The sequence below is a fragment of the Bombina bombina genome, chromosome 1, assembly GCF_027579735.1.
Source record: "Bombina bombina isolate aBomBom1 chromosome 1, aBomBom1.pri, whole genome shotgun sequence".
NCBI lineage: Eukaryota > Metazoa > Chordata > Amphibia > Anura > Bombinatoridae > Bombina > Bombina bombina.
This window is the reverse complement of record NC_069499.1, coordinates 1,040,818,148-1,040,890,236: the sequence shown is the minus strand read 5'-3', so window position 1 is coordinate 1,040,890,236 and position 72,089 is coordinate 1,040,818,148. Positions and strand designations below refer to the sequence as shown.

General features: G+C 37.5%; 1 protein-coding gene across 1 annotated transcript; it reads right to left on the bottom strand.

The window, feature by feature from the left end:
• Positions 1 to 38,939: 38,939 nt before the first annotated feature.
• Positions 38,940 to 46,095, bottom strand: GDF5 (growth differentiation factor 5). Its single transcript, XM_053693504.1, has 2 exons — positions 45,212 to 46,095; positions 38,940 to 40,375 (listed from the first exon to the last, which is right to left on the bottom strand). The coding sequence occupies exons 1-2, from the start codon at positions 45,840 to 45,842 to the stop codon at positions 39,510 to 39,512; spliced, it is 1,497 nt and encodes a 498-aa protein (XP_053549479.1). The 5' UTR covers positions 45,843 to 46,095; the 3' UTR covers positions 38,940 to 39,509.
• Between the last annotated feature and the right edge of the window lie 25,994 nt (positions 46,096 to 72,089).

Here is a 72,089-nt window from a genome sequence, read left to right as displayed (position 1 = left end):
TTGCTTTTTTTGCAAGTTATAGGGCCATAAATACAAGTAGCACTTTGCTATTTCCAAACCATTTTTTTTCAAAATTAGCGCTAGTTACATTAGAACACTAATATCTTTCAGGAATCCCTGAATATTCCTTGACATGTATATATTTTTTTTTAGAAGACATCCCAAAGTATTGATCTAGGCCAATTTTGGTATATTTCATACCACCATTTCACTGCCAAATGCAATCAAATACAAAAAATCGTTCACTTTTTCACAAATATTTTCACAAACTTTCGGTTTCTCACTGAAATTATTTACAAACAGCTTGTGCAATTATGGCATAAATGCTTGTAAATGCTTCTCTGGGATCCCCTTTGTTCAGAAATAGCAGACATATATGGCTTTGGCGTTGCTTTTTGGTAATTAGAAGGCCGCTAAATGCCACTGCGCACCACACATGTATTATGCCCAGCAGTTAAGGGGTTAATTAGAGAGCTTTTAGGGAGCTTGTAGGGTTAATTTTAGCTTTAGTGTAGTGTAGTAGACGACCCCAAGAATTGATCTAGGCCCATTTTGGTATATTTCATGCCACCATTTCACCGCCAAATGCGATCAAATTAAAAAAAACTTTAAATTTTTCACAATTTTAGGTTTCTCACTGAAATTATTTACAAACAGCTTGTGCAATTATGGCACAAATGGTTGTAAATGCTTCTCTGGGATCCCCTTTGTTCAGAAATAGCAGACATATATGACTTTGGCGTTGCTTTCTGGTAATTAGAAGGCCACTAAATGCTGCTGCGCCTCACACGTGTATTATGGCTAGCAGTGAAGGGGTTAATTAGGGAGTTTGTAGGAAGCTTGCAGGGTTAATTTTAGCTTTAGTGTAGAGATCAGCCTCCCACCTGACACATCCCACCCCCTGATCCCTCCCAAACAGCTCCCTTCCCTCCCCCACCCCACAATTGTCCCCGCCATCTTAAGTACTGGCAGAAAGTCTGCCAGTACTAAAATAAAAGGGTTTTTAAAAATAATAATTTTTTTTTAAGCATATTTACATATGCTACTGTGTAGGATCCCCCCTTAGCCCCCAACCTCCCTGATCCCCCCCAAAACCGCTCTCTAACCCTCCCCTCTGCCTTATTGGGGGCCATCTTGGGTACTGGCAGCTGTCTGCCAGTACCCAGTTTGCAAGGAAATATGTTGTTTTTTTATTTTTTCCCCGGTTTTTCTGTAGTGTAGCTTCCCCCTCCCCACAGACCAACCCCCACCACCTAAATGATTGCTTTTTTATAACATTTATTTTACTTTTTTTTTAATTTTCCTGAACTTTTTTTTCTGTGTGTAGCGGTTCCCACCCGCTCCCTCCCGTGCACGCACCCGCCCCCACCCTCCCGTGCACGTGCGCGCGTCAGTGCGCGGCCCTGGCATACCGGCCCACGATCCCGCCCCCCTCCACATCACGAGGGCCATCGATGGCCGCCACCCGCCTCCCGGTTCGGCTCCCACCCACCAACGCACTGCAAGCCACGATCTCCGGTGCAGAGAGGGCCACAGAGTGGCTCTCTCTGCACCGGATGGCTTAGAAAGGTTATTGCAGGATGCCTCCATATCGAGGCATCACTGCAATAACCGGAAAGCAGCTGGAAGCGAGCAGGATCGCTTCCAGCTGCTTTCCACACTGAGGACGTGCAGGGTACGTCCTCAGGCGTTAACTGCCTTTTTTTTGAGGACGTACCCTGCACGTCCTCGGTCGTTAAGGGGTTAAAGCATAATTCAGTCCCCAATAAAATTGTAGGTTGAAAAGGTCATAATCCACATGGTATTCTTTGTGGTTGGGCATATTTCATAATCATGTTGGGGTCTCAGCATTTGAAAACCCATTTTCTAGCAGCAATAAATACCTTATATTGTGGTCTTTGCAGTCCCTGTGTGGTGACAGAGTTTTTTTTTATTTTTTTAGCTCATTACTGAAATGCCTTGTCTTGAGTTGCTGATAGATAGATATGATTATTTGTTTTTGTACTCTATCTATCTATCTATCTATCTATCTATTATCTATATATCTATCATCTATCTATTGTGCTTATGGACAAGACACAAGTCAACCACAGATCATGTTTATGTAATTATTTTCTATGATAAACAAAGAAAAATGGGCTTGGACAAAGGCTATTTTGCTTTTTTTCCAAAGGATTTTAACAGATTGACAGTTTTTGGATTGTTGTACAAGGTAAATTAATTTTGAATTAAAAGACAACAAAGATGAGGCGCCGTATGGTGCAGTAACTTCTATAAATCATCTGGTGTAATGTCAGAAGATTCTACTCACTTGTGAGAAAGCACTCAGTGCTAACAACGCTGACCCGAACCTCAGAGCTGCCCGGCAAGTTCGCCACAGCTGCACAAATTACAGCATAGAAGGATTCCAAAGATCAGTAAGCCATCACCAAATGCAGATATCAATACCATCAACTGGTGTAGTGACAATGTAGCAAGTATTGTAGATGGTAACAATATAACCACAGGAGTTTGTAGTGAAAGGTAAAAAACTATTTAATAAAATCATAAAAGTGACATGTTTCTCAGCCATAAGCTGTTTCATCAGGCTTAAAAACATAATTCAACACTTCTGGAGATAAACCCCTCCCCACCAATCACAAGACGAGCCCCCTGTTATATAACAAACTCTCCTCAAACCTAAATGCACTTCATCAATATACTGTTAGTCTATATATCAATATAGTATATAATATATTGATATTGATATATACACATATATTGATGAAATGCATTTGTCTAACCAGTTTCTGAGAAGTTTATCCGCCTAAAAACATTATCAAAGGGACCATTAACACATTGTAATTACAAGATTTGTTTGCAGTCTTGCAATAAATTACCATAGTGGATGAGTCTGAATTGTTTTGAAACCCTTAAGAGCTTGTTGCTTATTCTTTCACTCACCACTTACCTTATTTGGAGAAGTCAGTCTGTACAAGGCTAGTCACAGTTATCATGTTAACAAAATAACCATTATTTTGCAGTTCCTTATCTGATAATCTCTGCAGAAGCCAATTAGGGACTGATACATGGCAGGATTAGCCTATTGAAGCCTTCCATGTGCCCATTAGGTTGTCATAATTGTAAAACTCTAAATTTTCATACTTAAAGGGCCATAATACCCAAATGTTTAAACACTTGAAAGTGATGCAGCATAGCTGTAAAAAGCTGATTAGAAAATATCACCTGAACATCTCTATGTAAAAAAGAAAGATATTTTACCTCAAAAGTTCCTCAGTAGCCACCTCCCATTGTAAAGGATTTCTAAGCAGCATATTAGTATGTCTGTCCCGGGACAACTGAAAGGTTGAGCTTTGTGCACTCTCATATTATTTCACCAATCAGGTAAAGGAAGCTTACTATGAAATCTCATGAGAGTTAAGTCAAATCTCATGAGATCACAGTAAGAGTTCATGACCTCAGCACTGCTGATGCTGATTGGCTGCTGTTCATTTCTTCATTTTTTTAATTTTTTTACCTGCAGCTGGGAGCAGCTGAGTATAACTTTTTACACAGAACTTACTCTGCTGAGCTGAGGAAATTGTGAGGTAAAATATCTTCCTTTTTTACATAGAGATGCTCAGGTGATATTTTCCTGTCAGCTTTTTACAGTTATACTGCATCAGTTTCAAGTGATTTAGCATATGAGTATTATGTCCCTTTAAAGGGATATGAAACACAAATATTTTATTTCCTGATTCAAATATAGCATGCCATTTTACACAACTTTCCAATTTACTTCTATTATCTAATTTACTTCATTCTCATGGTATTCTTTGTTGAAAATTATACAACAAAATTGCTTTAAAATGCAGAATGAAACTGTCCCTTTAAACTACTGTGCTTATCTTCAACACTACTTTCCCCAAGCCAGCTATCCAGCTTACCCACATCTGTAAACTCTCATGGTAGCAGGACCATACATTTTATACACTATACTATTGTTCTATGGGATGTGTTAGAACTTTACAAAGAAATTATGACAACGATTAAAATAATAACAACATTATTAATAATGCTGTAAATTAAGCCACACTTTGAAGATAGAGAGGAGAGATTTCCACTTTGTTAAAGAAAATAATTATTTAGCATTTGGTAATCAGGTTTTAAAATTTCCAGCCATGAAAGTTTGTGATGGTAGATCAAGTAGATTACATTTAGATATAGTTTAATATATATTTTTTTAGTGAAGACTGCAGGACTAACTAATGCCAGGTAATAGAGAGATAGCAATATTAATTAGTAGTTACTTGTGCCAGAGAGAGCGCCAAATATACCTAGCACTGGGATGTTGTAAAATGATATTAGGTTTTATTGAAATCTTATACTAAAACAAAGCAATGATGAGGCTTAGGCAATACTTCTATTTGAGTGGTTAATTGTTTGAGTAACGTACACTGGCAGGTAGGTAAATCACAGTAATCACAAAGGTAAAGAACTTCATCTTAAGCAACAAACACTAGGAGACAGATTATGAGTGAAGCGCTATTAATAGTATGCACACGATAGGGCAATTTTGCACCCTTTTGGGCACACCTAAAGAATTTCTGTATTACAAGTTGAAAGTAAATGTGCAAAACTGCTGCCATATAGTGCTTCAGGCACGTACACACTCCTGAGCTTCTGTCCCTGCTTTTCAACAAAAGAGACCAAGAGAATGGAACACATTTGAAAATTGCATGCTCTATCTGAATCATGAAATAAAAATTTTGGGTTTCTTGTCCCTTTAAGTGTTAAACTTGAGCACAATTGAAATTACCACTGTAATATTGCGCCTTTTAAGATCTGAAGTGAGACATTCTTATTAATTACATAGCACAGAACTATATGAAGAACTTTATTACTGATATTCCTCTATCAAACCAGTAGTCTTCTTATCCCGGCGTCAAGTGGAGTAATAGGAAATATCCCAGAACAGAGAAAGTTTGTAAAATGAGGTAAGCAGTACTCACAGTAGGCAGGGCAGTCCTTAGTCGCAATAGGAAGGAAATCCGGCAGAATAGCAATTCAGGGGTAAACCAATAGAAGGACCAGGAACAGGCAGGAGTCAGCAACAAAGGGAAATCCAACAGTATAACAGTTCAGGGGTAAACCAATAGAATGGTCAGACAAGCAGAGTTCAGCAACAGTATATCAATGCAGCAGTTAAGGGGTTAACAGGCAGAGTGGTCAGACAAGCAGGGTTTAGCAACAGTATATAAATCCAGCAGTTTAGGGGTTAACAGGCAGAGTGCTCAACAAGCAGAGTTCAGCAGAAGTATATCAATCCAGCAGTTTAGGTGTTAACAAGCAGAGTGGTCAGACAAGCAGAGTTCAGCAGCAGTATAACAATCCAGCAGTTTAAGGGTTACACCCAGGAGAACACTAAGTAACACCTATACTTGGTCAGTGCATGTAAGCACTGCAGGTACTTACATAGGCACCGATTTGCACCAAGGAGGACACACAGGTGTACACAGGAGCAGCATTCAGGATGGAGAGGCAGCGTGTGGCGATGACGTCATCGCTGCATGCTCTGAAGCACCGCCTGTGTCTAGGACAACGACCATAGCAACAAGTCACCACCACTGTGTCTATGTCAACAGCCATAGCAACAAGTCACCACCACTGTGTCTATGGCAACAGCCATAGCAAGCAGCGGTGGCGGTGTGACAATTACTTGCGCTCTTGATTATTAGCCAATATGAATTTTACTGCACACCCCTTTTCTGAGAAATTTAGCGCTTGTGCTATCTGACATGCAGATGTAAGTGTTCCCTATTCAATCTATTAAAAATAACTTTGGACTTGTAATATGAGTGCCAAAGAAGCTCTATTAATTGCGCTCAAGCTATATCAATGCACAATAGCACAAACATTTTTGCGCTCTAAAATTTTCACAAATGATTTTATCTTTTACAGTAGCACACAAACCATTCATTGACAGCCAGTAACACACTGCAGGGATGTGGGTCTCCTTGATTTCCAGCAGCACACACATGATTAGCATTAAAAACATAAAGCATAGATTTTTTTTACCCCCGTGGTTATACATAATACACACAGCAGTGTTTAAACAACCCGCAATTAATGAAAAAGCCTCATAACGCTGCTTTTTCACTACCGCTGCTATTACGAGTCTTGTAGGTACAGTCGTATCGCACACTTTTTTGGCCGTCATGCACCGTAACTTACCCGCACTTTTTAAAAAGTCCTTTTCAATGGGACTCCCATAGCGCCGGTATTACGAGTTTGCCTGTCCGGCCAAAAAGTGAGCGGTACAGCCTATAACTACAAGATCCGTACCGTAAACTGAAAGTCAGTAGTTATGGGTTTTACGATACAAAGCTGTAACATAAAACTCATAACTTAAGTGTCACAAAGTACACTAACACCCATAAACTACCTATTAACCCCTAAACCGAGGCCCTCCCGCATTGCAAACACTAAAATAATCTGCCGCTCCGGACATCGCCGCCACTATAATAAACATATTAACCCCTAAACGCTGTACTACCGCATTGCAAACACTAGTTAAATATTATTAACCCCTAATCTGTTGCTCCCAACGTCACCGACGCCACTATACAAAAGTTATTAACCCCTAACCTTAAGTCTAACCCTAACTTTAATATAATTAAAATAAATCTAAATAAACATTACTATCATTAAAGGGACACTGAACCCAATTTTTTTCTTTTGTGATTCAGATAGAGCATGCAATTTTAAGCAACTTTCTAATTTACTCCTATTATCAATGCTTCTTCATTCTCTTTAAATCTTTATTTGAAAAAAGGCATCTAAGCTTTTTTCTTGATTCAGACTCTGGACAGCAGTTTTTGATTGGTGGATGAATTTATCCACCAATCAGCAAGGACAACCTAGGTTGTTCACCAAAAATTGGCCAGCATTTAAACTTACATTCTTGCATTTCAAATAAAGATACCAAGAGAATTATGAAATTTGATAATAGGAGTAAATTAGAAAGTTGCTTAAAATGTCATGCACTATCTGAATCACAAAAGAAGAAATTTGGGTTCAGTGTCCCTTTAACTAAATAATTCCTATTTAAAACTAAATACTTACCTATAAAATAAACCCTAAGCTAGCTACAATATAACTAATAGTTACATTGTATCTATCTTAGGTTTTATTTTTATTTTACAGGTTTGTATTTATTTTAACTAGGTAGACTAGTTAGTAAATAGTTATTAACTATTTACTTACTATCTAGTTAAAATAAATACAAATTTACCTGAAAAATAAACCTAACCTGTCTTACACTAACTAACACCTAAAGTTACACTACAATTAAAAAAAAATACATTAATTAAATCCAATTAACTAAGTTACAAAAAACACACTAAATTACACAAAATAAAAAAGAAATGATCAAATATTTAAACTAATTACACCTAATCTAATAGCCCTATCAAAAAAGCCCCCCCCCCCAAAAAAAAAAAAAAAAAAAACCCTAGCGTACACTAAACTGCCAATAGCCCTTAAAAGGGCCTTTTGCAGGGTATTGCCCCAAAGAAATAAACTCTTTTACCTGTAGAAAAAATACAAACAACCCCCCAACAGTAAAACCCACCACCCACACAACCAAACCCTCCAAATAAAATCCTATCTAAAAATCCTAAGCTCCCCATTGCCCTGAAAAGGGCATTTGGAAGGGCATTGCCCTTAGAGGGGCATTTAGCTCTTTTCCTTTGCCCAAACCCTAAGCTAAAAATAAAACCCACCCAAAAAAACCCTTAAAAAAACCTAACACTAACCCCCGAATATCCACTTACAGTTTTTAAAGACTGGACATCCATCCTCATCAAGCCTGGAGGAGTCTTCAGCCAAGCGGGCAGAAGTCCTCAACGAAGCCGGGAGAAGTCTACATCCAAGCGGCAAGAAGTGGTCCTCCAGGAGTGCAGAAGTCTTCATCCAGATGGCATCTTCTATCTTCATCCTTCCGACACGAAGCGGCTCCATCTTCAAGACATCCGGCACGGAGCATCCTCTTCTGTCGACGGCTATTAAAGAATGAAGGTTCCTTTAAGGGACGTCATCCAAGATGGCGTCCCTTGAATTCTAATTGGCTGATAGAATTCTATCAGCCAATCTGAATTAAAGGGTAAACAATCATATTGGCTGATGCAATCAGCCAATAGGATTGAGCTTGCATTCTTTTGGCTGTTCCAATCAGCCAATAGAATGTGAGCTCAATCCTATTGGCTGAATGGATCAGCCAATAAGATTGAAGCTCAATCCTATTGGCTGATTGGATCAGCCAATAGGATTTTTTACCCTTTAATTCCGATTGGCTGATAAAATTCTATTTTATTTTACAGGTAAGTATTTAGTTTTAAATAGGAATTAGGTAATAATAGTAATTTTTATTTAGATTTATTTTAATTATATTCAAGTTAGGGGTGTTAGGGTTAAGGTGAGACTTAGGGTTTAGGGGTTAATATATTTATTTAGTGTTAGTGATGTGAGAGGCAATAGGTTTAGGGGTTAATAACTTTAGTATAGTGGCGGGGGGCGGCAGATTAAGGGTTAATAAATTAATGTAGGTGGCGGCGATGTCGGGGGCAGCAGATTAGGCGTGTTTAGACTCGGGTTTATGTTAGGGTTTTAGGTGTAAACATAACTTTTCTTTCCCCATAGGAATCAATGGGGCTGCATTACGTAGCTTTACGCTCCTTTATTGCAGGTGTTAGGCTTTTTTTAGCCAGCTCTCCCCATTGATGTCTATGGGGAAATTGTGCACGAGCACGTAAAACCAGCTCAAAGCAGCGCTGGTAGTTGTGTGCGGTATGGAGCTCAATGCTGCCACATTGCCTGTTAACATCGGGTTTTTGCAAACCTGTAATAGCAGCGCTATTAAAGGTGAGCGGTGGAAATAACTTGCAAGTTAGTAGCAAGCCACTCATAACGCAAAACTCGTAATCTGGCCGAGAGAGTCAGAATACAAGAGCAAAAAATTAACTCTTCCGCTTGAGTGTTAATTGTGCTAGAAGTAACTTTCATGCAAACATGATTGCATATTCACATTTGTGCTAACCAAATCGCATATGTTCATATGCACAAGCCTGATCGCATATTCCAATATGTGCAAACACAACATGAAAATAGGAATATTGCATAAATATGCTTTTTCATGTTTTCATCTACTTAACGGCAAAGGGCTCCAATGCACTTCTATATATACATATATGTTGCGGGTAAAGTCAAATATTGGGTAATCCTAGGATTACTCGGGTAAAACAGACATTACCCAAGCGGCTGTGGGTAAAACCCAATGTTAGATCATAACTCCCCTAAGTGTGCGGAGACACCGCATCACACATATATAGCATGTACTGTAATTCCCCCATCTTCACTATCTTTTTGCCTCTGCCTGGGGGGTTTCAAGGGTGGCGAATCCCCCCTTGTAAACCTCATTCCCCTTTTATGGGGTTAGTGTTAGTTTTTTTTTTCTTCATAAGTTTATTTTAGTGTCGGCGATGTCGGGGGGTGGCAGATTAGGGGTTAATAAATTTTATTAGTGTCGGCGATGTCGGGGAGCGGCGGAATAGGGGTTAATAACTTTTATTAGTGTCATCGATGCCGTGGAGCAGCAGAATAGGGATTAATAACTTTTATTCGTGTCAGCGATGTCAGGTGGCGGCAGATTAGGGGTGTTTAGACTAGGGGTTTATGTTAGGGTGTTAGGTTTAAACCTAACTTTCTTTTCCCCATAGACATCAATGGAGTTGCGTTACGGAGATCTCCATTCTGCGTTCGCAGGTGTTAGGTTTTTTCCTAACCCTTTCTCCCCATTGATGTCTATGGGGGAAAGCGTGCATGAGCACGTAAACTCAGCCCTTGGCTTTTGTGCGATATGAAGCTTAACGCACCATAACGCACAGCACAAGGAGGTTTTTTAGTAATTTGTAATGGCAGCGCAATGGAGGGTGCAATAATGCAAATTTTTTGAGTAATTTTGGCACCCTGTTTAGCACAAAACTCGTAATCTAGGTGATAGAGATATGTACATATGCATTTCTAAATATGTATATGCATATATATATATGTATATATATATAAATATATATGTTTGTTCGTATGTATGTATTTATATATGTATTTACAGACATATATACACATATAAACACATAAATACATATATACACACATATATATATATATATATATATATATATATATATGTTTGTGTGTATGTACAGTATGTATTTATATGTGTATATATGTATTTACAGACATATATACACATATAAACACATAAATACATATGTACACATATATAGTTATATATATATATGTTTGTGTGTATGTACAGTATGTATTTATATGTGTATATATGTATTTACAGACATATATACACATATAAACACATAAATACATATGTACACATATATAGTTATATAAGTGCATTGGACCATTTTGCAGTCAAGTAGCTGAAAACATGAAAAGTCATATTTATGCAATATCCATATTTAATTAATGGCTATTACCATAGATTAATGTCTGGGGTCAATAAATACAAAAAGGGATTTAAACATTTGAATTTTATTTTGTGACTAAGTGGTGCATTTATATAGCTATACGGGTTAATTTAATATTAATGTTAAATAGCATTACTTGAAATCCTCAATGCTACTATATTAACTGTAGTTATTTTTTTCCTCTTTATTATTCTTAATTTAAATCATTTTTATCTAAACTGTTCCCTAGGTCATGAAAAAAATGGATATGGTTTCTCCTTACCTAATGAAAATAATAAAAAATAATAGTTAATAAACTTGAGCAGTGAATAAAGTTAGTTAAATTGAAAATTCTTATTAGTACTGCCCATATTCTTATAAAAATAATATCTTTTCACACCTTTTATTATGTAAGTGTCTAGGGATTTTTATATTCCTCATCATTAAATTCATATGACCTTCATAAGGGTTCTTGCATCTCTGCTATAGAAACAAGCATATATTACACAGGAAATGACCTATTCATGGGAAAGTGTACATACAGTTTAAAAACACATTCAAGTTGTAATGGGGAGGCATTGTTTTAGATGGCATACATTTGGGTTTACAGATCCAGTTTTACTACTACTGTTTTAGCCAAACAAAACACAAATTACCCGCACGTGCCTCTCTTGAAGAGTTCTGTTTATTTGAAAAGCTGGCCCTCTTTACTAATGACTCCACTTTAAAAATAACATATAGAACAATATAAAGCATTTTCATAATACTAATTTATTTATAAAATATCTAAGGCATAAAAGTAAAGAATAAAATTGGTAAAACTTAAAGAGGAACAAATAATAATAAAAAAACTATAAAACATAACAACGCATCTCACCTCCAACTGTATCATCCCCTGATTGACTTTGACCTCTTTCAGACTACTCATCCTGACTTGGGTAACCTCATCCTTCCCTTCCTTATGTTCCTTACATCTCACATTTCTCCTGCTTTCCTCAAATATACTCATCTTGCTATATTCATACGCCTCTGCTCTGCTAATAGAAACTTCATCTAAATTGTGCACAATGTTTTATGTTCTTGATTATATTTACCTGTTGTTGCTCCACCTGTGTCTTGTACTAAGATTATCTAAACTTTTATTTATTTTTACACAGATTTTATATTTACTACTTTCTTTTTCAATAACAACATATATATATATATATATATATATATATATATATATATATATATACACTGTATATATAAACAAATTAGTGGTTCCAAGCACTCACTGTTTAGAATTTGTGTGCCTGGGTGCACTCAAAATATGTGTAGAAATACTTTTTTGGCACTCTCAATGCTTAAGATATCATCAAATTTTCAGCTTTATTGTTTATTCTGGTCGACGTTTCGATCCATGTAAGGACCTTTTTCAAGACCAATCTTTAAATCTTAGCTGCACATCTTGTCTCAGTTGGAGCGTGTCACCTTTATTTTGCTTTGTAAACTTCTGGCACTCCCGCTCTCCTGTGGTTATTTTCTAACTCTCATCTCGCTTTAATATCCATGTCCCTAATGACTTGTCAGTTGTCTGCTGATTTATATACGGTCAGCAAATTAATAAAAATATTTTTTTTAATTACTTCAAACATAAAATGTTATATTTTTAAGAATAATTAATTTCAGTATTTTTTTAAGTTTAAATCTATTTGCTTATTGATTTACGATCTAATAAATCCAGGAACTGATTTTTGTTACAAAGCGATTATCAAGAGGTTTATGGGGATTCAGATACATGCAATTAAAAAAAAAAATTACTTCCATAATTAAATTGTACAAACATTGTCTTTCTGAGGCACCAGCATCTACTGTACCTATATAAGACTTCACAGTGTAAACATATATGAGTTTGTTGTGATTGGCTTATGTCTGTCACATGATAAAGGGGCAGGGAAATGGAAGAAAATTAATTTTTATTTTGAATTTCGTGATTTTGCAATTAACTGCATTTAATGGTCTTTCAATGTCTTATGCATTTGATATTTTAAATATTATCTGGGAAATGCTTAAAATTAGCTCATTCAATAGACTGAAGAAAAAAAAGTCTGTATACACAATCAAAACAGTCTATAGAGTGATAGACTAATAAAATGAAAAAAAAAAATCACTTTCCCTCTCGTCCACCTCCATTTCAACATTTCCTTTAACAATAGAATTTGCAGATGCTACCTGGAAAAGGAGAAAAAGGAATAATACAATTCTTATAACATATTAACCCAATCTCCTGTATTTCTATGTTCAGTCATATAATCACAATTCCTTAAATGTAAAATCATCTGTTTCTGAAAATCTAAATTCTGCTCTTTCAAAACGTTACCCAACTTTTCTGTACATACTCTAACTCTTTTATCAATATCTGCCAAAACATCATAATATTCAATAATCATTTGAAGACTTAAAGGGACATTAAACACTAAATACATGCTAGATAGAATGATGCATTCAAAGAAAAGATTAGTTCATGACTAACATCTAGATGTATTTTTTAAAGTTTCATTAGTTGTTTAAAAAGTGACAAAATTCGTGTAAAGTTTTAGTGTCTATAAAAACACTGGGAGCTGCCATGTTGTAACTTGTGTTACCTTCTCTGCTGTGGCCAATTAGGGACCGTTATAAATAGGTCACTAGAGTGTGCAGCCAATGCTTGTGCTGGATTTAACAGTGCTCTGAACTGAAAAGCTCACAATTTCAGAATGGAATTACAGGCAAAGAGGACAAAATAAATAATGAAAGTATATTGCAGAGTTGTTTTATATATATACAATTTATCATTTTATATTACCATCTCAAAGTGTTTAATGTCCCTTTAACTCCATTAAAAATTGTTTAAAAGAGGGTGATTTAGTTGAAACCCAACATTGTCTAATATATTTACTACCAATAAGGAAAGATACAGAGACAATTTCTCTGTTTCCTCCATGCATAATTAGAACATCCAAGAATAGTACAGCAATTTCTGTAAAGATATAGGTATTTTTAAGCATTTACTTAACCAATAATTTATTCGACTCCAGAATCCCCTGATCTTAGGGCAACTCCAAAAATAATGTCCGTATTTTGAAATCCACATTTACTACATTTAGGGGTAGATTACAAGTGAGGCGCAAACGGTGTTGTGCAAGCGATATAGTCTTTATTTCCAATGGCATGGAGAGTCCACTAATCCATTCAATTACTAGTGGGAATTCAAGTCCTGGCCACCAGGTGGAGGCAAAGAATACCCCAGCAAAGCTTCAAGTATCCTCCCACTACCCACAATCCCCAGTCATTCTTTGCCTGTGTAACATTGAATGAGATGTGCGAAGAAGGTGTCTGATTAAATCAAGTTGTTAATCCTTTAATGAGTACTTTTCCCTGCAAGCAAGGATTGGGGTTATGTTGTGTACATGTAATTCTCTTTAGTAATAGTAATGGCGGCTTTAAGAAGCTGGAAGACAGCGAGGTGGTCTTTGCTTACCTTCCAACATTTTTGCTACCCCTATATAGAAACCAGGGTTGGTTAATCTGTTTTTTCTTTATCTACAGGTCTATGTCAGTGAGGATTCTGTCACATCTGTTTGCTGTACCTGCCCTACAGCGGATCCACAGGTAAGTGCTTTTACCTTCTAGGTGAGAAGGATGCAGCACTTAGGAGTTCCTTGTTTAAAAAAAAAAAAAAAAGGATACTTAAGGACAAGGTGGATCCTTATAGGACTGAATATCCCTTTTAAAGGTTTGAGATTTATTGGGCAGCAGTTCAGGGCATTGTTCTGTCAGGTGAAGAAGGCTTTTTTTTATTTTGTCTATGGGGATTTGTTTGCACAAGTTTACCTTTTATTTAGTTTGGGTAATATCTCTATAAGAGAGTTGTTGGACTGCACCTTACTTTTGAATTTGCGATCATGTGACCACTCTGTTACTTCCTGAGTGCTGAACAGTTTGTTTCTAGCCGGCTCTTTGGAAGCTGGATTTTCAAGGAGACGGACCGGATTTTCTAGCATTAGATTGTTTTTCCTGCCTGTCCATTCTCTCTGATCTTTGCAGCTTTTTAGGATCTGCAGTTTGAACAGGATTTATCTGCTGGTGTGGATTGGATTCCTGTTTACCGATTGGGTGAGTCTCTCCAACATGGCTGGGGTGTAAAGGTGCCGGTTTTAATAAATATGTATCTATGCTTAGAGTTTTATTCTAATTATTTATGTTTAAATAGGAGTATAAGGGAAATAAAGGGCTATATTTTTTCTATGGAAGCCGATCCCAAGCTTTCTCTGTCATTTGATAAATGTCTTTATTGTGCAGATGCCCAGGTTATAACTCCTGTGCAATTTTGTTCCCCTTGCTTTAATAAAGTTTTATTATCTAAGGATAAAGATTCCTTATCTAAGCCTTCTTTTTCTCCTCAGGATAATGCTGTCTCAGCCTTCTGTTAACATGTCCCAGTCTTTGACAGATTCACATGCATTGCCCTGTGGTTCCTCTCAGTCAGTCTCTGGGAGTGTTTGTTTGCCTAAAGATTTTCTGCGCAGTTGACTAATGCAGTTTCTGTAGCCCTAAGTGCTTTACCTAGTTCTGGTAAAGGGAAGAGGAAATCTAAGAACATTTCTATGGGTTCTGATTCCACCAAGACTGATTTGGTTAGTCTTTCTCAGTTATTTATAGAGGATCATTCCTCTATAAATAACTATAAAGGTTAATTTTAGATTTAAACTGGAGTATCTCCATTTACTTTATAAGGAGGTTTTAGCTACTTTGGATGACTCAAACTGTTGCTCCTAAAAAGGCTCATAAACTGAATAGAGTTTTCAATGTCAAACCTAAATCTGTGAAGGTTTTTCCTGTTCCAGATCGCATGTGTGACATTATATCTCAGGAAAAGGAGAAGCCGGGTGTTCCTTTTAACCTGTCTCCTGTGTTTTAAAAGATGTTTCCTGTGGCTGATTCAGTGTGAGATCTGTGGCGCACTGTTCCTATAGTAGAGGGCACTATATCTACCTTGAGGATAGTTCCTCTTTTAGAGACCCTATGGATAAGAAACTGGAGGATTATTTAAGAAAGATATTTCTTCATCATTCGGATTAAAAAAAAATTGTCTGGATTCGATGCGGTTCGGTTCGGAAATTCTGAATTTCGGTATGTGTGCTGTGTATTAGACTAGTATTATGTACTGTATATTAGGTGTAACCCATAGCAGAGTGATATAACCTAATATACTGTACAATACTAGTGTAATCCATGGCCATCCGAATTTACCAAATTTTCTGAATTTCCGAATCGATCCAAAACGAATTGCACATGTCTAGTATGTATGGAAGTAATTGGTCTCATGGTGGCATCCATGGTCATCATTCAGTTTTCTCGCTATCATCTGAGTATTTTACAGTTATGTATGCTCAATCACTGGAACGGAGACCACTTGGATCTCTCTCAGAGGATAGTTTAGACTCTCAGGCATGGATGTCTGTCTTGGTGGATCTCCCAAGACCATTTGTCTCCTGAGACCTTCTTGGGCGATTGTGACCATGGATGCCAGCCTGTTAGGTTGGGGAGCAGTTTGGGGGTCCCTAAGAGCTCAGGGACTTTGGATTAAGGAGGAGTCTGCCCCCCTATAAATATCCTAGAATTGAGAGAAATTCTCAATGCTATATCAGCTTGGCCTCAACTGAGTTTAGTCCGGTTTATCAGATTTTAATCGGACAACATCACTTTGGTGGCGTATATCAACCACCAAGGAAGAACTCAGAGCTTTTTAGCTATGAAGGAGGTGACTCTTCAGTTTGCAGAGTCTCACAATTGTCATCTCTCTGCCATTCATATCCCAAGGGTGGACAACTGGGAAGCAGATTATCTGAGCAGGCAGACGTTTCATCCAGGTGAATGGCCTCTCCATCCAGAAGTTTTCTCAATGTAAACCCTCAAGTGGGGAGTTCCGGAGCTGGATCTGATGGCATTTTGTCTAAACGCCAATCTTCCAAGATATGGAGCAATATTAGGAGATCCTCAAGCAGCTCTGGTAGACGCCCTGGCAGTGCCATGGGATTTTGGTCTAATTTATCTGTTTCCTCCAGTTGTCCTCCTTCCTTTTTCTGTGCAGTTGCAGGCAGGAGCAGGCTTCGGTAATTCTAATAGCTCCAGCATGGCCTCACGGAACTTGGTTTGCAGACCTAGTGAGGATGTCGTCATTTCCCCCCTTGGAAATTTCCTTTGAGGAAGGATCTTCTACTTCAGGGTCCCTTCCTCCATCCGAACTTAGTCTCTCTGAAGCTGACTGCTTGGAGGTTGAATGCTTAGTCTTGTCCAGACGAGGTTTTTCTGAAAAAGTTATTCAGACTATGATTCAGGCTCGTAAGCCTGTTACTCCCAAGATTTATTATAAGGTATGGCATAAATACTTTCATTGGTGCGGATCTAGGGTTTTTTCTTGGAGTCAGGTGAGAATTCCCCGTATTCTGTCCTTTCTTCAGGAGGGCCTGGAGAAGGGTTTATCAGTCAGTACCCTAAAGGGTCAGATTTCGGCTCTGTCTATTCTTCTGCAGAAGTGTCTGGCAATTTTGCCAGATGTTCAATCTTTTCTCCAGGCTTTGGTTAGAATTAGGTCTGTATTTAGGTCTATTGCTCCTCCTTGGAGTCTTAATCTGATTCTTAAAGTTCTGCAGCAGGCTCCATTTGAGCCTATGCATTCTGTTGATAGAGATTTTCGTCAATCTTCTGCTCTTTTTGTTGTCTTTTCTAGGAAACAGAGAGGTCAGAAAGCCACTTCTTCTATTCTCTCCTTCTGGTTGAGAAGTGTTATTCGATTGGCTTATGAGACAGCTGGACAGCAGCCTCCAGAGAAAATTACGGCTCACTACACTAGGACTGTCTCTTCCTCTTGGGCCTTTAAAAACGATGCTTCTATGGAACAGATTTGCAAGGCGGACGGACACTTGGTCATCATTGCATACTTTTTTCCAAATTTTATAAGTTTGATGTTTTTGCCTCAGCTGAAGTTTCTTTTGGGAGGAAAGTTCTTCAAGCCGTGGTGCCTTCTGTTTAGGTTCGCCTGTCTTGTGTATCCCTCCCTTCCATTCTGTGGACTCTAGCTTTGGTATTGGTTCCCACTAGTAATTGAATAGATTTGTGGACTCTCCATGTCATTGGAAAGAAATCATAATTTATACTTACCTGATAAATTATTTTCTTTCCTGGCATGGAGGGTCCATGACCCACCCTTATTTTTAAGACTTTTATTGTCATTTTTCTAAACCTCAGGCATCTCTGTACCCTTTGTGTCTTCTTCTTTTTCCACAATTCCTCGGCTGAATGACTGGGGATTGTGGGTAGTGGGAGGATACTTAAAGCTTTGCTGGGGTGTTCTTTGCCTCCACCTGGTGGCCAGGAGTTTAATTCCCACTAGTAATTGAATGGATTCGTGGACTCTCCATGCCAGGAAAGAAAATAATTTAACAGGTAAGTATAAATTATGTTTTTCGCAAGCCTTTTTCATTGCACTGATATTACAAGTTGAGCAAAATCCTTACTGCAATCTCAGAGCTGTGGTTAACTGTTTTCCGAAACATAAAGGTTGCATAAAACACTTCAAAAATACATTAAAAGTACAGTTACACTCATATTAACACTGTCTACTAAATATTATTTAAAAAAAATATTGCACCCAAAAGGTATAAGGGCTCAAAGATAGGAGATCTCGGGTGTTAGAAAAAAAAAAGGCAGGCAAATGGCTTTAACATTGAGACACATATATACGTTGCTAAAGATGTATATGTATGTATGTATATATATATATATATATATATATATATATATATATGTACATATATATTAATTGCCATTTATTTTTTAATTGCCATATATTAATTGCCATTAATTTGCCATTAAGAGGATGAAAACATATTTATGTAATATTCATATTTCATAAAGATTTTAACTATGTATTTGCTATAAATCTTTCACATTTGCTTATGCGAATATGCTATGTTGTTTGCGCAATGGGTGTTTTTTTCCAATAATTTTTTTTCTCCATTGACTTTTATGGGGAATGCAAAAATGCAATGGTGTTTGTGCGTTCTTGGGTGTTGAGTTTTTCCCCCCACTTTTTTCTCTCCATTGATTTCTAAAAAAGATCAGTGCTAGGATCCGCATTTCTCATCTATTTACTACTTTTTAAAAAAAAAAAAAAAAAATTTCACTGTATCACTCTATTGACTGTGTTATTTGTGTGTAACACGCTTTTTACACGTGTATAATTTTTTTTATGCATCACTTTATTAGTTCATTGACTGTCTTACATGTAAGCATAGACACCTTTTTTCTCTCTTACCCGTACCTCCTAGAGTTTCCTAAATCAAAGACGTGATTTAAACATTTGTTAAGATATAGTTTAAAAAATGCTACTTTATGTGTTGCTTATTCTAGATTTATATTGTATTTTGTTTTAGGGACTGTATAATTTTGCAGTTTATTTTTTATTACTTCTACGTCTGTTGTTATATGTACCTCACATTTGAAAATAAAGAAAGTTAAAAAAAAATAAAAAAATATCTCAGTAGTTAAAAACAGCTTATCAGGCTGTAGAATCAGACTCCATAATTTGATCCACTCGACTGGAATCTAGTTCACTGGCAGATTAACATACTAATTAAAAAAAAGTTGTACTTTGCCAGAAAACAAATTCTTTTTAGCTTGTTTTCTGTGTGCACTTTTCATATTCAAGATTCAATAAATGTTCAAGTAAAATTATATTCATTTTATTTTGAATTCTCCTTTAATTCAGGAATCTCTATATGGAAGCAAATACTAACCCTTCAAATTAAATAATTAGATAAATACAATATTTTATGTTAAATAAAAATTCAACATAAAATTAATAAATAAATATAAATATATTTAATTCTGTGTTTTCTAGAAAGATTTATGACTTTTTCTTTTCTTGATAACATCCCTAACAAACTGATTTTGTTAGGAATTCTAGAATTTATTTTCATACTTAGGGCCAGATTACAAGTGGCGTGCTATTTAGCACTTTCGCTTGCATGCAAACACTGCCAGAAGTAAACTTTTAACTCGCATGTGCATTACAAGTTGAAAGATGAATGCACGTGCATGAGCAAAAGCCGACGCGCACTAACTTGAGGACTTATTAGGATATTGTGACTGCGTTAACTTATTATCCCCAAAGACTTTAATAGAGTGCAAACTGGAAACAAGTAATACTTATTGCTTGTGTGCTAACCCTACAGCGTTAATCTAGTCCAATATGGGTGAAAACTCTTCCTTTCCGTAATTTTTCTCCCTTTTAAATATGTTTTCTTGTTATCCTTTTTGTAGTTTACATTTTCAACATAAACTATATGACCTAAAGTTTGTGGACCATCACACCTATTGAGCTTGTTGGACATCCCATTCCAAAACAATAGGCATTAATATGAAGTTACCCCCCATTATCCTTCTTAAACATTATAGTAGACACTATGATCCTAAACATTACAGTAGGCACTATGAGGCTTATTTATCAAATGTCTGTCGGACCTGATCCGACAGTGCAGATCAGGTCCAACAGACATCGCTGAATGCGGAGAGCAATACGCTCTCCGTATTCAGCATTGCACCAGCAGCTCTTGTGAGCTGCTGGTGCAATGCCGCCCCCAGCAGACTCACGGCCAATCGGTCGCCAGCAGGGGGTGTCAATCAACCCAATCGCACTCGATCAGGTTGAATTGTGGCGATCTCTGTCCGCCACATCAGAGCAGGCGGACAGGGTTATGGAGCAGCGGTCTTTAGACCACTGCTTCATAACTGCTGTTTCTGGTAAGTCTGAAGACTCGCCAGAAACACGGGCCCTCAAGCTCCATTCGGAGCTTGATAAATGGGCCTCTTTATATTCTGGTAGTGTTCTCTTGGCATCCGCCACACACAGACTCTTCTATCAGACTTGCAAGTAGTGAAGCGAGATTCATCACTCCAGAAAAACATTTCCACTGCTCCAGAGTTCAGTGGACGCATACTTTACACGACTCCAGCCGATGCTTTGCATTGAGCATGTTGATATGTACAGCTGTTCAGCCATGGAATCCCATTTCATGAAGCTCCTGGTGCACAGTTCTTGTGCTGAAGTTGCTTCCACTGGCATTTTTGAACTGTGTATTGAGTGATGTAGCAGATGATAAGATATTTGTATGCGCTACACACTTCAGCAGTCAGCCGCCCTGCTCTGTGAGTTTGTGTAGTCTACAACTTCATGGCTGGGCTGTTGCTCTTGGACTCTACTTCACAATAGATTGACTGGAGCAGGTCAAGTAGGGCAGGAATTTCACTAACAGACTTGTGGCAAAGGTTAAACATCACTGCTAATGTTTTTCAATGGAGATGTCATGGCTGTGTGCTGGATATTATGTACCTGTTAGCAATGATTGTGCCTGAAACACCTGAACTTAATAATTAGTAGGGGTGCTCACATAGCTATGGCCCTGTAGTATATTTCTGTCATTTGAACTTGTTTGATATTCAAAGTCCAGTGACAAACTGCAGTTTATTTATTAAATGGTACCATGTCAAGAAATGCTACCATGTTAAAATTGCTGTATAATGGACGTAACTGTCTAATTTTTTCTTTCCAAGTATGGGGCGATGAGCAGCGGACTGTTGTTAACTAACAGTCATCGATCTCGCTGCTATTCGGCTTTTTCACAGCTTTATTTATATACTGTCACTAAACACTGCCACTATACTAAACTGTTTAACCCCTATCCCGCCACTCCCCGACCCCGCCACAACTAAATAAAGTTATTAACCCCTATCCCACCAGTCCCCAACCCCGTCGCAACTAAATAAAGTTATTAACCCCTATCCCGCCGCTCCCCGACCCCGCCGCGACTAGCCGCTCCCGGAGCCCACCGCTCTAATAAACTTATTAATCCCTATCCCTCTGGCCTCCCACATCACTACCACTTACTAAACCTATTAACCCCTAAACCGCCAGCCCCCCACATCGCCATAAACTAAATTAACCTATTAACCCCTAAACCTAACAACCCGCTAACTTTATATTAAAATATTAACTCATCCCTATCTTATAATAAATTTAAACTTACCTTTAGATTTAAATTAAACTATATTAAACTAATAATTAATCTACCCTAACTATTATACTAAAATTACATTAAACTATATTAAACTATTAATTAACTTACCCTAACTGTTATTATAAAATTACATTAAACTACAAATTAAATTTAATATATTATATATTTAAAAACCTAACCCTACTCAAATAATTTAAATCTACTAATATAAATTACAAAGTTACCAAAAACTAAAAACTAAGTTACAAAAAATAACAAACACTAAGTTACATAAAAAATAAATACTAAGTTACACAAAATAAAAAATAAATTATCAAAGATTTAAACTAATCACACCTAATCTAAGAGCCCTATGAAAATAAAAAAGCCCCCCCCCCAAAAATAAAAAAAACCCTAGCCTACAATAAACTACCAACAGAAAACCTAATTTAAAACAACCTAAGCTTCCCATTGCCGTGAAAAGGGAATTTGTATGGGCATTGCCCTTAAAAGGGCATTTAGCTCTTTTTCAAAAGCCCAAACACTAATCTAAAATTAAAACCCACCCAATAAACCCTTAAAAAAGCCTAACACTAACCCCCGAAGATCCACTTACAGTTTCTGAAGAGCCGACATTTATCCTCAATGAAGCGGCAGAAGTCCTCATCGAATCAGGCAGAAGCTTTCATCCAAGTGGGCCGACATCTTCATCCAACCGGGCAGAAGTCTTCATCCAGATGGCATCTTCTATCTTCATCCATCCGGCGCGGAGCGACTCCATCTTCAAGACATCCGACGTGGAGCATCCTCTTTGTTCGATGTCTTCTTTACAATGAATGTTCCTTTAAATGACGTCATCCAAGATGGCGTCCCTTAGATTCCAATTGGCTGATAGAATTCTATCAGCCAATCGGAATTAAGGTTGAAAAAATCCTATTGGCTGTTGCAATCAGCCAATAGGATTGAGCTTTCATCCTATTGGCTGATCCAATCACTCACTTTCTATTGGCTGGGGGGTTGGTTGTGTGGGTGGTGTTTTTTTCTGTTGGGGGGTTGTTTGTATTTTTTATTTACAGGTAAAAGAGCTGATTTCTTTGGGGAAATGCTCCGCAAAAGGCCCTTTTAAGGGCCATTGGTAGTTTATTGTAGGCTATGTTTTTTTTTATTTTGGGGGGCTTTTTTATTTTCATAGGGCTCTTAGATTAGGTGTAATTAGTTCAAATCTTTGATAATTTATTTTTTATTTTGTGTAACTTAGTGTTTATTTATTTTTTTGTAACTTAGTGTTTATTATTTTTTGTAACTTAATTGTTAGTTTCTGGTAACTTTGTAATTTGTAATAGTAGATTTAAATTATTTGAGAAGGGTTAGGTTTTTAATTATATAAGATATTTAATTTAATTTGTAGTTTAATGTAATTTTAGTATAACAGTTAGGGTAGGTTAATTAATAGTTTAATATAGTTTAATGTAATTTAGTATAATAGTTAGGGTAGATTAATTAATTAATTAATAGTTTAATATAGTTTAATGTAATTTTAGTATAACAGTTAGGGTAGGTTAATTATTAGTTTAATATAGTTTAATATAGTTTAATTTAAATCTAAAGGTAAGTTAAAATGTATTATAAGATAGGGATGAGTTAATATTTAATATAAAGTTAGCGGGTTGTTAGGTTTAGGGGTTAATAGGTTAATTTAGTTTATGGCGCTGTAGGGGACTGGCGGTTTAGGGGTTAATAGGTTTAGTAAGTGGTACTGAGGTGGGAGGCCAGGGGTTTAGGGGTTAATAACTTTATTTAGTTGCGGTGGGCTACGGGAGTGGCGGGATAGGGGTTAATACTTTTATGTAGGTGGCGGCAGTGGCGGGCGGCAGATTAGGGGTTATTAACATAATGTAGGTGGCGGCGGTGGCGGGCAGAAGATTAGGGGTTAATAACATAATGTAGGTGGCGGCGGTGTAGGGGTAGAAGATTAGGGGTTAATAACATAATGTAGGTGGCGGCGGTGTCTGGGCGGAAGATTAGGGGTTAATAACATAATGTAGGTGGCGGCGATGTCGGGGGCGGCAGATTAGGGGTGTTTAGACTCAAGGGTTATGTTAGGGTGTTAGGTGTAAACGTTACTTTTATTCTCCCATAGGAATCAATGGGATATCGGGCAGCAGCGAACATGAGCTTTCGCTGCTTTCAGACTCCCATTGATTCCTATGGCATCTGCCACCTCCAGGGCGGCGGATTGAAAAGCAGGTACACTGGGCCGGAATAGTGGCGAGCGTACCTGGCAAATATTTGTTAACTTGCAAAAGTAGTCAGATAGTGCCGAATTTGCATTCGGAACATCTGTAGTGACGCAAGCATCGATATGTGTCAGACTTAGACCGGCGGATCGTATGTTACGTCACAGATTTCAACTTTTGCCGGTCTGTAGGCTTTGATAAATAAGGGGAATCAAGCTCTCCACAATTACGCTGCAGAATTCCTGCGTATTTGCAGTTGACGGCTTGATAAGTAGGCCTCCAAATGTTTTATCATTTACATTGCATTGTATATCATATATCCCTACTTTACCACATAGATATATGGGCTTGCTGTGCTGTTCTCAGTCACATGTAAAACTACATCAACATGATTTACTATTCTGATTTACAGTGATTACAGTTTTTACAAGTTAGAAAATATGGTCTTAGCTATATAGCCATTTTAGCTATTACCATTAAAGAACAAAGATCCAAGTGTCCATTGTTTTGTTTTTGTACTCATACTGCTTTTTGGATATAAGTCAATGATGAGAGGTCTAACAGTGGCCTCACTTATTTATAGAGGGAAATTTGAAGATATTAAGAGCACATACCAATATGAAATGTTTGCTTTGTGTAGACTTAAATATGTTCTTACTTATCTATATACATTTTCTATCTTGAATTACAATCTTGATTGAAAACTGAGTTGATCTATGTTTACATGTCGCATGTAATTAAAGTTTTCTTCAATTTAAAAAAAAAAAATGTTGTATAAGGATTTGCTTATTCTGCAGAAATAAAAAGTATCCAGTAGCTCATGTCATGCCCTACAAAAAGTAAAATTGATCATTATTAAGCAGGGCCTTGCATTTGCCTTTTTCTGGAGATCCATCTAACTTGTATTCCAGTACAATTAATATAATGGATAATTAAATCAAAAGCAATATCAGTAAACTAGTAATTTTTGCATTTTAGCATCACAGAAAAATGAGAGCAAGTTTATATAAAGTGATAGATGCAATTGTAAAGAGTTATATCTCTTCTTCAGGCATAAATGAGATGAATTGAGATGCAAACTTTCCCTGCCTCTTTGATCTATTCCTCAGGTATAATTTATATTATTATTATTATTATTATTATCAGGTATTTGTAGAGCGCCAACAGATTCTGCAGCGCTATGACATAGGTGGTATACAAAATAACATTTACAGGGGTCAAGTGGCTAGAGGTCAAGTGGGTAGAGGGCCCTGCCGAGAATTGTACTGTTGTAGTAGGCTCTTATGAATGTTAACTACAAACAGCTGGGCTCATAGGCTTACATACTATGGGGCTTAAGCGGATAGCAGTGGAGATAGGAAGGTTAGTGTAGGTTGTATGCATCCCTGAATAGTAGAACATTTTAAAACTAGGGGAGAGTCTTGTGGAATGAGGCAGAGAGTTCCATAAGATGGGAGCCAGTCTGGAAAAGTCTTGTAAACGGGAATGTGAGGAGGTAACAAGAGAGAAGGAGAGTAGGAGATCATGAGCGGAGCGAAGGAGACGGTGCAGTGCAGTTGAAGGCTTTGTGTGTCAGAGTGAGAATTTTGTGTTTAATCCTGGAGGCAAGAGGAAGCCAGTGAAGGGATTGGCAGAGAGGTGCAGTAGATGAAGAGCGACGTGAAAGGAAGATGAGCCTGGCAAAGGCATTCATTATGGATTGTAAAGGAGCTAGGCGGCTGCTAGGGAGACCAGAGAGGATGGAGTTGCAGTAGTCGAGGCGGGAAAGGATGAGAGAATGGTTTAAAATCCTAGTTGTGTCTTGTGTAAGGAAATGTCTAATTTTAGAGATGTTTTCAAGGTGGAAGCAGGAGGCTTTAGCAAAGGGCTGAATGTGAGGAGTGAAAGAGAGATCTGAGTCAAGTGTGACCCCAAGACATCGGGCATGATGGAGTTATCAACAGTTATAAAGAAATGAGGGGTGGATATTTTGGAAGAAGGGGGGAAAATAAGTAGCTCAGTTTTGGAGCAATTTAGCTTGAGGTAGTGAGAGGACATACAAGATGAGATATGAGAGAGACAGTTAGTGAGGTAGATTTGGGTGTTGTCGGCATACAAATGATAATGAAACTCGTGGGACTTTATTAAGGAACCTAATGATAACATGTAGATTGAGAAGAGAAGGGGACCAAGGACAGAGCCTTGCGGTACCCAAACAGAAAGACGTAATGGGGCAGAGGATGCCCCAGAGAAGTCTACACTAAAGGTACGGGTAGACAGATAGGAAGAGAACCCTGAGAGAGCAGTGTCACAGATGCCGAAGGAATGGAGGGTATGGAGCAAAAGAGCGTGGTCCACAGTATCAAGGCTGCAGACAGATGAAGATCAATGCTGCAGACAGATCAAGGAGGACAAGCAGAGAGAAGTAGCCTTTGGATTTAGCTGTAAGTAGGTTGCTGGTAACCTTAACAATTGTTGTCTCTGTGGAGTGTAGTGGGGTGAAATCCAGATTGCTGTGGGTCAAGGAGGGAGTTTAATATAAGGAAATGGGATAGATGTGCATATACTAGCTTTTCAAGAAGCTTGAGGCAAGAGGAAATAGGGCAGTTGGATCGAGAGAGGGTTTTTTGAGGATAGGTGTGACCAGTGCATGTTTAAGAGATGAGGGAAATATACCAGTGCTGAGAGAGAGGTTGAAGATGTGTGTGAGTATAGGGGTAAGGGTATAAGAGAGGGAGGGGAGTAGCTTTGAGGGGATGGGGTCGAGGGGAAAGGTAGTGAGGTGAGAGGATAGTATAAGGGCAGAAACTTCTTCTGTAACAGGGGTAAAAGAGCTACATTTTTGGCTATGTGGGTCTTGGATAATTGTGAGCTTTTTTGGGGGGGGGGGGGCTGGGAGACCGGTAGTATGTTGATAGCCAATTTAATTTCTAATGGAGTCGATTTTGTTGTTGAAGTAGCCAGGGGGGTGGTATATGACTGCAGCACGTATAGAGATGGGAGAGAATAAGCAAATCATGTGTGTTTCGAATGAAGAAAATGTTATAGAAGAGAAGGGCTGTATTTTTTGAAAGGTGCAATGAGAGGAAAGTAAAATACCAACACCACCTCCATATCTGTTATCAGACCTAGGATTGTAGGTGAAGTGGATTTAGATGGAGCTTTTTCTACTATATATATATATATTCCTTAAAGAATACTAAACCCAAATTTTTGCTTTCATGATTCAGATAGAGCATGCAATTTTAAGCAACTTTCTAATTTACTCCTATTATCAATTTTTCTTTATTCTCTTGCTATCTTTATTTGAAAAAGCAGGAATCTAAGCTTTGGAGCTGGCCCATTTTTGGTTCAGCATCTGGGTAGTGCTGCTTGCTGATTGACTTTCATGGAAAGGGTTAATAATAACCTCATGCATAGTTGTTTTGCAAATGAGTGACATACATTTAGAAATGTTAGGGTACTTTTCCATTAATGGAGCATCACTCTAGGGCAATAGAGTTTTGTTCCGTTATTGATGAAGTACAGTAGAAGCTGAAATTCCCCAATCTCCACTCTCTTTGTTGCCTCTGCCTGGGGGATTCAAGAAGGCAAATAACAGACAAGAAATCGATACCATGATTTGCTGGCAGTGGCGGTCCGGCAATGGAAGAGTAGCCTAAATTATTTGATAGTAGAATGATATAGGTAGTATAGATTAGCTAGGAGAACTTTAAGGGCGATATGATGTAACAAGCAAAGGCTGGGCTTTAGAGGTATAAGAGATGAACTCAGCAACACATTCTTTACTCTTGAATAAGTTCCGATGCTACGGAACGAAACGTACGTTAAGTGAAATATTTTTTATTTCCCAGTGAGGCTTCCGTACCTGACGATCATACAGGAGCGCAGCAGCCGAGGGATTGCTATTTTAACTTCAATGTATGTGTTTTAAACATAATCATTTGTTTTGTTTTTACTCATTTGTGTTCATCTGTGGGCTATCCGGACCGGAGTTATGAACTGTCCTATATATTAGAACAGCTTGATCTAGAGACAGTCAATTCTAATGCTCTGGAAATACTGAACGGTAACAAGACGTGCAGCTACTGATTGTACACGGACGGATGTTTTATTTGGGTATGATGATTTTAATTTTGTAAGTAGCTGCCAATCTGCTAGGGGCTACAATTAAAAAACTTTTATACTACACTTAGATACTTTGTTGTACTCTTCTTGTTTATTATATTGCAGTTTTCTTTTTGAATGAACATTCGTTGGGAGGAGCAGCACGAGCATTGAGAACCGACAGTGTTGGGATGGGATTTTACTTACTCCTTATGGTCTGGAAAGTTTCTATCCTACGAGAGAAGGAGAGGATCCTTAATCTACATTTGCTGACGCAAGTTTAAAGGAATATTCACTTAATTTATGGACAGCACTATATGGTGTTATGGATATCTTCCTTGATATTGTAATTTTTGATAACTGCATCTTTTGGTGTATTTCATTTGGCCATATAGACACATATCTCTGTTTATTTAATTGTGCAAATTAGTGGCACACAATCTACATTTTCAATCGCTCACTTAATTTCTTCGCTTTGTAGAAAGCAGTGCTACGTGTTTCTGTGTTTAGATTAGGTAGTAGTTCATAGATATTAGTAAATACTTAAGAGTTAAAAGTAAGTAGTTCATAGTTAATACAAAATAGTTAAGTTATTAGGTTAGATTTGTAAATAGTTAATAGTTAATAGCTCATAGGTAGAAGGATATAGTTGATAATAGTTAATATTTTGCTTACCTTCATCCTTTGTTATATATTTCTGCTCAGATATTTTCATTTATGTAAATATAATTTTTTAAACAAAGTATTAATTACCAAAAATCCACAAATAAAAATACAAATATATGTCTTTATCTTACTGTGAATTTGTTAATATTTTTATTTGTTAATGTTTTACATTGCAAATAGTTCATTAAATATCAAGTTACCTGAGGAATCAGCTATCAGTATAGTGAAATCTGGCATTTCTGGCACAAATGAGTCTTGAAAAATATTGTCATCATATAAAGCGTCTGAAATACAAGTTAAACATTTTTTGTAGCCAAATGATTTGTACATAAATTGACAATGGACATTTAAAAAAGATTCTTACCTGCTGAACGCTCACCTTCGCTGTGTACATTTTTTCCCAATCTTTAATGAATGGGAGGGGGACACAAAACCCACATGAAAGGGATGTGATGGGTCCTCAGAACAAAGTGTAGGTTTTCTCCCTCCACTACAATCCCATTAGGGTAGATATATTGTGGCTCTAAATCTGCGTTATGCCACCAATATTTTTCAAGACTAATGGGATTTAAGGAAGTGGTCCAATTTATATATTTTTTGTAGGGCAATTAGCAAAATGAGTTATAAATTCTCATTGACTGTTAATACTGATTATAATTCTATTTGTGTTGAAATAAACTTTGCACTGAATTATGGTTGGGGTGTGTTTTGTTAAAAAAAAATGTGATTGGTTGAAAAGTGTGGCACTGTTAGAACTTCAAATAATTTGTATTACCTTATGCGTATGTCAGATACCTATAGACCACTGGTTTTCAAACCTGTCTTCAGCCCCCCCCCCCCCAACAGGCCAGATTTTCAGGATTACCTTGGATGAGAGAAAGTAAAATAACCATGTTTACTAATCCGCTGATTATTTCACCTGTGCTCCAGTTTAGATATCCTCAAATTGTGGCCTGTTAGGGAATGCCTGATATATATATAAGATAATGAAAGACTCCATACAAATGTTTCTTATAGATTATAAAACCACAAAATAAGAACTAAAGACGGTTACCAAACACATCAAAAATCAGGGGAAAAAATAATGAAATCATGACCACTAGCATTATTGGTAATGCCTTAAGATGTCCAATGATTCTAGCAGAGGCCTAGTTAATGATAACAGTAGGGCCCAGTGGCATATTTAGGTTTTGTGCTGCCCTAGGCACTCCAAATCCTGCTGCCCCACCCACCCCCCACAATTAAAGCCATTTTTGGCCATTACATTTTTTTGTCATGGAGTAATGTGACTTTTTCCCCCTGCATTTCCAAATTAAATGTTCACAAGCCAAGGCTTGTAAAAATCTTGAATACACTCAGGTAGGTTTAATTAGAACATGTGTACACACTACACAGTATACATAGTCATATTAATAATGATTGATATGTGTCATACTGTCATATGATCATTATATATTGTTATTTTATCACTGTTATCATCACACTACAGTGCACTGTGCAGGAACCAACATCCTCAATACATGCCAGCATATTAATCACAATAATGCCCATACTCTAGTATGTTGCACAAAATAACCAGCATTATACATGAATCCCTCTTAATTCCTGTTTGCTTTACAGATCTTTCTGTGTACTGAGCAAACACTGCTTCCCACCAGAATTGATTTTACATCCATTGTTCTGATCATGACAAACACACACACACACACACACATATCTATATATATATATATATACATACATACACACATATGCACACATACACACTGAACCTTGCACTGTTCTGTTGAACAAGCTGGTGCCTTTCAAATAAATTGTAATTATATGAGGTCCCTGAGATTAGAACTGCATAATGTCAACCCCTGCTCTTGGCAATTAATATTGGATTCTACTATGGTTGTAAACTTTGCTGTCTGGTAGTATTAACAAAAATAATGTTTTTAGACACTTGTTATTGAAAGGGAGTAAAATTCAAGTTTCAATACAATCTAGCCACATCACTCACGTACTTGCTGTTAAGATGTTCAAGTCGACTATAGTTAATGTACCCACTCAGTCAACACTTAATACTGATATTTGTCAGCCGTGACTAATTTTGGTTATATTTTTGTGCTACTGCATTTTCCAGCACTTTTAATAGAAGTAAGAGCAGCAGCTTTGTAAGACAAGTCTAATGAAATTGATGGGGATGAAATGTACAGTGAGCTCAGTCCCAGAAATCCGTTCACCATTCAGGCAGGTAATAATATACATGAAACCGAACGGCACTCAAGATAAAAACATATATTGCTGCACTGTGATGCCACATCTGCATGGCAGGAGTGATATTCTGTAATTTAACTGTACATAGTTGTTTAAGTATTAATAATGGTTTTAAATACATTACGTGATATATGGTTTTATCTTGAGTGCCGTACGGTTTCATGTATATTATTACCTGCCTGAATGGTGAACGGATTTCTGGGACTGAGCTTGCCACTCACTGTACATTTCGTCCCCATCAATTTTTCTTACAAAGCTGCTGCTTTTCCTTCTATTAAAAGTGCTGGAGAATGCAGTAGCACAAAAATATAACCAAAATTAGTCACGGCTGACAAATATCAGTATTAGGTGTTAGTCGACTTGAACATCTTGAACATCTTAACAGTAAGTACGTGAGTGATGTGGCTAGATTATATTGAAATTGGAATTTTACTCCCTTGCAATAGCAAGTGTCATGTCTATATACATTATTAGAAATTAGCAAAGGTACTGACCTGAGCTCTAAGTGACTCCAGCCCAGCCCGTTTTCACTGCCAGTCTGCCGCTTATAGCTGAGAGTGTGAAGACTTTGCCTTACCCGGCAGATCACGTGTGGCTAGTGGAAAACGTCACGTAACGTCGGCGGTAAGTCGCCCGGAAAAAATTAAAACCTTTTTTTTTTATTCCACAGAGTCAGTGCAGCATGCAGCGACAAGTGCCGCCCCCCAAAATGTGCCGCCCTAGGCATGGGCCTTGTAGGCCTAGGCCTTAATACGCCCCGGGTAGGGCCTAAGGGAGGAACTATGTCATATTGCAGAACTGAATAAAAACAGCATTTTTGCCTTGGTTTTGTTGGTGATGGCACTCACAACACTCCCTTTTGGACTGTTGTGTAACTTTATTTTCTATCTGGAGTAGTAATTAAAATATGCTAGTGCTAGAAATATTAAAATAAATGTTTCAAATGATAATCTTTATTTGTTTATCATGATGTGACTTTTTTAATGACAACAACTTAAGGTACAGCATAGTGTACATCCTTTATGTGTTTTCAGTTTGTTTTTTAGCAGCTGCAGTGTATATCTATTTCTTAATGAAATAAAAATATTTGGCTACATCTTGCAATTTGAATAAAATATTTTTATTAATTCATAACACTATGATAATGTTTAAATATTTTAAACAATCTGATTCAATGTAATAGTACAAAATGACAGTTTATAGTAGGATGTGTGCAAAAAGTGTAGTGCACTGTCCCTTTAAACACATCCGTCCCAAATAGTGGCCTATGTATTTACATAGAGGTCCCTTTTTTGTGCTGTATAGTAAATGTAAGAGTAAAAACTATTCAAGATGTTTTTTGATTACATAATCGTATTAGTGTGAGCGCAAGGTGAATATGTTTGGAACATTGTTCATGCGCTTGAAAGAAATCTCTATCAATTTGTTGTAAGAATATTTTTTCCATGTGTGCATGAAGCTATTTCCACATTTTATTGATGTTCATTCTGTAATATTCGCATCCGCAATCAAATTATTCTAAAGTATTGCCCACGTAACTGCTGTCTAAACCCTGGTTTCTCAACAGCCGGGCCGTGGCCCAGTACCGGGCCGTGATAGCCCTGCTGGTGGGCCCCGACCTGTCATGCACCCACTGCACACTCTTACCCCACTGCACACCAGGGGCTGACTGAGACCAATCAAAGCCCCAGGAACACTGTCTCACACTGACCAAAATGAATTAAATTTTATGCAAATAAACATGGTAGCCTCCCTGACCTGCCCCCAACAGGCCCCTCAACCTCCAGAGCCAGGTCCACCAACATTAAGGTCCAGAGAAAGGGCACCCAACCTCCAGGGCCAGACCCCACACTCTATGGCCCCTAACAGCGCCAGGGCCCCCACTAAACCCACACTTATTTGCTTAGTTACTGATAGGGCAACTGAAAACTCTAGCTTAAGGAATGCACCAGGATCCATGGAGATGCCATTTGTGGGCCCCCCTACTTGCTGGTAGCTCAGCCCAGGTCCTATTTGCCTGGCTGATCAGCCGGCCCCTGCTGCTTACTTATATATAACTACCGGGCCCGGGACGTGTCTAGCTAAAATTTACCGGGCCTTGAACTCACTTTGGTTGAGAACCACTGGTCTAAACAGTTGTTTGTTTGCAAATAACTCTCCGCTAGATTCAGAGTTTGGCGTTAGCCGTCAAAACCAGCGTTAGGGGCTCCTAACGCTGGTTTTGGCCGCCCGCTGGTATTTAGAGTCAGTCATGAAAGGGTCTAACGCTCACTTTCCAGCTGCGACTTTTCCATACCGCAGATCCCCCTACGCCATTTGCGTATCCTATCTTTTCAATGGGATCTTTCTAAAGCTGGTATTTAGAGTCTTGGCTGAAGTGAGCGTTAGAAATCTAACGACAAGACTCCAGCCGCAGCAAAAAGCCAGGAGTTAAGAGCTTTCTGGGCTAACGCCGGTTCATAAAGCTCTTAACTACTGTGCTTTAAAGTACACTAACACCCATAAACTACCTATGTACCCCTAAACCAAGGCCCCCCCACATCGCCGCCACTCTAATAATTTTTTTAACCCCTAATCTGCCGACCACACACCGCCGCCACCTACATTATCCCTATGTACCCCTAATCTGCTGCCCCTAACATCGCCGACCCCTACATAATATTTATTAACCCCTAATCTGCCCCCTCCAACGTCGCCGCTACCTACCTACAATTATTAACCCCTAATCTGCCGACCGGACCTCACCGCTACTATAATAAAGTTATTAACCCCTAATCCGCCTCACTCCCGCCTCAATAACCCTATAATAAATAGTATTAACCCCTAATCTGCCCTCCCTAACATCGTTGACACCTAACTTCAAGTATTAACCCCTAATCTGCCGACCGGACCTCACCGCTACTCTATTAAATTTATTAACCCCTAAAACTAAGTCTAACCCTAACACTAACACCCCCCTAAATTAAATATAATTTTTATCTAACAAAATAAATTAACTCTTATTAAATAAATTAATCCTAATTAAAGCTAAATACTTACCTGTAAAATAAACCCTAATATAGCTACGATATAAATTATAATTATATTATAGCTATTTTAGGATTAATATTTATTTTACAGGCAACTTTGTATTTATTTTAACCAGGTACAATAGCTATTAAATAGTTAATAACTATTTAATAGCTACCTAGTTAAAATAATTACAAAATTACCTGTAAAATAAATCCTAACCTAAGTTACAATTAAACCTAACACTACACTATCAATAAATTAATGAAATAAAATACCTACAATTATCTACAATTAAACCTAACACTACACTATCAATAAATTAATGAAATAAAATACCTACAAATAAATACAATTAAATAAACTAACTAAAGTACAAAAAATAGAAAAAGAACTAAGTTACAAAAAATAAAAAAATAATTTACAAACATTAGAAAAAGATTACAAAAATTTTAAGCTAATTACACCTACTCTAAGCCCCCTAATAAAATAACAAAGCCCCCCAAAATAAAAAAATGCCCTACCCTATTCTAAAATAAAAATAGAAAAGCTCTTTTACCTTACCAGCCCTTAAAAGGGCCTTTTGCGGGGCATGCCCCAAAGAATTCAGCTCTTTTGCCTGTAAAAAATAACATACAATAACCCCCCCCACAACATTACAACCCACCACCCACATACCCCTAATCTAACCCAAACCCCCCTTAAATAAACCTAACACTAAGCCCCTGAAGATCTCCCTACCTTATCTTTACCCCGCTGGGTATCACCGATCCGTCCAGAGGAGCCTCCAAAGTCTTAATCCAAGCCCAAGCGGGGGCTGAAGAAGTCCATCATCGGGCTGAAGAGGTCCATCGTCGGGCTGAAGTCTTGATCCAAGCGGGCGCTGAAGAGGTCCATCATCGGGCTGAATTCTTGATCCAAGCGGGCGCTGAAGAGGTCCATCATCGGGCTGAAGTCTTCTATCAAGCGTTCTTTCTTCCGGATCAATCTTCAACCCGCCGACGGGGAACATCCATCCTGGCCGACGACTTCCCGACGATTGACGGTTCCTTTAAGGGACGTCATTCAAGATGGCATCCCTCGAATTCTGATTGGCTGATAGGATTCTATCAGCCAATCGGAATTAAGGTAGGAAAATTCTGATTGGCTGATGGAATCAGCCAATCAGATTCAAGTTCAAACCGATTGGCTGATCCAATCAGATAATCAGATTGAGCTTGCATTCTATTGGCTGTTCCGATCAATCAGAATTTTCCTACCTTAATTCCGATTGGCTGATAGAATCCTATCAGCCAATTGGAATTCGAGGGACGCCATCTTGGATGACATCCCTTAAAGGTACTGTCATTCGTTGGGAAGTCGTCGGCCAGGATGGATGTTCCGCGTCGGCGGGATGAAGATGGATCCGGAAGAAAGAAGATTGAAGATGCCGCTTGATAGAAGACTTCAGCCCGATGATGGACCTCTTCAGCCCGATGATGGACCTCTTCAGCCCGATGATGGACTTCTTCAGCCCCCGCTTGAGCTTGGATGAAGACTTCGGAGGCTCCTCTGGACGGATCGGTGATACCCGGCGTGGTGAAGATAAGGTAGGGAGATCTTCAGGGGCTTAGTGTTAGGTTTATTTAAGGGGGGTTTGGGTTAGATTAGGGGTATGTGGGTGGTGGGTTGTAATGTTGGGGGGGGGGGGTATTGTATGTTATTTTTTACAGGCAAAAGAGCTGAATTCTTTGGGGCATGCCCCGCAAAAGGCCCTTTTTAGGGCTGGTAAGGTAAAAGAGCTTTTCTATTTTTATTTTAGAATAGGGTAGGGCATTTTTTTATTTTGGGGGCTTTGTTATTTTATTAGGGGGCTTAGAGTATGTGTAATTAGCTTAAAATTGGTGTAATCTTTTTCTAATGTTTGTAAATTATTTTTTTATTTTTTGTAACTTAGTTCTTTTTTTATTTTTTGTACTTTAGTTAGTTTATTTAATTGTATTCATTTGTAGGTATTTTATGTAATTAATTTATTGATAGTGTAGTGTTAGATTTAATTGTAGATAATTGTAGGTATTTTATTTCATTAATGTATTGATAGTGTAGTGTTAGGTTTAATTGTAACTTAGGTTAGGATTTATTTTACAGGTAATTTTGTAATTATTTTAACTAGGTAGCTATTAAATAGTTATTAACTATTTAATAGCTATTGTATCTGGTTAAAATAAATACAAAGTTGCCTGTAAAATAAATATTAATCCTAAAATAGCTATAATATAATTATAATTTATATTGTAGCTATATTAGGGTTTATTTTACAGGTAAGTATTTAGCTTTAATTAGGATTAATTTATTTAATAAGAGTTAATTTATTTCGTTAGCTAAAAATTATATTTAACTTAGGGGGTGTTAGTGTTAGGGTTAGACTTAGCTTTAGGGGTTAATAAATTTAATAGAGTAGCGGTGAGGTCCGGTCGGCAGATTAGGGGTTAATACTTGAAGTTAGGTGTCGGTGATGTTAGGGAGGGCAGATTAGGGGTTAATACTATTTATTATAGGGTTAGTGAGGCGGATTAGGGGTTAATAACTTTATTATAGTAGCGGTGAGGTCCGGTCGGCAGATTAGGGGTTAATAAGTGTAGGTAGGTGGCGGCAACGTTGGGGGCGGCAGATTAGGGGTTAATAAATATAATATAGGGGTCGGCGGTGTTAGGGGCAGCAGATTTGGGGTACATAGGGATAACGTAGGTTGCGGCGGTGTACGGAGCGGCAGATTAGGGGTTAAAAATAATATGCAGGGGTCAGCGATAGCGGGGTCAGCATATTAGGGGTTAATAAGTGTAAGGTTAGGGGTGTTTAGACTCGGGGTACATGTTAGGGTGTTAGGTGCAGACTTAGGAAGTGTTTTCCCATAGGAAACAATGGGGCTGCGTTAGGAGCTGAACGCTGCTTTTTTGCAGGTGTTAGGTTTTTTTCAAGCTCAAACGGCCCCATTGTTTCCTATGGGTGAATCGTGCATGAGCACGTTTTTTAAGCTGGCCGCGTCCGTAAGCACCGCTGGTATTGAGAGTTGCAGTGGCGGTAAATTATGCTCTACGCTCCCTTTTTGGAGCCTAACGCAGCCCTTCTGTGAACTATAAATACCAGCGGTATTTAAAAGGTGCGGGAGAAAAAAAGCATGCGTAGCTAACACACCCCTTTGGCCGCAGAACTCTAAATCTAGCGGATAATTTCTCCGCCATGTTTAACAAATAATCATAATGTGCACACATTTTTATGTAGTAGTCTCCAACATGACATTTGCTCAGTGTGCTTGTTTGAGTAGCAGGGTTGAGTAGCAGGAGTTACGCATGTATCAGGGTGTAGTTATGGTAACATGTATTGCGGTCCAGAACAGCACACCTATATTGAGGCTGGAGATGACTATTCCTGTTCCCTATTGCACACCCTGCAGCATGTAGAAGTCATAAGTGTCTATAAAAACATGGCCAAGGTGTCAACCCTAGGCTCACTCCAGCGATCATAGTAAACTGTGCTAAAGATGTAAATCGAATTAAAGTGACCATTGCCCTTTGATGTGCTGGCCCTTGAATTGCATTTTGTATATGCATATGCACATGGTACATGTGTTAATATGCAGTTACTCTAAGTGCTTTTCCAACACATTAATGGTTGTGAACATTTGAATTAATTAGTCTGTTTTAATTTAAAAAGCGTTTTCTTATCCCCTCAATTAGTGATGTCACACACTAAGCAGGCCTTTGAACATGTAAGTAGTGTAGCGTGAAAATCCCCTTATGATAATATACACTAAACCATAAATGGTGCAAGCAAGTGATTTTTCTACTTTCAACTTGTAATTCCACACCAAAACACCATGTTTAAAGTTTGCAATAGCAAATTTCGCCTGCACAATTTACGACTTTGTGTAAATGTTATTTTATTCTCCAACTGTAATCTAGCCCTAAATAAATAGTAGATAGAATGGTGTATTCAAATCTAAGACTAGCTTGAGAATAATGAACAGTTTTAAAAAAAATATATATTTGTTGACATTTTTAAGAAATAAGTGTAAAGTTTTAGTGAGCATAAAGCAATACGCACCACCATGTTGTAAATTAGATTTGCTTTATCTAACATTCTCTGCATTAGGCCAATTAAAAATAACTGTAAATGTTTCATTATTGTATGCAAACAATGGGTGTATGGAATATAGCAATCTGCACTAAAAGGAATTGGAATGTCCTGGATTTTCAAAATTCAATCTACAGGAAAAGGAGACAAAATAAATAATGGAAAAATATTTCAAAGTTTTTCATTTCACCACATAAAATGTTCTCTTTAATGGCATAGATAGCTTAGAAGTCTACTTATGTCTACATAATCCTAAACATGAATAAACTGAAATGTCCGTTGTCCACCGGTCAAGAAATGAATATGGCAGACTATGAACTGTTACAGCACGCCCAGTGCATGCCACCGACTTCTCATACACTCATAAGCTAGGTAGGTAGTTGAAGGGTAAGTTGATTTTATATATATTTTAACCTTCTCTGGTTAGTTAATAAACTGTTATATGGTGTTTGGTCAAAACGTAAGCTACTCTATCAATAAAGGGAAGTTTACTTTCTTACATTAATGAGCCTTTAAAGTTTGCTCTTTTCCGGCATAATTTAAGTTCGACTGAGCGTTTCATGCCAAATGCTGATTTTCAAATGTCCATAACTTTGTTATGGCTGAACAATTTTGGCTGCCATTTTATAGTATTCCAATGAATAAAGATATTTACATTTGAAAATTGAGTTATGGTATATGAACATATGTGGCCAGATCTATAGAGAATACCATTATTGTGTTTAAATATGGCATGGAGATAAATCTCATGGGGTCAATTTATCCTTTTGCATTTGGTGAATCAGATCAGTGAGGTTTGAGATTATAAGTCTTGAAAGATAAGAAATGATAATGTTGCTGATAGATGAGAAGTAGGGGAAAAAAAGCCAAAAATACATTCTGTGAGTGTGCAGTTTTGAGTTTGCTTTCTTTTCTTTTCCAAATGCTATATTTTTGTTATGATCATAATAATGCTCTGGTTGCTCAATAAAACTGAGAATTAAATATATTGAGAAGCAGTTAACAATAATTTATTTTGTTTTTATCATTCTATTAAATGAATTTTCACCATTCACTAATTAGCAATGTTGAGCAATAACAGATAACTATCATTAATAAGCAAATTTACAAAGCTTTCAAAAGTATAAAAACACATCTCTGTGTATTGATTACAATAAGTATTGCATAAAACCCAGTTTCTTAGACATTAACTTCTTAAATACAACTTCCAAATCAACCATATAAAACATATCTGTATATTTTACAAACATTTAATAATTTTAGGGGACTATCAATGTATCTAGTAACATATTTACTACTAGGTTATTTTTTTATTTTTTTTACTAGAACAGATTATTTTGTTATTTACTACAACCTATTGCTGCATCTGTTAAGGTTATGTTAATCTTTTGTAAAAGTTTTTCATATAAAGTTTCTTCATAAATGTAATCTGATATAAATTCATGGTTTCAAGAATTACATCTCAATTTTTTTTTTTTCATTTCCTGTACAATATGATTTTAGACTCTTTCTCTTATATTGATGACTTAAAAGATGTATTTCTTATCTTGAAGTTGCTACCTGCAACCACAAGACTCCACTACCATGTCTTCATATTGTTTGTAGACAACATTGTTAGCAGAGTCAATATATAGAATACTTATAGGGCTCAGTCTAGTAGGAACACAACATGTTGGTGGAGTTGTCTCTGGATCCATGGAGTTCATCAATGTCTGGATCACGGCATGATTTGTGGGTTCTAAATGAGATCTCAGGGGAAATTCACAAAGGCCTTCACAATGATATGCTTCATATTCCAAAGGGGCTATAATCCAATCATCCCAACCCATGTCCTTGAAGTTAACATGAAGAGGTTTTTTGCTACATCTTGCCTTTAAATTCTTGTTTGGCCTCTTCCCTTGCCTTGTTGAAAGAGGTGCACGTCTCTTCCTTCTCTGGTTGAATAAATATTCATAGACAGTTTTATCATCTTGACCAGACCTAGCTTTAATCTCGTTAAAAAACAAGTCCCGTTTCTTTGTTCTTCCAAAGACAAGAAAAATAGCTTTCTCATTGGTCGGTCTTCCAGTTCTATTAAATCCCACACTTCTTAAATCAGAGGGCTTCCCCTTGTCCAACAATTCTAACTCAAAGCACAACTGTGCAAAGTTTTTAAAATTTTTAAAAAGTTTCCAGATATCAAACACTTCCCATTTTGGAGTGTCAATGTTGTGGATAGAATGAGAATCCAGAAGTGTAGCTGGTTTTTTGTTTGCTGGACAATTGTATAATTTTATCTGTGAAAGTTTTCCAGGGACATGTGATTTAGCATCAGTGGGTCTTTTCCTTAGAATGCGCAACTCTGCACCCAATAAGCCATCTTTTTCTAAGGCGCTTATGTCAAAAATATATTTTTGTCGCCTTGACACCGTCATTCGTTCATCTAAAATAAAGGAAAAATATATATAAATTCAGAAAATAAAACAAAGAGACTACACCAGCCTTTTCCAATTCCACTTGTATGGATGCAATAATAGGCCAGATTTTTAGGATGAGAACAAGTTATATATATCACCTCTGCTGTACTACAGATATCCTAAAAATATGGCCTGTTAGTGGGTCCTATTTACAAAATATACAAATATCAAAGACACTTCAAATTTTATTTAAAGGGACAGACAACACCAGAATTGTTGTTGTTTTAAAAGATAGATAATCCCTTAATTACCAATTCCCCAGTTCTGTATAACCAACACAGTTATAATTATACACATTTTACCTCTGTAATTACCTTATATCTAAGCCTCAGCAGACTGCCCCCTTATTTCAGTTCTTTTGACAGTCTTGCATTTTAGCCAATCAGAGCTGTCTCCATGGTAAATTCACGTGCATGAGCTCAATGTTATCTATATGAAACTTGTGAACTAATGCCCTCTAGTGGTGAAAAACTATCAAAATGCATTTAGATTAGAGGCGGCCTTCAAGGTCTAAGAAATTAGCATATGAACCTCCTAGGTTTAGCTTTCAACTAAGAATACCAAGAGAACAAAGCAAAATTTGGTGATAAAAGTAAATTGGAAAGTTGTTTAAAATGACATGCCCTATTTGAAACATGAAAGTTTTTTTTGGACTTGACTGTCCCTTTAACATCTGTAAATTTAGTCCTGACATTGTAAACTTGTATATTACTCCTGTGTTTAAACAATAATTTAACAACTAAGTAGTATACTGAATCGATCAAACATTACATTTAGTTGCATTTGTGGTATTTGATCCATTTTTTATCTCCGACAAGCTCATCTATTAATTAATTACTGTTACTCTGCAATGCAGGTGTTTATTATGTTCTGATATTAATAACTAAAAATCAATTATGTGTGTGCATGTTAGCGCTGCGGAATCTGTTGGCGCTCTACAAATAACCGATAATAATAATAAATAATAATAATGTATGTGTAAAAAGAGATAGAGAGTATCAAAAGTGAAATTAGGGGAGAAATCCTTAAAACATTTGGAAACCCACTTTGCCTTGACTGCTATAATGTAATAATGCTTTGCTATACACCCTGCTAGCTGTTGAAGTTTCATGTGAGAGTACATACTGTATCTATGAAGTTGAATGTATATACTCTCACTCTCACATCAAACTTTAACAGCCTGCAGGGTGCGTAGCATTTACACAAGATATATATATATATATATATATATATATATATATATATATATATATATATAAAATTCCAAATGAACTCTGCACTCACTCCACTGTACAACCGCCCAGGGTGCATCCAATGCCACAGTGTGCCTTCACAAATATCCAAAAAATGAGAGCACTCACCAGGACTTAACACTTTAAAGCAATCACAGCTTTATTTTAACAAAGTGACGTTTCGAGGATTCTAACCTCGTCCTCAGACTTTACAATTGTGTACATACCTCAATTCTTTTAAACCCTCCACTGACTATCACCGCGATACCGGAAGTCACCCAGCGTCCTGTGCGCAAAACCGCGCATGTCCAGAGCGTCGGCATGGCAACCGGCCGCGGTGTACACTAAAAACAAAAATGTGAATACAAATGGTTACAATACAGAGCTATTCAAATGTTGCAATATTGTCAATGCACTTAACATCCTAACAATGCGTACTATTATCTATTTGAAATAGATAATAGTACGCATTGTTAGGATGTTAAGTGCATTGACAATATTGCAACATTTGAATAGCTCTGTATTGTAACCATTTGTATTCACATTTTTGTTTTTAGTGTACACCGCGGCCGGTTGCCATGCCGACGCTCTGGACATGCGCGGTTTTGCGCACAGGACGCCGGGTGACTTCCGGTATCGCGGTGATAGTCGGTGGAGGGTTTAAAAGAATTGAGGTATGTACACAATTGTAAAGTCTGAGGACGAGGTTAGAATCCTCGAAACGTCACTTTGTTAAAATAAAGCTGTGATTGCTTTAAAGTGTTAAGTCCTGGTGAGTGCTCTCATTTTTTGGATATATATATATATATATTATTTTTTTTTGTGTGTGCGTGTATATATATATATATATATATATATATATATTCCTAATTAGCAGGTCTACAAACTCTTCCTTAATTACTTATACTTTTATTAGTAAATGTCAACTCTGCAGTTAAACATAGAAAGGTTCTAGCTACTACATGTGCACAAATCACTTCATCAACTGAAGCAAGCATTTCACAGAATTTGTTCCCTTGTTTATGTGTCTTTGATTAAGGACTTATATCATGAAGCAATTCAAATGATTTAGTACTTTCTAGGAAACTGAGACTGGATGCTTTATTAGATTCAGGTGTTTATTATATATATTATGCCATACTTTGCTGAAAGTGCCTTTAATTTGTGTTTTTACAGGTTTCACATGTTAGTGAAGTATATAAATTGGTTATAATTAAAAGCATGACTGCTAATATCTGAAAACTCCCATGGACAAATTGCCCTTAATATAAAGCACTATAATATTAAACATAATATTACCCAGCAGAACATTATTCACTTGTTTCTGTCATTAAAGAAACAGTAGGAAATTGCACAAAGATGGAAGTTATACAGTAGAAGATTATACTGCAAATTATTAGTACTCAGAACAATGTTTTATTTCTCTCTCAAAGATTATTTTCTTTGGTATGAGAATATGTAACATTAGAGAAGCAACCCACTTGTTTATTTTCACTTGAAATTCAAGTGGATTTCTGTCAAACTATAATATTGCACTTCCTGTGGTGAATAACTATGAAATTCTTAATTCTAACTGGGAATACTATTTTTATTATTATTTTTTTAATATATGTTTTCTTGCATCAATGACATCTGACAAGTAAAAACATTTCTTGCCATTCAAAATATCTTAAAAATATAAAGTTAACCCCCCCAAAAAAAACAAAAAAACAAAACAAAGGCTCATTAAATAAAAGATGGTTAGATCTCTGGTCTATGGCTGCTTGTAATGACAAATAAATGAGAATCACTTCTGAAATATTGTCCAAGCATGTTTCTTCATTTACCCTAAAACTGATTTAGTGCTGTATATGAAATAGTTGAGTTCTTTTAAACTATTTTTTAAATATGAATACAGTTTTATGTTAGAATATCAAATAAATTACCCATATTCTAAATTTCAGAACTAACATAATAATACATATTCATTAATCCGTTAAAAATGGAAGAGTTTGTTTATTATTCATTGCTAATGTTCATAATTCTATATATATATTTTTTTTGAAAACCTAGAAAAATTATTTTTTTATGAGAAACAAAATTCTGTTTGAATTTTCACTCATGACAATGCTGACATAGTATATTTTAATAAAACAGTTCAAGCTTCTTTATCTTGTACATATATCTGTAATGTTTACTGAGAAAAAAATGGTATTAAGCCAATAACGCCGTCTTTTTTTTTAATTGGAAAAAAGTGCAATAGGGAGAACACCGCCTAATTAAGCTATAGATCTTATATAAGGGGACATTAAAGTATATTTTTAATTTATGCATCAGAAATTAATTGCAGCATAATAGAAAATATACATACAAAAAAAGTTATTTAAAAACATTTAAAACATGTAATTTTGACTTAGTAACATTTGCATTGTTTCTGAATCCAATGACAAATTCCTTCAAAAAACCTCTACTGTGTTGCTTAACTTCTCTCTCTTTTTCTCTCTCTCTCTCTCTCTCTCAGAGAAAGAGAGAGAGAAAGAGAGAGATAAATGATCTCCTGCACATATTAAGCAATCACTGGGCAGCAAGCAGGATAGTTAGCCTTATTAATCCCACAGAATGCACTGCTGCATCTCTCTGGAGGCAAAGGAAATTACAGTAAAACTGGGTAAAAAAATCACAATAAAACATGCTACATTTTGAGTTAACTGTTCTTTAACCTTTATTAATTTCTGCAAAAACTAATTCAGACCCATTGATCTTGCAGAAGCAGTTGCTTTTTAAAACAAGCTTTAATGCATCAAGTCCATTGTTTCTGTGGGCAGCAGAAAGCTTGAACTGGGAGTGTTTGCCTAGACGTCTACATCTTGCAGTATTAAAAGATTTGCTTCACAAATCACAATATCTTGCAAGATTTAGTAACATTTATATCCACTGTGCCAATATTGATCAAATAACGTATGTGAAGAAAATAAGAGAAGAAAAATACATAAAAACCAATACGTTTTTCCATTTACTTATATTAAAACCACACACAAAGTAAGTTTCCCAAGACATTCTATATATATATATATATACATATATATATATATATATATATATATATAGTGTATATATACTGTATATATATATATATATATATATATATATATATATATATATATATATATATATATATATACACGCATATATACACACACATATATATATATATATATTTCAAACTGTTTTTGTTTTGCCAAATTGTGCATTGCTTTACAGTCCAAGGATATACTTCTTGAAAAGCCTCCTGAGTATGTTTATCTTATTTTATCTTGCTGTGGCATCTTGTGGACAGATATATATATCCTGGACTGATCAAGCAATCACCCTGTGGCTTGTTTCAGGGTTTAAATTACTTGACTCTGCAAAATGCACCCCAGCCTCTCTAGAGGCAATGGAAAAACAACACATTTTTCAGTGGTTAATTGCAGGGAAAGCAGGTAAAACAAATATTAAAAACATGGATGGCAAATGTTGAGATCTAATCCATTTAATTAATTTTCTTTACTTTTTTCTGACATTGCAAATTAAAAAAAATATATATCTTACCTTGACCCTTATCTATAAAGCTGGTGATAGTATTAGCTAATCCCGCCTCGAGTTTCAGACTTCCATTAACCCCTTTCCTTTCAGTATCTGACAGTGTGCGGTACAAGGACAGCATATACTCATGAGGAGTGATAAGGGGGTGCTTAAAAGTGTCTTTTTGTTCTTTTTCAATGAGTGGATTTGTAGTCTTTTTGGTTTTAAAACCAGTAGAATCGGAATGAATATTAATAAGTTTACTGGAGGCCTTGCTGTTAATTTGTAACACTCTTGGGTTTCCAACTTTGACCCCAAAATGTTTTATTTCAGAGTTCCCATTCTTTGTATCTAGACTAACCCTTTTTGAATCTGGTTTCTTTGAATCTTCATTTTTAGGTAAAATGACTTTTGCTGCAATACTGGTGCCCTTGGTCCTAGTCTTTGAAGTGCTGCCTCCATGATTAGGATTACCAGCCCTGGATGTATTGACTTTTGGCAGTAGGATTTTCTCTTTTTCTGTTCCTACAGAAATTCCTATTTTAGTTCCTGAATGACTTTGCACTTGTTCAGGATGCCCCAGTACAGGAGGGAATAAATCCAGGTAGTCCCAAGTTAGATACCAAAGCAATAAAGGGATATATCTCAGTATTTTCATCCTCTGATCTTTCTTTGAACATCACCAAAGACAAAAAAGACAAAGGTTCCACCAAATTGGCATAAGACAACATGAAATAAATTGAAATTATGAGCCAGCAGAAATAGATTGCTTCTTATTGTACTCTTCAAATCTCTTTGCCTAATGTTTGTATCCAGTCCCATAGTGAAAATGAACATGTATGTATTCAGACCTTATCTACTTCCTTCAGAGAACAGTTGAAAAGTACTTGCTCCTAGAAGGCAAAGTAGACCTTCTCTTTTCTTCTGCAAAACTGTCTCAATACTTGAAGGAGTCTTGTTTAAATCTGAGAGTTTTTTTTTTTTCCAAGAAGGAAGAATGTCGTAATGTTGCCTCTGTGTAAAACCTTTTTTTTTTTTTTTTTTTTTTTTTTTTTTAAGATTTGAATCCTTTCCAGTGAAAATATTTCACACACAGAGTCTTGCAGGTGCTCAGAAATCTTTTACAAACCTGAACTCAGGAATTGAAAGCGGAATTCCAACAAAAACCAATTTAATTACTCTCTGATGTCATGCTGTCTAAACTAATTTAAGTGGGATATATTTCTTGAAAAAAAAAAAAATCTTCTTTAACCTTTCCATTAACATGAGTCATACCAATGTAAAACCATTCTGTAGGACCTAAACTTCATATTATGTCATTTAAAAAGGCAATGGGATTTCTGCAATAACCTTATATGAACCTACATGATTGCTGTGTAAACATTGTTAATTTTTTTGAGTTAATTAATCCACTTTACTCTTAATTATAAAGTCTCTCCTTCTTATAAAAAAAGCATAATATATTTGTATTATTATTATTAATAATTATTAATAATAATACCAATTAACTCATTTAATACATTATATTTTTTAGTATTGGTATCTATTTCAGCACATTTATTCAGCTATAACAATTGTAAGTAATTTACAGGTTAATGAGGTAATGCGTAAGAATTTTATATGATTCATATAAAAAAATGCATAATAAGCATGGAAATGCAGCTTTAAACTTGCTGATTAAAAAAGTAATTGTCTGTAAATCCACCATTTAGAGGTATTTAACACAGTATTTGGTTAAAGAAGTTATGAGGATCTTGCTTGTTAACTTAAAAACTAAAACCTGATGATGAGAAATGACTAAAACAATCAGATATAGTATCCTAATACTGAAGAGGAAATGCAAAGAGCGATTTCCATGTTTCTCACTGTTTCACAGTATGTTTCAATGATGTGATAATGGTTTACTGAGCACAATATTAAGCAGCAGCGCCACCTGCTGTTCAAATTTCAATTTATTTTTTAGACAAACCAAAAATTAATTTTAGGATGAATCATTTATCACAAAAAAAAGCGTTTTTCATTTTGTTATTTAGAATTTAACAAAAATGTATTTGTCCGCTATTTTCTAAGGACAGCAGCTAAATCTTCAACGAACATGAGACCCAAAATGTATCTTTCATGTCTGAGACAGAGGCGAGCATATCATTTTGAACAGCTTTCCAAATTACTTCTTTTATTTAATTTGCTTAATCCTCTTGTTATCCATTGTTGAAGGAGCAGCAATACACTACTAGGAGCTAGCTGAGCACATTGGGTTAGCTCCCAGAGTGCATTGCTGCTCTTGAGCATACCTAGGAATGCCTTTCAACAAATGATCCCATGTGAAAATGTGAGTTTCATATCTCTTTCACCATACTAAATTATATTTAAAGTGACATCCTACTTTAAAAATAAAATGTTCTGGTATTTCTTGCTTTTCTCAAGGGTTAAACGCATAATCAAAATGGCACTCCTGGAACAACCCCATTCAGGTCAAATTGAAGATATGGCCAATGGATGGAGCGTATGCATCTATGCCTGCTCCTTATTTGCTCAGAAGCTGTATCCTCCTTTGTCTTAAGTACATGAGCACAGCTTTGGATTTGTATTTAATCCTTGTGCACTTAAGACATTTGTTTAAAACTAAAATTCTCTAAAGGAAAATAACATTTAATTTTACCCCAGAATGTCCTATCAGCAGTTGAAATACAGGCAAAATAGCTCAGCACACATTTTTTCATTTGTTTCACTTTAATAACAGTAACCATGTGATCACTATGATTCGCTATCACAGTGATCACATGACTGCCCTGGGCTCCCGCCAAACATCCTCAGTTGTGAAGCGAGTTCTGGGGCTGACAGCAGGTGAGGAACTGCTGTGAATTCCCTGTGAAGTGGCCAAAATGGAAGGACGTACCATTATGTCACTAGAGTCCTTTACACCCAGTGTTTTTGTGATGTAATGTTATGTCCATCTGGCTGAAGGGGTTAAACATTATCTTCCATACTCTGACATTAAAGGGACAGTTCACCCAAAAACTTTCTCCCCTTTAAATTATTCCCAATGATCCTTTTTACCTGCTAGAGTGTATTAAATTGGTTGCAAGTAGCTCCTTTACTCATATTTCAGCATTTGAAATAGCTGATTTAGCTTGTGGTTTCCCAACCTATACTGAAAGTTTTGATACTGGCGTATACGCTATTGACAAGCCTAAGTAAACACAGCCAGCAGAAGAGATTACACCCTCAGTGGGGGGCATGATAGTTAAGTAATAAAATGATAATTTTCCATTGTTCTCTCTATGTATTGAGCTTTGGTGTTCCAGACAAATATAAGATAAGGAAACAAGTCTGTGTACATAAAAGTGATAACATAATGAGATCTAGACATGTGCGATTCGGTTCGGTTCGATTCGGAAATTCGGAAAATTCTGCAAATTCGGAGATTCGGATCGAACCAAATCTCCGAATTAAAATAGTGCCGAATCTACCGAATAAATCCGAATAACTTCGGATTTATTCGGATTTATTCGGTAGATTCAGATGGCCATGGATTACACTAGTATTGTACAGTATATTAGGTTATATCACTCTGCTATGGGTTATACCTAATGTACAGTACATAATACTAGTCTAATCCCACCTAACACTTACCGAAATTCCGAATTTCCGAACCGTATCGAACCGAATCCAGCCGAATTTATTCGAATCCGAATGAATCCTAAACAAATCCGAACCGAATTTATTCGAATCCGAATGAATCCGAAACAAATCCGAACCGAATTGATTCAAATTTTTCCGAATTCGAATCGCTCCGAACCGAAATTCGAAAAAATCCGAATCGATCCGAACCGAATTTTTTCGCCATGCACATGTCTAATGAGATCTGATATTACCTGAAACTCAACCCATTGTAATAGGCTGTGGTTTCAAAGCACAAAACCAGCTACTTCAGATACACAAATAAACCCGAAAATGCAATTTCTCAAATATTTTATACTCTGCAGTTGGTATAACAAGTCATTTAAAATACATTTATGGAGGAGGTTTCCGGAGGAGGAGCACAGGTGTGTGATCAGGTGCTGCACCTGCTCTGATCTCTCCTACCTACAAGCTGTTGGTGTGGAACCGCGCCTAAAACCCTCTAGTTTAGGGTGGCTTGTATTGCTGAATATCATCGCTGCTGGAAACTCTATAGTGCCTTGACATTGCACTAAATAGCTGCAGGTAGCAGCCCTGAAAAAGGACTTATTGCTATATCAAAATTAACACCCTTAAAAAAAAAACAAAAAAAAACGGTTGTTGCCACACAGTCTCCCTATTAAGCCGGGGTAACCCAAGAAAAAGTGCTCAGCTAAATCAACAGGCAAGTCAAATTCCTTATTACTGCTGAATAACTTGAAACGGAGGACGGAGGTGAGAGGCACTGCACTTATTCCAAGTCGTGTGGACTGTGAGAACTTACCTGTCTCCTGTGTACAGCCTAATTGAATACCCAGGAGTTGGAGCAGGAGTTACCTGTACCTCACACCGGCATTGCGGCTGGAGCAGTGGGCGCGGACGGTGTAGCCCGCTGTTTTTTGCTCTCCTGTGCTGAAGTGGCATTCCCCCTCCCACCGGTGCTGCGCGAGGGGGGGCCACTGCTGGAGGAGACGGGTCGATCCCTGGTGCAGTGTTGGTTCCGGGGAGGATAACGTGGAGCTGCTGGAGCGGTAGTTGTGGCTGCCTTCCCTCCCGCCTCTGCCCACTTTCTTCTGTCTCTACCCAAGGTGACGAGACTCAGGAACGATATCGTTGTCGGCTGGTGGTGTGATTGTAGCAGCATATGAGTCATATCCTTGAGAATAGCTGACCTGCTTTTTTGAAAAAACGCAAGAGGCGAGGATATTGATATCTTTGTGTCACAGCCTGCTGATTTGTTTCCCGGCACCCGCTGTTTCCTCGACTTGGAAGACGCTCCCCTTCCCACCGATGCTGCGTGAGGGGGGGCTGAGGCTGATGATCGCTGGTTGTTCCCTGCTCAAAACTTAGTCTATATACTCTGGGTAACGTAGAACTCTTGGGATAAAACTCGCAGTTATGTTTTCTCTATTAGCTGCCTCTACTCTGGAATGACTTGGCTCAGTACTGGACCCTTATTATTTGTTCTTTTTTCCCTTTGTTGGGGTTTTCCCATTGTTATTAATGTACATAACCTATAAGCTACGATAGTTGGCCTGACCCTGATATAAATAACGGCTATTTGCCTGCAAGCGCTCTATAACACCTAACCGTGCTAGGTTTGTTCTCTCTAGTTGGCATTTATGATAATTTAAAAACTAGAATCCCCTAGTTTCTAACTGGTATATATTTCTCCTTGAAACTGTATGTTGTTAATGTGTAGCAGCAAGATGTGAAACATTGTATTATCATATTTCCTGAACCATTTAGACTGTTACTAATTGACTGGGGGTTTCTTTTGTTTCTCTCTCAGACCCACAGCAAATGTATTATAATATTGGATTACTCTATATAGCTTTGCTTAAGTTTCAAAGTTACATCAAGTTGTGTTAAAATATACCATGAGTATTGGTTTCATAGAAATGAATTATACATAGTTTAGAGGTGTGTTAATAGCCTACAAGTAATCTTGTGTGTTAGACACACACAGGGAAAACAATCTGAGTATCAACTAGTTTAAAAGTACCTTAAAAGCTGATTGTTTCTAAAATTATAAAATATTGATCTGGTGGCCTCGGACTAGGAGGCTTGAGTTGTTAAACACTGTTTTTTCTGTTCTTAGCTCAAAATTTAAAACGGTATATTAATTACTATTGAGGACCTTCTTAAAGGTTAGAAAGTTGCTGGCTCCAAAGTAGGAGCCCTTTTCTGTCTTATGATATATCTTATCTTGTCACCAGCATGACTGAACCTGACTCACTTAGTTCACGGTTATTTTTTATTTTTTCTCTCTCCTTTTAGAGGGGAAGATAAACTTAAACAATACCAAAAAAAGTGCGCACCTTTCTTTCTCACATATCCTTCACACCTCCCTTCCTTCTTCAGTAGATTAGCTTGCCTCTTTCTTCTTTTTTCTCTCCCCCACAATTCACTCCCATTATTTTATGGATACATTTCTATATACACAGTCTCGCACATCACCTTCAGTCATGTCGGCTAGACAGAGGGATAAAAAACATAGACTTAATACAGAGCCTGTGGGCGAGCCACAATTGGTAACCCAAGAATCGTCAAATTTACTTGATTCTACTGATACACAGTCTCTAGTCTTAAATATCTCTTCTGCTCTTGCACCCAAGTTTGATTTACTTAGAATAGAAATCAAACAAGATATTGCGCAGCTAGCTACAGAAGTCAAACAATTTTCGGAAAGATTCTCTGAAGTTGAACAAAGAGTCTCTGACTTAGAAGATCTCACTCTAGCTCAAAACAGTAAATTAGAAGCCACTTCCTCAGCCCTTGCTAAATTGCAAAATAAAGTAGAAGACTTGGAAAATCGCGCTAGGTGCAATAACCTAAAAGTAATAGGGGTACCTGAAGGGAAGCAGTTTGAGGATTTAAATAAATTTATAACACAAACATTACCAGCATTGTTGAATATACCTCAAACTCAGCCAGTTATAGAAAGGGTACACAGGCTAGGACCATCACCTTTATCTAAAGAAAATATGAGGCCAAGGCCAATCATAGCTAAATTCCTGAATTACCAGGACAAGATTACATTTTTACAAGCCTTTCGTAAAAATCAACCCATATTACTGGAAGGTACAAAAATCCTATTATTTCAGGACTATGCAGCTGAAACTGCCTCAAAAAGAAGGCAGTTGGCTCCGGTATGTACTAAGTTCATACGGCAGGGGCTGCGAGCGACAATTTTACATCCTGCCAGGTTGCGACTTGTGTGCAACAACACTTTGCATTTTTTTGATTCTGCCCTTACGGCAGAATCTTTTTTCACCAAAAACTGCACACCTGAGCAGTTGAGGTGACAAACTATTTAGTTTTTCCTCCTTGGTAAAAATCAGAATAGATCTGATATTTTTCTTCTTCTAAGATGGGCCCTTTTCAGCAAATGGGCAACAGACGGCTCAGGTGGATTAGTCGTATGTTTTGGGGTTTTCTTTTTTTTGTTTGTCTGGGTGTTTTTTTTTTTTTTTTTTCCCTCACCATTTTCCCTTCCTGAACATAGATACCTACTATAATGACTGGGATTAAATTTACCTCATGGAACATAGGAGGGCTAACTTCTCCTATTAAGAGAAAAACGATAATTTCTTATTTGAAGAAAATAGGTACTGCTATTGCTTTTCTACAAGAAACCCATTTAAAGACTCAAGAAATTCTTAAACTAAAATCTTCTTGGGTTAAGGAGGTCTTTTTTTCATCTAGTTCTAGCCGAAAAGGCGGAGTTGCTATTCTTCTGGGTAAAAAACTCAAATATGAGATAATACAGAGTGAATCAGATGAGGAGGGGAGATATATCATACTGAAAATTAAGGTTGCTAATGTTTTGTATACTTTATGTAATGTATATGCTCCAAATGTTTTTAATCTCTCATTTTGGGATACACTTCAGGCCAGGCTTATGACATGTGCAGAGGGTTTTTTAATATTAGCTGGTGACTTTAATATGGCTCCTCAATACCCAATTGATAGAATGAGACAGCAGCCATTAGTCAAAAAAACTAAAAGAGATAATCTTGAGGCAAAGTTGTTCTCCAGGATTTTTTCTAATTTAAGAGTCAAGGATATTTGGAGGATATTGAACCCGGATACACGTGATTTTACATGTCTCTCAAAGGCACATAAGTCATTGTCACGGATTGATTTATTTTTGGTTGATGAAAGACTTTGTAAACACAAAGTATCAGCTCAAATTTTGCCTATTGTGGTATCTGATCATGCTCCAATATGCTTCGAGATTTATACGACTGGCCTTTCACATACAAATACTCAGTTTTTTTTTCCTAAATATTTGTCTGCTGATTCTGGATTTAGAGGCTTCCTCGAAACTAAGTTTCTGGACTTTGCCTTGTTCAATGCGGAGGCTAGAGCTCGTCCTTCTTTGTTCTGGGAAACTGCTAAAGCAGTGCTGAGGGGGGAAATCCTGGCATACACCATTAGGCGTACCAAGAAATTTAAAAAACGCGAAAATGAACTCCTTCGTGCAGTTACAAATGCTTATAACTCATACCTATTAGAAAAGACGTCTCAGAAATGGGTTAAATATATTACTGCATTAGAAGAGAGAGATTCATTTCTAATTTATAAATCTACTCAGCAGGATGTCCGGTTTTCTGCAAAACTTTACAAATATGGGAACAAGACTGGAAAACTTTTGGCTAGACTGGTAAGGCAGGACTTAGGTTCTCAGCTAATAGACTCCCTAGAAAAAGAGGGACATATGTTTAGTTCCTCTAAGGATCTTGTTCAAATTTTTTATGATTATTATAAGGGAATATACTCCCCCAGGATGTCTGACTTCACAGTGCGTCAGAAATTTTGGGGAGAAATCTCTTTTCCATCATTAACACCTAGTTTAATTGAGGAACTTGAATCCCCCATTACGGAAATAGAAGTTGCAAAGGCAATTAAAAATTTGGCATATAACAAAGCGCCCGGCCCGGACGGAATACCTAATGAGTTCTACAAAATGATACCCTCCACTGTAATACCTGATTTAACTTCTTTATTTAATTATATATATATAGAGGGAAATGAACCCTCATCTAATTTTACAGCTTCATACACGTCTTTAATTTTAAAAAAGGGCAAAGATGCAAGAATGGTGGAATCATATAGACCCATAGCTTTGATGAACACCGATTATAAATTGTTGACTACGATTCTCGCCCAGAGACTCCAATCTCTTCTTCCTTTGATTATTAGCCCAGATCAGGCTGGTTTTATGAAGAATAGGAACTCTGCGGCCATAATAAGGGAACTCCTGCTCACCTTGGATTACTTTTCGAATGATATGGATGCTGATCGTCCAGAGGAGGGAGGTATTTCAGACTTGGCAATTTTGGCTATAGACGCCGAAAAGGCTTTTGACTCAGTTTATCATGATCATCTTTTATTTTCATTAGAACAATTTGGGCTAAAAGGTAATTTTGTTAAGTTTATTGAAAAATCTATATCGCACAGCCTCCACAAGAATGATAGTAAATGGTCTGACGAAGCAACCAATAGCGTTGCGAAACGCATAAGGCTCCGCCCCCCGCCACACTCATCACCCGTTTCTCTGTAACGCCGATATACCCCAGCCCTCCGTATCACACACCTGGTTGTGTGGTCGGGGGTAAGCTGATATCGAGCTGAGAGAGGGTTTGCTATTTCATTTAACCACACAGCAGCTAAGTAACGGTAGTCAGACAGATCTCTTTGTTAGACTGTTGTCATACCGATTAGTGCTGCATTTTATCAGTCACTGATAATACTTGTGACTTTTTATGTTTGATATGTAAATATTTGTCTACTATCTGCACCAATAAATATACTGTTTGTACACATATATTTGCACTCCCCTTTTGTTCTGCCCCTACCCCTGTCCCTGAGTGCTGCAGTGGATGTAGATCCACACTGCAGCATTAAAGAGCTCTGAGACGACTTCTGCACAGCCCGGGAATACAGGGATCACTGGTGGCGAACAGAAAAGGAACATTCAAGGAGGAAACATCTATAATCCGGGTCCGATTGATACCTCATACAAATTGAGGTTTAATCACGTGAGTGGTTTACATTGCATCTTAGTATTTGAGCAACTGTGTCTACAGGCTTCACTAGGGGTGCCTTTCTTGTGCGCTTCTTCACCTCTTCTTTTCCAGATATATATATATATATATATATATATATATAGGTTTATGTATTTTAAAATAACTATAATATATTCCCCAATTTGAAGAACATTGGAATGTGAAATATTTACAGTACAAAAACAGTTAAACACTTTAAAAAATACTAGTCCTACAGGCTGTGTACACGGGCCATTTCCTGCAGTGCAGTGGTCCCACCCGCCCGGCCCTTCTCTTGCCACTCTTTGTCACGCCCCCACAATGCCCAGTCATGCCCCTGCAACATTCGCTCCCGCTTGGCCATATCCCCTGCCACACCCGCTCCTGTCCACCCTCTCTGCTGTCTGATCCTCACTAACTGATCCTTCGTTATGGCCAGGTATGTTTGTCCTCACGCAGTCTCTACTGCGCATGACAGCTTTGGACAAACATACCTGGACTTTTATTATATAGGATGAATATTGCATAATCATGCTTTTACATGTTTTTAGCTGCTTGACGGCAAAGAGTTGTGTGTACATATGTATTTATGTGTTTATATGTGTATATATTTTTGTACATACATATATACATATATAAATACATAAATACCTATGTACACACATATAAACATATATATTGACATTATATGTATGTATCTCTATGTTAAAGCCCTTTGCCTGCTTTTTTTTCTAACACCTGAAACCTCATATCATTGAGCCCTTGTAATTTTTTATTGAATTTTTTTTTAAAATAATTTTTATTAGATGGTGTTGTTAGGAGTGTAGCTGTACTTTTAAATGTATATGACATGCTTTAAATGCAGTCGGGCTCGAGTGAACGCAATTACTTTCCACTTGTTAGCGCTCTGCTCGTAATCTAGCACTAAGAAGGCATTACACTGTGCTAATTTACTCAATATTTACTTCAAAATTCTCTTGAGGGGGCACTTTAACCCACGATGTCTGTCTCAGATATAGCGTGAAGGGGCAGACTCTGACCTGCATATATGGTGGTCATGCCTTGATGTAGACCACCCTAGGAGCCAGGCATTCTCTCTGTGTAACACATTACAAATAAATATTACCCCTTTCCAAGTTTTATAAACTTGCGCGCACAGATGCGCTTCTCTAAAGGAGAGCTGAGGAGAACTGATAGGAGTACAACAGGGGGTTTTTGGTTAAGCACATCTAACAAACACATATATTGTTTTATGTTTTCATGCTCATATTGTGGGAGTGCTGCCAAAATGACCTAAATAAATATAAGACAAAAACAGGTATTGGCGCACCTCCAAACACATAAGACCACATATTATCACATATTTTTAACATATATCTTAATGCTGCAAAAAATTGCCTTCTTAATATTTCTTAATTTTTAAATAAAGATGGGATCTTAGTCACACAATAAGGCCATATTCTGCTCAGCCAGTCACCACTTACAAGGTGTCCCAAAATAGACTGGTCCTAACACTATCAAATTAGCCTTACTGGGCTGAATCATGCAATTCTAATATGCTAAAGTAGGATTCCAACATTATAATACTATACCTCAAATCAAGACTGCATAGAATGAGGCTGCCTGGCTTTATATACACAAAGTAAAATAGCATTGTCTGGAACACACCTGAACAGAGTGGAGTGCTTTAAACCAAAGGGATTAGGTCAGACTCCCTTAAAGTAATACAACAGGGGGGTTTTGGTTAAGCACATCTAACAAAAACATATATTGTTTTATGTTTTCATGCTCATATTGTGGGAGTGCTGCCAAAATGACCTAAATAAATATAAGACAAAAACAGGTATTGGCGCACCTCCAAACACATAAGACCACATATTATCACATATTTTTAACATATATCTTAATGCTGCAAAAAATTGCCTTCTTAATATGAACTGATAGGAGAACAGAAGGAGAATTCTCCAAATGATTGATAAATCAAGCCCATAGCTTTCCTTGCTCATTCTCTCAGCCCCCTCTCCCTCATATCCTGCTCACCCTGTCAACTCCACACTAAAACAATATTGCTCGGAGTATTTTTTAAATATATATATGCTGCACAAACTTTATGTATATATATATAAAACATAGGAACACACTCACTCAATTATGTGAAAATAGCAAAAAGTATAAAAGTGTTTAAACATCAAAGTCAGTAACACATAGAGCTGTTAGTATTATCCAACTCTTGGAATGTTATATCTGCATACCACAATGTTATATCTGGATACCACAATGTTATATATGCATACCCCTGACACTATGGGGGATATGTATTCGCGGGTGTCAATACGCTCGCCTAACATCGCCAAACATCGCGGCTGCAGATCTCAATACTGTCTCCATATTTATAAAAAAAAGCTGTCAAAAACACACACACCAAGTACGGGGCGATGAGCATCGGACTGTTGTTAACTAACAGTTATCGATGACGCTGCAATTCGTGTTTTTCCCAACTTTATTTTTAACATGTCACTAAACGCCACCAAAATACTAACATGTTTAACCCCTATCCCGCTGCTCCCCGACATCGCCGCAACCTAAATAAAGTTATTAACCCCTAACCCGCCGCTCCCCGACATCGCCGCAACCTAAATAAAGTTATTAGTCCCTAACCCGTCACTCCCCGACATCGCTGCAAACTAAATAAACGTATTAACCCCTAATCCATCGCTCTCCAACATTGCCGCAACCTAAATAAACTTATTAACCCTTAAATCTCTGGCCTCCCACATCACCACCACTAACTAAACCTATTAACCCCTAAACCGTCAGCCCCCACATCACAAAAAACTAAATTAAGATATTAACCCCTAAACCTAACAACCCCTTAACTTTAAATTAAAATTACAACATCCCTATCTTCAAATACTTTAAAACTTAAATGTAGAATTAAAATAAACTAATTTTAAACTATTAATTAACCTACCCTAACTATTAAACTAAAATTAAATTAAACTACCAATTTATTTTTTAGAGTTAGTGTTTGTTTGTTTTTTGTAACTTAGTGTTTGTTTGTTTTTGTAATGTAATTCGTTTAATAATGTTTAATAGTATATTTAAATAATTTTAGTAGGGTTAGGTTTTTTTAATATGTAATTTAGTTTATTTAATTGGTAGTTTAATTTAATTTTAGTATAATAGTTAGGGTAGATTAATTAGCAGTTTAAAAATTGTTTCTTTTAATTCTACAGGTAAGTTTTAATTTATATTAAGATAGGGATGTTGTAATTTTAATTTAAAATTAAGGGGTTTTTAGGTTTAGGGGTTAATAGCTTAATTTAGTTTTTTCCGATGTGGGGGGCTGACGGTTTAGGGGTTAATATGTTTAGTTAGTGGTGGTGTTGTGAGAGGCCAGAGGTTTAGGGGTTAATAAGTTTATTTAGTGGCGGCAATGTCGGGAAGCGGAACAGCCAATAGAATGCGAGCTCAATCTGATTGGCTGATTGGATCAGCCGATCGGATTGAACTTCAATCTGATTGGCTGATTCAATCAGCCAATCAGATTTTTCCTACCTTAATTCCGATTGGCTGATAGAATCCTATCAGCCAATCGGAATTGAAGGGACGCCATCTTGGATGACATCCCTTAAAGGAATATCCATTCATCGGTAGTCGTCGGGAAGAAGAGGATAGCTCCGCGTCGGCTCGCCTGAAGATGGCTTCGCTCAGCTCCGGATGGATGAAGATTGAAGACGCTGCTTGGATGATGACATCGTCTGGATGGAAGACTTCTTCAGCGCCGCCTGGATGATGACTTAATCGGATGGAAGATTTCATCAGTGCCCCTTGGATGATGACTTCTGCCGCTCCGGATCTCCTCTTCAGTTCCATCGATGATGGCTGGCTGAAGACGACTCAAGGTAGGATGATCTTCAGGGAGGTAGTGTTAGGTTTTTTTAAGGGGGGTTTGGGTTAGATTAGGGGTATGTGGGTGGTGGGTTTTAATGTTGGCGGGGGGTTGTATTTTTCTTTTACAGGCAAAAGAGCTGAATTCTTTGGGGCATGCCCCGCAAAAGGCCCTTTTAAGGGCTGGTAAGGTAAAAGAGCTTTGAACTTTTTAATTTAGAATAGGGTAGGGAATTTTTTTATTTTGGGGGGTTTGTTATTTTATTAGGGGGCTTAGATTAGGTGTAAGTAGCTTAAAACTGTTGTAATATTTTTTAAATGTTTGTAACTTATTTTTTTTATTTTTTTAACTTAGCTTTTTTTATTTTTTGTACTTTAGTTAGTTTTTTTAATTGTATTTAATTGTAGTTATTTGTAGGTAATTTATTTAATTAATTTAATGATAGTGTAGTGTTAGGTTTAATTGTAACTTATGTTAGGATTTATTTTACAGGTAATTTTGTATTTCTTTTAGCTAGGTAGTTATTAAATAGTTAACAACTATTTAATAACTATTCTAACTAGCTAAAATAAATACAAAGTTACCTGTAAAATAAATATAAATCCTAAAATAGCTACAATGTAATTATTAATTATATTGTAGCTATCTTAGGGTTTATTTTACAGGTAAGTATTTAGTTTTAAATAGAAAAGTATAGTGTAGTGTTAGGTGTAATTGTAACTTAGGTTAGTTTTTATTTTACAGGTTAATTTCTCTTTATTTTATCTAGGTAGCTATTAAATAGTTAATAACTATTTAATAGCTATTGTACCTAGTTAAAATAAATTGAAAGTTGCCTGTAAAATAAAAATAAATCCTAAGATAGCTGCAATATAATTATTATTTATATTGTAGCTATATTAGGGTTTATTTTAAAGGTAAGTATTTAGTTTTAAATAGGATTAACTTAGTTAATAAGAGAAATATTATTTAGATTTATTTAATTAATATTTAAGTTAGGGGGTGTTAGGGTTAGTGTTAGACTTAGGTTTAGGGGTTAATAATTTTATTACAGTGGCGGCGGTGTAGTGGGGGGCAGGATAGGGGTTAATAAATTTATTATAGGTGGCGACGGTGTAGGGGGGGCAGATTAGGGGTTAATAAGTTTAATATAGGTTGCGGCGGGGTTCGGGAGTGGCGGTTTAGGGGTTAAACTATTTATTTAGTTGCGGCGAGGTCCGGGATCAGCAGGATAGGGGTTAATAACTTTATTATAGAGGGCGGCAGTATAGGGGGGGCAGGATAGGGGTTACTAGGTATAATGTAGGTGGTGGCGGGGTCCGGGAGCGGCGGTTTAGGGGTTAATACATTTATAAGAGTTGCGGCGGGGTCTAGGAGCGGCGGTTTAGGGGTTAATAACTTTGTTGAGTTGCGGGGGGCTCCGGGGGCGCTGGTATAGGGGGTAGAACAGTGTAGTTAGTGTGGGTGTTTAGTGACAGGCTAGCAATAAAGCTGTAAAAAAGCCGAAGAGCAACGAGATTGGATGAGTGATAACTCTCACAGTCCGCTGCTCATCGCCCCGTACTTGGTGCACAACTTTTTGACAGCTTTATTGATAACTTAGGCGAAATTTTGCAGGTCCGCGGCGGCGATGGTAGGCGAGCTTAGGCGGGCGTATTGAACCGGCGAAGGCAGGTAAAGTAGACACGTTGATAACTACCCCCCTGTAGGTCTAACAAGGTGTTGGGCTAGCGCAAGAGTTATTTATCTTAAGGAGCATTATGTAAATATTAAATACAAAAGTTATAATAAATTATTATAGTTACTGTAATATATATATATTCTATTGATTTTTTAGAATACTTTAGTACATATATCATAATTTACATTAATTATTAATATTTTTCAATATTTTATATTTAATAAATACATAACGCACCTTTACTTAGCTTATATGCACAAAACCTGACAGTACACTAATTCTTGATGTGCGCTAACCTGACATGAGTTATATTTTAGTGCAATATGTATTTATTAAATTTAAAATATTGAAAATTATTAATAATTATTGTAAATATTTATTATAGATGTACTAAAATAAACTAATTATTAATAATACCTTTTTTTAATAATTTATATTTAACATTTACATTATGTGCCTTAAGATAACCCAACACCACGTTAAACCTACAGCATGCAACCTGAAGCGTTACACATATTTTACACTCCAATGTTCTTCATATAGAAACAAATGTTCTTTTTATTTTATAAATATATATATATATGTATATGTATATATATATATATATATATATATAAATGATAATGTTAATTTTAAATATATATATCAATACCTATATATTTATATGAATAAATATACAGGCATAGATATATACAGATATATATATATATATATATATATATATATATATATATATATATATATATATATATATATATATATATATATATATATATATATATATATATATATATAGGAAAATCTATTTAAAAATACAAAGAACATTTTCCCCATATAAAGAACATTGGAATGTTAAATATTTACAGTAAATACAAAGTAAAACACATTATTAAATATAATACCAAGTATTTGCATGAGTACTTGTACTGGTGCAAATGCTCTGATGCTTAAAGGGACAGTTCACCCAAAAAAAATCTCCCCTTTAAATTATTCCCAATGATCCTTTTAACCTGCTAGAGTGTATTAAATTGGTTAAAAGTAGCTCCTTTACTCCTATTTCAGCATTTGAAATAGCTGATTTAGCCTGTGGTATCGCCACCTATACTGAACAAATTAATACTGGAGTATAGGCTATTGAATAGCCTAAGTATACACAGCCAGAAGAAGAGATTACACTCTCAGTGGGATGCAGGATAGTTAAGTAATAAAATTATCATTTTCCATTGTTCTCTCTATGTATTGAGCTTTGGTGTTCCAGCCAAATAAAAGATAAGGAAGGAAGTCTGTTTACACAAACTTAGAACATAATGAGATCTGATATCACCTTTAAGTTCAACCCATTGTAATAGGCTGTGGTTTCAAAGCACAAAATCAGCTACTTCATATACACAAATAAGCATGAATTTCTCAAATATTTTATACTCTGCAGTTGGTATAACAAGTCATTTAAAATACATTATTGGAAAAACAATTTTACAGTGTACTGTCCCTTTAAACCGATACCTCCACTTCGTACCCATATGCCATCTTGTGGCGTATTTTCAAACTGCATGTTCCCATTTCATTTTTAATGGATAGTAAAGTCCAAATTAAACGTTTAATGATTCAGATAGGGCATGTAATTTTAAACAACTTTCTAATTTACTTTAATCATCAAATTTGCTTTGCTCTCTTGGTATTCTTAGTTGAAAGCTAAACCTAGGTAGACTCATATGCTAATTTCTAAGCCCTTGAAGGCCGCCTCTTATCTGAATGCATTTTACAGTTTTTCACAGCTAGGAGGCGTTAGTTCATGTGTTTCATATAAATAAGATTGTGCTCATGCATGTTGAGTTATTTAAGAGTCAGCACTAATTTCCTGAAATGCAAGTCTGTCAAAAGATCTGAGATAAGGAGGCAGTCTGCTGAAGCTTAGATACAAGGTAATTACAGAGGTAAAATGTATATTTCTATAACAGTGTTGGTAATGCAAAACTGGGGAATGGTAAATAAAGGGATTATTTATCTTTTTAAACAATAACATTTTTGGTATTTACTATCCCTTTAAGCTGGATTGGAGACTTAACTAAAAATTGTTCACTTCTGTTCTACCAATACAAATGGCTGTTATTTGTATTATTGTAGGAGAGATCACTGTACCTCGTTCAGACAAACCCCTAAAGTACTGGGCCATTAAAATGCAGATTTCCAGCCCTGGCTAAACTGGCCAAAACATATATTTCTGCCGCATGCAGTAGTATGGAAAGTGAAAGACTATTCAGCTTTGCGTCAAACGTCCTTACTGATGGCAGAAACAGACTTATAGCTGAACATGCAGAGATGCTTCTGTTCCTTAAAAATAACTTGCCACTACCTTTTGAAAAATTATTCTAATTGCTAGGTTGCCTGTTAATTCCTATGAACACTCATCCTACAATTATAGGACTAGATTTAGATTACATTTGATTGGTAAGGTTACCAATGCTCTGTTCACATTTCCAACTCCATAGACTGTAATGGAGTGGGACATATAATGAGAGCACTGGTAAAGTTTACCAGTCAAATGTAATCTAACCCATAGTGTTGTTCTCCATGATTAAACAGTGCACTGTTATATGTGTTTTTTTTTTTTTTTTTAAACTTTTATTTATACCACAGGAGGGAGAAATAGGCACCAAGAAAGGAAAAACAATAACAGCATTGAAATGCAATACATACATAAGAAAGTAAGTATATCTCAGCTTATACAGGACTCTGACTTTAGCATCGTATAAAGAAAGTCCATTGAGTATGACTTAATAGTCCTGTGTCAGGGTATCATAGAAATCAAAGTTCATGCCTCCTCTCCTCTCCTTTTTCCTCATTTTCCTTTAAATATTTACAATAAACAACAACAATAAACAAAGAAAAATAAATCAAAAAAGAGAAAGAAAAATTATAACAAACAAAGAAAAACTAAAGAAAATAAAGAAAGAAAGGGGGATACACCACCAAAGTCTGTGGTATCCCCTACTTACCCGGAGCTCCCTTGGACCGCCAGCCGCTTCGTGATATACTGGAGTAAGAGGTGTATGAGGCATATTGTGTTGGAATGTACCTATCTATTGCGTGATTATGTTAGAAAAACACCACTTTCCCCTAAGGTTTTCCTTCAGGATGAAGTCGCTGCCTCTAAATGGATATAGGACACGTTCCCTGATAGTGTCAGGCAGATGTAGTAGGTAAGGTTCCCATTTCTTTATGTACTTAGCTATCCTCTGTTCAATATTCCCCCTAACATCCGCTTGTTCTATGAGCATCTGTGTGTGTATCTTGGTAAGTAGTTTTCGAAAAGGTGGGGATGAGCTATCTGCCCAGTGTTGTAGGATCACTTGTTTTGCAGTCAAAATAGACACAGAAACAAAAGTATCATAGGGGCGGACATTGTGTTCTGGGAGTAAGAACAAGACTCTTTGTGCGGAAAGGGAGACTCGAGTTTTTATGACTTTAGATATCCAGTAGGTTAATTTACCCCAGAACCACTGTAGTTTAGGACAGTCCCAGAATAGGTGAACCCAGTCAGGATTCGCATAGTTACATTTAACACATACATCTTGTGCTCCCGGGATCCATTTGGCCCTGAGAGCTGGGGTAATGTAAGCTTGTTGCAGTATTTTGATATGCGTCTCTCTCAGGTTTGCTGATAACGTGATGGATCTAACTTCAGTTAAACTGTTTAGGAGCCGTTCGCCGTCAATCTGTATGATTCTACATCTAGACCATTTTGATGTCAGTTTTTGAGTGGTAAGGGTGTCAAAATGCCTGAGTACTAGGCTATATGTGTTTGCCAGCTTATAAGAACCCTGTTTAGCCAGTGAGCATAATGCGGTCAGATTATTATTTTCTGTGTGTAGGAGACCATCAGCTTTTAATTGTGTGACATAGTGCCTACACTGTAAATAAGCAAATCTATGTGTGTTTGGGAGCGAGTACGTGTTTTGTAAATCTGGAAAGGGATGAACCGTAAGAGTTAGGGGGTTAAATAGTTGCCCGATTCTGGTGAGACCCTTTTCCTGCCATGCCCGAAATACTTCAGTGGTGTATCCAGGTAAGAAAGAAAGGTTACCCTGAATTGGGAGGAATTTGCTAGCAGTAAATTGTATGCCCCATAACTTGCCCAGCCTAGCCCATGCTCTCAGTGGGTCTCTAAATAGTATATGATGTTGGATTTTTGGAGGTAAAGAGTTAAGCCTGGCATGTGGTAGGAAGGCTAGATGCATCGGGCATGCTATGCTAGTCTCTAGAATAGGGGTGGTAAATTGTCCATTTCCAGTCAGCCAGTCCAGAACTATTTTCGTCAGTGTCGCCCAGTTATACCAGGCAATATTTGGAAGGCGTAGTCCTCCCTTCTCATATGGCATGGCCAAAGTCGTTCTATTTATTCTTTGTTTCTTACCTTGCCAGACGAATTGGCCTAAAGCAGATTGGAGTGTTTTAATGTCTTTGTGGGTCAGCAACAAGGGGAGCATTTGTAAGGGGTAGAGTATCTTGGGTAGAGCTATCATTTTAAAAAGATGTATTCTACCAGTCAGTGACAGTGGAAGTCTGCTCCATCCTTGTAATGTGTCTCTAGCGTTCTGGACCATCCTGCCTATGTTTAGAGGGTATAATTTGGAGGGGTCAACGTGTACTTGTATGCCCAGGTATTTAAATGTGCCCTCTGTCACTTTGAATCCGCTGTTTAGTAGCGTGTTATGTGTAGTGTTTTTCAGCCAAGTTAACTCTGATTTATCTCTGTTAATTTTGTAACCGGAGAATGATCCGAAACTGTCAATGATTTCGATAAGTTTGGGTATACCGAACTCTGGGTTGCCTACAAACAAGAGGAGATCGTCAGCATAAAGCGAGAGGTGTTGTCTGATTCCGTTTATCTCTAATCCCTCACTGTGCTGTCGGATATAACAAGCTAGGGGCTCTATGGCCAAGTCGAAGAGGAGGGGCGACAGGGGGCATCCCTGTCGAGTTCCCCTTTGTAGAGCAAAGGAAGTAGATAGCCCTCCATTGATGATCAGTGAGGCTTTGGGAGCTGCATATAGCTTTTGGATGAGGTTAAAGAAAGCACCCGTGACGCCAAACTGTGTCATGGAGGAGTACAGGTGGTCCCACTCAATTCTATCAAAAGCCTTTTCGGCGTCTAGCGCCAAAAGGCAAGCATCTGGTAAGTTAGAGTCTGTGTCTGAGTGGGTACCATACCAATAATGGGCGGACACCGCCAGGGTCTTTCTTAGATTTACCACTGAGGAGCGTCCGGTAATGAAACCCGTTTGATCCGGGTGCACCAACAGGGGTAAAACCTTTGCCAGTCTGTTTGCTAGTATAGTCGTCAGTAATTTATAGTCGCTGTTAAGCAACGAAATAGGTCTGTAAGAAGGGGTGAGTGTGGGGTCTCTGTCCGGTTTGGGAATGATGCAAATGTTAGCTTCAGTAAAGCGACAGTTGGGGCGGGTATTATGTAGTAGATATTCCGTGTATAGGGATGCTAATATGGGGCTAACCTCTTTCTCCAAAATCTTATAGTACTCTGCTGGCAGTCCATCAGGGCCTGCCGCTTTGTGTAGTTTGAGTCGTTTAATCCCTTTGGAGACTTCCTGCTGGGATATTGGGGCATTTAAATTTTCTCTTTGTTCGTCTGTGAGGGTAGGGACTACAAGATCTCTCCAGAATTCACTTTTTTTCCCTATATCTATGTGTTGTTGGGAGTACAGAGTTTGGTAATACTTAACAAATTCAGTCAAGATCTCCTCAGACTGTGTTGTCAGTCCCGATTCCGTCCGAATAGCAGTAATAAATGACTTAGGGTTGTGGGCTTTGACCAAGTTGGCTAGTAATTTACCCGCTTTGTTGCCATGTCTATAAAAGTGTCCTTGTCTGTAGATAGTATGTCTACTGTCTTGCTGCTCTAAAAAGGTATCTCTAGTTTTTTTTAGATCGTAGTATGTTTGTCTCGTTATATAGGAAGGTTTAGAAAGGTAATTGTTGTATGCCTCTGTTAATTGCGTCAAGAGGTCGCTGTCTGTCCGTCTGGAAATTTTATTAGTATGTGCTACGAAGGCAGTAATATGACCCCTCAGGACTGCTTTAGAGGTGTGCCATAGGAGGTCTAGGTTATCTAAGTGTTGGTTATTGTCTGATAGATAATGCGTCCATGCCTGTGTAAGGCACTGACGAAAGCCTATATTATTATATAGGTGAGAGGGGAATCTCCAGGATTTACTTGGTTGTTTCTGCGGTACAGGTTGCAATTTTATATGTATTGGGGCATGATCCGATATCGTGACCTGACCTATCGTAGGTGAGTGAATCTGGGGTGACAGTGCAGCCGAGGTCAGGAAGAAGTCAATGCGTGACAAGGTATTATGTGACTTGGAAATGCAGGTATAGTCCCTCTGGTCTGGATTTTGTGTTCTCCATACATCGGTCAGGCCTAGTGTTTCCTTGAATGTATGTATTAGTCGAGTCTCCCTTTTATATCTGGATATGTCTTTATTGGTTGTAATCCCTAGGGAGGGGTCTCTAAACCTATCCAATGGCAGTGTTTGTGCTAAATTGAAGTCTCCTCCAATTATTAGACGTGAAGTGTTGTGAATAGCCAATTTCGCAAGCAAGGTGGTCCAGAATGTGGGGCAATACGCATTAGGGCCATAGACATTGCACAGGATATAGGTGGCCGTTTGTATATGCATTGTTGTAATTAAATATCTACCTCCGCTGTCTACCTCCGTATCTGTAAAGGAGATTGGTAGCCCTTTCCTAGCCAGGATTGCCACTCCTCTCTTCCTACCCTCTGTTGGTGTGTATAGAATTTGACCCACCCATCTAGATTTAAGTTTCTCATGTTCGTTGGCAGACAGTCTGGTTTCCTGAATCAGTGCTATATCAGATCTAAGTGTGTTGAGATGTTGAAGTATCATACTCCTCTTCGCTGGGGATGTTATCCCCCCCACATTCCAAGAGGTAACCTTATAATTTATTGCCATAGTGGTATACTTATAATGAGGAGTATGCGAGCCATCAAGCGGGGGGCTCCATAGTATTGTCTATAGTAAGTGATTGTGTGTATATGAGGTGGGTGTGGATAAGACTCACTACGGACCCGTCAGGGTACCTACGGACCTGACGGGTCCGTAGGTACCCCGAGTTCAATCTAAAAGAAAGAGGAACAACAGGCATTAGCAGTGCTTTATAGAGCATACATAGTGGTAATTTATTAGAGCAATACATCCTATGTCTCTTATGTCTAATTGGTTGGGCAGTGGAGCAGGAAATATTAGAACTAGGAAACAGGGTCATTCCTTCTCGTTGGTCGGTTTTGTCCCCTCTGCATAGGGCATATGGGGTCCAGTCGCTATAAACAGTATAATAAGAAGAGGGGGCACCTAAAGGGAGAATATCTCTCTTAGATATCTGGACATTATTCTGAGGGGCCAGGCATGGTTTAATGGACTTAAGGGGGCAATTAGGCACAAAGCCTTCGTCTCCTCTAACTAGCGATAAGTCAGGTAGACTTGTAAACAGATCTGACACTATGCGTGTCGGGTGCCAACCAATAGTGATTAGGCTATGCAGGGCCACATATGTGCTGTATTCTACTATAAGCATGTGGTCCATAGGGGACCATGCATCTGTGAGGATATTAAAGGCTGGGGGTATAGGAGGTGACTGTAGTGTAGGCAAAACATAACATAAGATAAACATAATAACAGAACACAATAATATAGTGTAAACAGTTATGGTAAACAGTGCAATAACAGTAAAAACCGTAATAACTTTAGAAATATAAATTTTCCAGTCTATTCCACTTTCCACCTGTGTGGTGGGAGCGGTGGGGGTCATAACCTCTTGTAAAGCGGTTGCCAAAATATGGCTCCAGGTACATGTGCACTTCCATTGTGCTCCTTCTGTTCTGGAGATTATCCAAGAATCTCTCCTTCCATGGGAGAGCAATTGCGTTGTTAGGTTGTCTATAGTAAGACAGAGGAAGGTTGGGAAATGGTTGTGCTTGGTCAGTGAACATCTCCTTGTTCCTCTGCATCCAAGTATGCTTGTAGGTCTTTAGGTGTGCGGAAGAACTTGGGTCCGGTCGGCGTCTGCAGCCTCAATTTGGCAGGGTACAGCAGGGAGGCCTGTCTCCCCTCCTTATAGAGGCGAGAGCAAAGAGGAGCAAAGTCCTTACGTAGCTTGGTTACTTCTGTAGAAAAGTCCTGAAAGATCAAGAGTTTTTTGCCTTCAAACATCAAGTCTCCCTTGTGGGCCCGGTAGGCTCGTAGGAGCGCAAGTTTCTCCTGATAATTGAGGCACTTAAAGATTGTTTGACGGGGTCTGGAGTTAGAGGTTTCTAGGCCATTATCTGGGCCTATTCGGTGCGCTCTTTCTATATCAAAAGGAAGGTGGTCTGGATTTATCCTGAGCATTTTAGGGAGAGTCATTGCTGTAAATTCTAGGAGATCCTTGCCTTTTACAGATTCGGGGAGTCCCACTATTCTGAGGTTGTTTCTCCGACTGCGATTCTCTAAGTCCTCCACTTTTTCTTGCAAGGCTTGGTTTTGGCGTAAGAGTTGTCGTACAGATGTGGTGGTAGATTCTTGTCTGTCCTCCACATCAGAAATACGCTGCTCTGCCTGTGTTAGTCTCGTAGAAAATTGGCGAACCTCGCTGGTAAGGGTGTCCACACCCGCCTGGAGCGACTCCATTTTTGGCAAGAAAAAGGATTTAAGCTCTTGCAGCAAGCCCGTGGGATCTATGATAGAAGTATCTGAGGCTCTGGGTGGAGTCGAGGGGACTGCATGTATTTCAGCCGTGGCCTTTCTTTTATCTAGCTGTTTGTTTCTGGAGGACATTTTCCCAACCAATGAATTGGGGATGGAAGGAAAATACTGATCCAACTTCATGCAAAGGCTCTGTAATGAATACTGTGTAATAGCAAGGAAAGTTAGATGTAATGCTGCTCAGTGACCACTAGATGGTGCTGTAGGTCTATGTTCACACAGTAGTCAGCTATTGTGCAGCTAAGTAATGGTTCCTATCAAAGTTCCAGGTCTTTCTTTATTATTCTGCACGTTGTGGGAGCCACAGAGGTTTTCAAATGTAACAGGTCCCTCAGGTATTAAAATACAGTAATTAGGCTGTGGTATTGACAGTTCAGCATATGAAAGGAAATCTCCCTGCAGATGTGTAAGTTTAGCAGGTCAAAAACCGTGAACCGGGGCTTAAAATTAAACAATAACTGTCCCAGAGGAAGTCCCAGTGTCTGTCTGGGGTATATCAAAGGCAGTGGTGTCCCAGATGTTAATGGGCAGAGTAGGCGTAGCTTTTTCACCCCAGGTTCTCCCAAGAATCACCCTCAACAGTCTTACCAGCCTATTGCTGTGTCCGGCTCGGTCTGTGGATCTCGAGGGCACAAGCTATCCCTCTGCTGGCTCCAGCTACAGGAGCGGTTTTCCTTGTGGCTCCTTCAGAGCCCGGTAGCAGCGGCGGTGCGAGGGGGCTTTTTCAAGATGGCGCCCACAGATAGAAAGGCTCTGCGCAGCGTTGTGTCTTATTCCGGTCCTTCCCTGGGCAAGGGCGATCTCCGGCCCTTCACGGTACTCGGTCGGCTGGGGGGGTTAGATGCCCAGCAAGACTTGATCGTGGGAAAAACGGCTGGCAGCGAGCAATATAGGTTTTATATCGTCTGGGTTGTGGAGCTCCTCTCTCCTGCTGCCATCCATTAGTGCCGCCCACCGGCACTTGTCTATATGTTTTAGTGTAATGCACTTTTGATTGGTTGCGCTTTAACATTTATTAATTTTTGTTGTTATTATTAATATATTTTATTGTAATATTTTTATTTATAAACATGTTCTGTAAAACTTTGTGACAACAATCAAATAAAACTCTTTTATTATTTCATAATGTCTTTTGAGTTACAGTTCTTCATAATTATAAAGAAGGTATCTTAAATCTTTAGTCTGTATTGTGCTTGGTAAACTGTCACATGACATAAAGTATCGGTAATTGGTATCGGCGAGTATTTGAAAAAAAGTATCGGTACTTGTACTTGGTCTTAAAAAATGGTATTGATGCAACCCTAGATTTATGATATATATATATATATATATATTCTTCAACAAACTACAAGAGGAGAACAAGGACCATCAAAAATTTCCTAAGGCCCTGTATAGATAGGGAATCAAGCACTCTTTTTTATAAAAATAGCTAAAAAATATAGCTAAATTAAACTAATGGAATGAATCTCTGACCAGTACAATCACAGAGAACAAAAAATAATTTATTAATAGTACAGAAAGAGGTAAATCCTAACTGTCCAAACATAGCAATAGGCCAGTTGTGCGCTGGCCTCGGGTATATGTTAGCAACACAAAGTAAAGTATGTTGAACAAACAATATAGTACATGTGTCCAATTAAAACCCTGAAGATGTGCACATCATAATCATAATATTGGCAAAAATACAATCCAAAGACACCTAGTACACTGCTACACCCAAGCTGTACACGGTACCCAAGTCAATACAAGGGATAATTACCGGACAGGTAAATTTTTAGGGATCTAAGTAGTGATAGGTGCTTTGTAAAGATTTCAGGAACAACAATAGTGGCAGTATAGCAACAATTACAAAGAATTACATACAAGTATGAAGAATAGCTATTGCAATGGTTATTAGCAATCAGATAGATAATGAGTTACATACAAGTATGCAGAATAACTATTGCAATGGTTATTAGCAATAAGATAGATAGTGGAACATAGTAATACATCCTCCATAATGAATTGCCTCAGTACAGCAGTTACATAGAGACACAGCAGTTTATATAGAGATGCCTGCATATAAAAATTCTCACAAGAGTGTATTGCTGAAGAAAAACAACCAAATCATGCCAGGATGATTTTCCACATATAGCGGTATCGTTTTCAGCCAAACTTAGCATAAGTCCAAGGTATGCAAAAATGGGATAAGTGCTGCCAAAGCTGCATGCGTGCTAGTAAAGCATAGTGCGTCTTATTGCTGAAGATGTTGTGTGAAAACAGCAAACAAGCCAAATGAGCAGAGGGAGTCAGTCCAGGCTAACCCCCCACATTGCATGTGAAAGCAGCTATATTCCTATGTTAAGCCGTAAGCATGCACTTATCTGATTCTGGAGGTGTCCACAATTGAGGTCCGCTGTTTGTTACCGGTTGCCTCCTGAAATACTGCCTTGTAATTGAGTCCCATGAAACAGTTTGCTGAGCCAGTTGAATGCTACACGCTGAGACTGCAGCGTGGTAGGACTGTGTGCTTACTTCCTGGTTGGTCACATGTGCATCCGTGATCCAATGCCTACGATCCTGATCGTTTCACTCACAATGCCAAATGATAGACGGGGCTTCCTCAGGGCGGATGGATCTTAGCCCTGCTGGGAGGGAATATATCCACAAAGACTCCTCCCAGTTTTAACCAATTATGTACCTTAATCTTGATGCTAAACAATGTGTAACATACATACCAAACCTACCTATTTCTAAAGAAGAAGGAAGTAAATAGCAAAAAATTGATGAGACATAATAAGTCAAATTAGTTAATGACATTCACAATTACAAACAAATCAAAAAAATTAAAAAAAAA

What these genes read in the sequence shown, in the direction of transcription:
- GDF5 (XM_053693504.1), bottom strand. Translation starts at nt 45,842, where the DNA reads ATGAAAATACTGAGATATATCCCTTTATTGCTTTGGTATCTAACTTGG. An exon ending in CTTTATAGATAAGGGTCAAG is followed by an intron (nt 40,376 to 45,211) that starts GTAAGATATATA and finishes CCTTTATTTTAG; the next exon opens with ATGAACGAATGACGGTGTCA.